Here is a 70,704-nt window from a genome sequence, read left to right as displayed (position 1 = left end):
CACTGTTCCGGCTGATTTGCTGTGAGAGAAAACACTGTTTCGGCCAGAAAAATAAGCTGAAAAAGACGGATTATAAGCGAACAGAGCCTTCATCTGTATTACTTGTCAGACCATTCAAATCGTCGTGATTAAAAAAGTAGGAATAATGGATCATAGAAGATGGCAACAAAATTAATGCCATGTTATTCACGAAATACAAATGATTATTACTCCCAGTCCAATCGCATGAAGCTAAGAGCAACATAACTCATCAGCCATGGGCCCCGGGGTACCTGCCAGCAGGAAGCCCTTGTAGGTGACCTTCCGCACCAGCGACGCCCCTCCCCACCCTTCCTCCAGCTCCTTCACAACGCGCTCCCCCAGCAGGTCCACGCCCTGCTGCTTGGCCGTTGTCACCGCCGACCACGACCTCAGCATGGCGATCAGGCCCTCGAACGACATCTCCTGTTCCATGTCGAGGCTCGCCGGCTCGCCTTCCTTCCCAAGCCCGATGTCCTCGAACGGGAACGGCAGGTCCCGGTATCCGTCAGTGCAATACCTGCATGATACCAGGCATGGATGAAGGATCACACATCTGACAAAGATGCTCGCTGTTTCCTTTTTGGTGCATTATTTACATAGTTGGTCAGGATTAGCAGTGTTGTACCGAGCTCGGGGGTCCCAGTAGGGCAGCGTGGTGTGGAAGAAGCGCGCCATCATGTCCTCCACGGGGCTCATGCCGTAGTTGTAGCCCCAGACCGCGATCACCCCGCCGGGCCTGCGCAGGACGCGGCGCGCCACGGCATAGAACGCCGGGAGGTCGAACCAGTGCACGGCCTGCGCCACCGTGATGAGGTCCACGCTGGCCTCGCCGCCCAGCATGGCGACAAGGTCCTCCTCCCCCGGTGTGGCGTCGGGGGTGTGCATGTACCGGACCTTCGGGTGTGGCGTGGCGTGCCACAGCTGCTCCGCGGACGTGTCCGTGGCCACCACGCTGTCGTAGTGCTCCGCGACCTGCACGGTGGCGTCACTGTAAGCATGAAGAGATTTTTTTTTTTGTGTGTGTGTGTGAATTAAACATGAAGAGATTGAATTGAAGACGCTGCTCTATAGAGAGCAGCAGGGACTTGAGATGCGTGCTTACACCGATGGCTGCCTGGCCATTGCCAGTACCAACGTCCCAAGCGCCGCCGTGGTGAGCAGTGAGCGCCGAGAGCTTGGCAAACAGATCCTTCGGGTACGCCGGGCGCGCTGCGGCGTACATAGCAGCCTGCTCGGTGAATAGCCCGGCCATCTGGTCTAGGTCCCCAGTGGAACGGACCACACTGTCCAACCTGAGTTCTTCTGGCTGTTGGGTCAGATTTTAGATCCGAAAAAAGTAGCCTGGTGAAGGTAGTGACGTGAACATGGCAACCGCAGAGCACGGTGTCACATTTGACTGCACAGCTGTCTAGGAATAATAGATAGATAATGTTGTGTGTTGAAATGACGACATTGGTGACCTCATTCTGGTTGTCACACTCACGGTTTCTTGCTTCTTAAGTATAACACAATCAAACGCTATCAGAATCAGATAAGTTATGATAACAAGTTTCTATTCAAACAACAACTATGAATGCCAGAATGCAGAGCTAGTTAGGTAAGTGCATCGAATGGCATTTCACCGACTGACAGAAGTTGTTTTCAGCGAGGCCGTGCTTGTGAGCACAAAGCCCCTCCAGAACATTGTCGGTCACCAAGATCGCCATGAATACCATGCTTCAAAACATCTGTCAGACGCCTCTGATGTCGCAGACATGTTTTCGTGAAGCCTTCAGGAACCAAGTTTCCTCACAATCCAATGAAGACGGCAAATCATCCATCCATCATCTCTTCACTCGTATGTGTGGCAATTGGTAAGAGAACACTCAGCCGCACCAGGACACTGCACAGTGCATGGCATGAGCTTACAATGCTCCTGAATGTGCAGTGGCCACCATTGTTCACCAAGAAAGCCAGGAAGGCGTGTCCATTAGCATCCACCAAAATGATCAGCCAATGACCCGGTTCCACAAATATGTTCTCACTGTGCCTTCGGAAACCAAGTTCCTCACCATTGCAGCAGCAAGCAAGGCTGGTCATTTGCTCACCATCCTTGTGGAGGTGTCAGATCGTTTCCTTATCATCTTCCATGCATTGCAGTTGGTAAGATAATGATTCCTATTCCCTAGGATGCCACCACAGAGTGAATGTGTCAATTGTGATAAAAAAAATGACGTACCCAGTGCAGAGAGCTCCCGCTCTGTGCGGGGTCTGGGGAAGGGTGTCAGTGGCAAGACTTACCCTCGCCTGTGCAATGCGAGGAGACTGCGACTCGAACCTGGGACCTTCCGGTCACAGGCGGTAAGACTCTACCGCTTGCACCAGGCCCGCCCTTCTGAATGTGTCAATTGTGATATGCCCCTGAATTTGCGGCTGCAACCAAAATCTGGATATCAGCACACGTTTGAGGAATGGTTACAAGAAAGAGCAAGGCATGATTTACTCTACGACCTATAACCAGGACTTGGCCGACATAGAGCAGAAAAGTGAACTTAGGAAGATAGTCTCACTCTCACCAGTCAAATTGAATACCAGCTTGAAGTTCAAGGAACCATCTCATTACATGCTTTGCAGTCACCAGTGCTTGTATAAAATTCACAAGTATATTGCTCAAGTGCTCAAAAGCAATGCAGTGCACAGAGCCACAGACTAACAAGTGTCAAAACTGTTGCTTAGCAAATGGTCACATAGAAGAAAAAAAAGATAGTTTGCACGCATCTGACAACTTATTCTATCAAGAAAACTGGCCTTTGTCCATCTCAAGAAGATGACATAGACATGCAGAAGTGTGACACAATTCAAATTCAGAGTTCATAGAATTTCAACAACACAACAGTACAGCTTAAAATGCTGCAGTTTATACCACATGCAGAAATCAAAAACACCTGGGCAGATGTAACCATGACATAAGCCCAACTCATAGAATTAATCTGATGCCTCTTTGATAGTTCCAGATTCTTTTCTGCTTTCCAGTGCCGATATCCTCTTATTTAGGGCTGCATAATGCTTTTCAGAAGTTTCCTTAATGTCCTCCACCTGGAAACAAGCACATCAAATCTTAACCACTAGTCAAACACAAACCAATTTTAAATGTAGTCCTCTTTCAAAATGTTGTGTTCAACTACCAGCCTCATAAGAGAAAACAAAGACATAAATGGAAAATTCATCATGAGGTTGTAAATTGTAACATTTCGAACAAAAAGGAAACATCACTACAATCATAATTACTCCACAACAGAATTTAAATGCACAAAATCAAGAATAGTTTACTTGTTTATGCACAGATGACTACACCAAAAGTATAGATAAAAGTAAATTTAAGTTCAACTACCATTTATAGAACCACAGGAACTCAGTTACAAGAATCCTCTAGTTAACTATTCTTGATAATTAATAGAGCACCACAAGTTAATTTGGTAAGCCAATGTACGAAATGCACCAGGGCATAGATAATACTCCCATAGAAGAAGCTTGATTGACTTTGTTAGCTAATGCAATTGGCAGATGCAAGGTGCGCTGAGACTATCATAATATCTCTCATACGATGAGTGCAAACTCTGTTTCACCAACAGTGCCTCTAACTCTAAGGGTTCATTCATAGTTTGACAACAAACATGTGACTCAACACCGCTAAAAAAACATGTGACTCAACAGCAACGCATAGTTATAGTTAGAATTAAAAGATAAGCAGTTTGTGGAGATCCATAAGTCATAATACAGAATGCCTTGATAAGACCAACAAAATGGCAAGTGTTGGCACCCTACACATGTATAATGCACAGAACACCAACATTGTCGCAATAAAAAGGACATTATTCATGTGATGTATATTGGTGTCAATTTGCCTGGCAAATTCTGGATGAAGCTCTGACTACACAGCCGAGCATGGCATGTCTGTTCTATAGCATTCTCATTACACAGCAATCTTCTTCAGCAACCTAAAATCAATTTGTTGCAAGCATAGATAAGTCCGAACAGCTCGAGCTTGTAATCACATGAAATGGAATCAACTCCACATTTCCCTTGACGAGGCCGTGTTTTGCAATTAGTCCATTTCAATTCTGGGAACCAAAAATGCGCATTTCGATCAATAATCGGACAAGGGAAGAAATTTGGCAGGGGCTAATAATTAGTCGCCCAGGACGCCGCGGCGACCAGATCACGGAAAGGTGAGAATGCCTAGGAAGACAACCAGAGGGGACTAATTTTGCTAGACAACAAACAGATTCGCAAATGAACCGGGGTGATTAATCAGATTATCCGCCAGAAGAAAAAAAAAAGGCTAGACGGAGGCCGGGGACTCACCTGGCGGGTGATGGCGGCGCGGGCAAGCAGGTGGTCCTTGTAGAGGAGGAAGAACCCCGCCGCCGATGCCGTCGCTACGCCGGCAGCGAACGACGACAGACGCACCCGCCACAGGTACCCCATCCCGCTCTCGGCTCTCCTCCTCTCTATGTCCCGCCTCGCCGCCGCTTTGTTCCGCCGGAGACGAAGACGACAGGTCCCAGCCCACGATTCTGTCCCCTCTCTTTCTACCTGGGCTGATATCTCAATCATGGGCTCCGTGAAAGAGTAGCACCACACGGGCCTAACTGCATTCGGCCCAGCCCACTCATTTCCGATTTCGAGAAAAGAAATATCGTTACGGATAAAGTAAACTGGCCGAGTTGGCGACGGCCGGAACGCCTGCGACTGACGAAATGCCGACGCCGGCGCCGCCGCTCCCTCCCCTCTCGAAGCCGCAACCCATCCTCCACGTCGCCAAAGCCCTGGTCCCATCCCCTCGGCTGGCGCAGCCCCAGGCCCGAGGGCGAGGCCGAGCCCAACCGGTCATGTGCGCCAGCTCCAAGCGCCTCGACGACGCGCTCTCCGCCGGTTTCGTCCGCCTACTCAACGCCGGCCACGTCCAGGATTCTGAATCTGCTAGCGGAACCGACGGGCGCTACGACCCCAAGCCGGGCGACTTCGCCGTCGGGGTCGTGGTCTCCGGCACCGAGGCGCGCCTCGACGTCGCGGTCGGCGCCGACCGTCTCGCCACGCTGCTCGCCAAGGAGCTTCTCCCGCTCGACCGCGACAGTGCTGACCCGCCGACGCGACAAGCTCTGCCTGGGCCGGGGAGCATCGGCGTCGTGGCGGGTCCCACCGTGGACGACGACAAGGAGGCCCGGAGGCAGAAGCGCGGGAGCAGGACGCTGGTGGCGCCCGGGACCGTAGTATTCGCTGAGGTGCTTGGACGGACGCTTAGCGGGCGGCCACTGCTGTCGGCGCGGCGGCTCTTCCGGCGCCTCGCGTGGCACCGCGCCAGGCAGGTCGAGTGCATTTGTTCTCCCTTCAGACATTGGTTATTCATATAGTATAGGTGCTGATGCAGTGATTGGTGCGTGTTCATTTTTGTCAGACAGATTCTGCAACTCGACGAGCCAATTGAGGTGAAAATTTACGAGTGGAACACTGGGGGGCTACTCACAAGAATTGAGGCAAGGAAGAGTCTTCCCTTCCCTTCTACTAATCAAATGGTCTCCAGTTGTGTTATTTTGTACTTCTGTTCAAGGCTAAGATTTAGGCCAACTTCATTTCAGGGTCTGAGAGCATTCCTTCCTAAATTTGAGCTCGTCGACAGGATAAGTTCATTTACAGACTTGAAAAACAAAGTAAGGAGCTTTTGGATGTAGTATTGTTAATGCCCATTTCATCATTTGATTGTCGTTATTACGTGGTTATGATACTTGAAACAGATTGTGCTTTCTGTTTTTTGTTTTTATTAAATAAGGGACTGTGCTATCAGATGTTTAAGTTAAATCTTGTGGTTATGTTGGCTGATATCACTCGTTGGCTTGTTGCTTCTTGGCATACAGGTCGGTTGCAGCATTCGTGTGTGCATTGCAAGGCTCGATGAAGAAACTAACGACCTGATAATTAGTGAGAAGAAAGCATGGGTCGGTGCACAGACATCTCTCTATAAGCTACAACTATGGTTTTGTTTTACATATTACATACATGTTTTATAAATTGAATTGTACTCCATCCAGAAATGATAATTATGTTTGACCAGAGGAGAAGTCAAACTTTATAAATTTTTACCAACAGTTAGTCAATTATATGCAAGTGTAGAGCATAAAACTTGCATCAATAGATTTGTGTTTAAAGTGCCTCTGAGATTACATTGTTTTTTAGCAATTGAATGCACTTTATAAGAGAAATTAAGGGTCAAAAAACAACTTTGCATGACTTTCCTTTGGTAAAAGGGCGTACCCAGTGCAGAGAGCTCCCGCTCTGTGCGGGTCTGGGGAAGGGTGTCAGTGGCAAGCCTTACCCTCGCCTGTGCAATGTGAGGAGACAGCGATTTGAACCCGGGACCTTCCGGTCACAGGCGGTAAGACTCTACCTCTTGCACCAGGCCCGCCCTTCCATGACTTAAAAAAAAAAGGGCGTACCCAGTGCAGAGAGCTCCCGCTCTGTGCGGGGTCTGGAGAAGGGTGTCAGTGGCAAGCCTTACCCTCGCTTGTGCGATGCGAGGAGACCGCGACTCGAACCCGGGACCTTCCGGTCACAGGCGGTAAGAGTCTACCGCTTGCACCAGGCCCGCCCTTCCATGACTTTCCTTTGGTCAAATACAATTATCATTTCTGGACGGAGGGGATGATCAAGTGCCCAAAATACTAATTGTATTTTACTGTTTACGGCAATCAAGTATGTTGAGACACATTAAATTCTGTACATCCAAATTGTGTCGGTTATTTGTTTGCAGAGTTGCACTTATGTACTGAATTCCATCATACTTGGCCAAATTGTCAATGATAAATCAGCTTCTGGACATTGAATTTGTCTCCAAATAACTAACACTGCAAAAGATATTGTAAATTTGTAATGCTGAATGTACTGATGTTCTGAATTACTAATCATCAGGAAATGACTTATCTTAAAGAAGGAACCCTCCTACAAGGGACTGTTCGCAAGATTTTTCCATATGGTGCACAAGTTAGGATTGCTGGGACAAACAGAAGGTGTATTTACAAGGCTGCATGCCGTTCGTGTATTTACAATCAAGCATAACTGCATAAGCTAAAAAACTGTCTGTTTTTTCTTATTAAGCCAAGAAATCTAGATTAGTTCATTTGCATGAGTTTTGGGTCAATCCAATGACCTAGAGAAATCAAGACGCACATCCCTATAAATGCAACTAATAGTGTACTCAACTACTAATTTGCAGTGGCTTACTTCACATATCGAATATTAGTCGAGGCAATGTTTTGTCAGTAAGTGACATCCTGAAGATAGATGATGAGGTGAAAGTTGTCGTGATCAAGTCAAATGTCCCTGACAAAATTGCACTGAGGTAAACCTGACCTCACACTAGCACTGGCCCTATTCAGTTGTGAACTAGCTGCTGTGTTTGTCTCGATTTTACTGAATACTTTCTTTGTGGTAAGGTCTAATCAACATATATGGTAGAGTTCTGATTCTGCAAGTTTGAAGGGCGGGCCTGGTGCAAGCGGTAGAGTCTTACCGCCTGTGACCGGAAGATCCCGGGTTCGAGTCACGGTCTCCTCGCATTGCACAGGCGAGGGTAAGGCTTGCCACTGACACCCTTCCCCAGACCCCGCACAGAGCGGGAGCTCTCTGCACTGGGTACGCCCTTTTTTCTGATTCTGAAAGTTTACTTGATCAACAGCATAGCAGAACTCGAGAGTGCACCTGGTTTGTTTCTTTCCGACAGAGAGGTGAGATACTGAGTTGCACTCCAGCCTAGCTATATATTGGAATACTCTACCTCTTGTTTGATGAATCTCCCTCCTATATATCTATTCTTAGTATCACTTGTCTTGTACTGATGCAGAAAGTGTTCTCAGAAGCTGAGGAAATGGCAAAGAGGTACAGGGAGCAGCTTCCAGTTCTCTCTCAGAACCCTACATTAGATGATGGCCTTCCAGGAGAAATGCTACCATTTGATGACGAAGCTAAACTGTATGCAAACTGGCAATGGTTCAAATTTCTGCATCTTAACTAACCTGGTGACAACAGCAACAGAGACCCACCGTAGTTTTTGAGGAAATCATGGATCATGTCGAAGAGTATGGCACCTAATGTCGCAGAACACATATCTGGCAATTGTTGACCATGCAAAGGCGAACCATCGCTAGAGGACCTGTTGAAGTCGAATACTGACCACTGGTGGTAGCACTCCACCTCCATAACCCACCACTGGACAGGAACAGGCAACTTCATCCGGCAGCCAAAATAGGTAAAAGGTTCCAGGCTGCAGAACATTGGTGTTTCGAATTGCCTCATTCCTGGTTCCCCTGGAGTGAAATATCATTTTATCTGTCTGTATAATGTAGCTTCATTGCAATCATATTCTGTCAAAACGAGTCGAGCACTCCCTGCCAACAGCACGGATCTGTCCATGAAATAGTTTCATAAATTTTGGCGCAGTATGTCACCGTGTCCCTGAATTTCTGAGGTATTGTGATGGGCGCAAAGGAGTATCTGGATTATTTATGTACACTCTGCCTGGCAAGTTACCACCGGCAGTCGTGTTAGAGTGAAATTTGACGCCGAGTGGCGTGTATCTTTTGTATCTGTAGGCACTTGGGACGCATTGCGTTATTCTGAATATGTAAGGTAGCATCAGCTTATGCCCTTGTTTAGTTCGCGAATTTGGGATTTTGGGGCTACTGTAGCACCTTCGTTTTTATTTGGCAAATAGTATCCAAACATTGACTAATTAGGCTTAAAACGTTCGTCTCGCAATTTCCCACCAAACTGTGCAATTAGTTTTTCTTTTCGTCTACATTTAATGCTCCATGCACGGGCCGCAAACATTCGATGTGACAGATACTGTAGCAACTTTTTGGATTTTGGCCCTCAACTAAACAAGGCGTATGTATCTGAGTTCAGAAGAGGCGTGATGAGCTCATGGTTTACAGTGCTCCAGTTCCAGTAGATCCGTACTACAGTAGTAGACTAGTAGTACTCCCTTTGTCTCAAAATAAATGACGTTTTGGGTTTTCGTGCCACAAGTTTGACTCGATTTGTAGAAAATACGTGTAATATTTACATCTTCAAATAAATTTGTTAAAAAACTAGACAAAAAGATCTTTTTGATGATACTAATTACTTAGCATAAATATTTATATATTTTAATATATAATTGTCGGCAGTCGTTTCTCGGGAAGCGAGAACGTCTTTTATTTTGGGACGGAGGGAGTATGGCCTTGTTTAGTTCGCGAAATTTGGATTTTGGGACTACTGTAGCACTTTCGTTTTTATTTGGCAAATAGTGTCCAAACATTGACTAATTAGGCTTAACCCACCAAACTGTGCAATTCGTTTTTCTTTTCGTCTACATTTAATACTCCATGCACGGGCCGCAAACATTCGATGTGACAGGTACTGTAGCAACTTTTTGGATTTTGGGGTGGAACTAAACAAGGCCTATATTGGAGTAACTGATGGCTGCGCGCCTGTGCCGTGTGCCAGGCTTTTCAGGCTCGAGTGAAGTCTGACGGCACGCAGAGGAGTGCGTATCTTTTGTGATGAGATTAGACTAGAGAGAGGCGGGTGGTTTGAATCTTCCGTAGAGGGATCAGAGATGGAATGTTTCGTTGCGCGGGGAGACGACGGAGGAATCACTGTAGATCGCAGCGTTGCTGGTGCATTTGCTGCTCCTGCAACCTGCATTGTGACCACCTGAACAGCGTTTGAACACTCGTAGCTAGTACAGCCTATAGGGCGAAGCTAAACGCGTCACTCCGCAAATATTTTGGTAGGTTTGTGGGCGGATGAACTCGTGGCTTATGCTGGTTCGTTGTGAGAGAAAAATACGGTTGGTTGGCTGATAAGTCTTGGCTGAAACTAATAAACGAACAGGCTGCTAATTTCAAAGTTGGACCAGTGTCGAGTAGCATCGGATGCGTGGAGTATTAAGTATTAAATATAGACTAAAAATAACTAATTTCATGAATTGTGACTAATTTATGAGACAAAATTTTTAAACCTAATTAGTCCATGATTTAATAGCGTGGTGCTACCGTAAACATATGCTAATGATGAATTAATTAGGCTTAATAAATTCATCTCACGGATTATCGAGAACTTCTGTAATTTATTTTATTATTACTATCCGAACACTACCCTTTAACGGTCCAATATGACATCTTAAACTTTTCTTCCTGGATTTAAACACCGCTATAGTCCTATGCTGTACTTAAGTTAGCCGTACTTTCTTCGGCTTGTCTCCCCCGACGAAGCGAACGTGGCATTGTTTTTCTTTCCTGATGATTCCAAAGTCCCGGCTGCCTTGAGCCTTGTAGGAGAAGGCCCATGCATGCTGCATTGCTGCAGGGCGCGTGCAGCAGGCTGGCTGAGCTGCAGAGGCCAAAGGCAAGTGAGTGGACTGACTTGCCAGGCCATGCTGTGCGTAGTTTGGCTGATTGAGCAGTCAGGTCAAGGCCTTATTTAGATGGACCTTAGAAATCAGTATTTAACACGGTAGCAATTTCGTTTGTATTTGACAATTATTGTTCAATCATGGCCTAACTAGGATCAAAAGATTCGTTTCGTAATTTACAATCAAACTGTGTAATTAATTATTTATTTTATCTACATTTAATACTCAATGCATGTGTCCAAAAATTTAATGTGATAGAGATAGCGAAAAAACTTGCAATCTAAACGAAACACAAGTATAAAAATCAATCATGCAGCCTAGCCCGCGGCAGCCGCGTGCGGTCAAATCCGGCGCATTTAAATCCCCTGCATGCGCGCGCAGCTAGACTACGGCTATGAGCCTGGGAGGTTGGAGCAGGGCTCTACTAGTACGCTACGCCGCCGGCCGCCCGGATCACCGGCGATTGGTTCACCGTGCACCAGTCTACTAGCTAGTACCGCCCTGGCCTCCTCGGCTTCGGCTTCCACCACCAAGTACGGAGACGGTGTATGGCACGCAGGCAGAAGCTGCCAAGCCAGGCCGTGGAAGGCAAGGCCATGGCCGCGCCAAGCCAGTACGGAGTACCAGCTGTGTCTCTGACACTCTCAAGGAAACCAAATGGATCCTCCGTACCAGAGGACTTGCTGACTTCTCCTGTTAAAAATCGAGTTACACTCAGCAACGTCTCAACTTCCGAATCGCCCGGAATCGTTTCGTTGCCTATTTCCCCCCATGTCCTCGTTGCTTTCGCAGTTTGATGAAGCCATAACGTTCAGACCAAACATTTACTGCGCCTCTTCAATGGTTCAAATTCCCAACGATCTCTTCTTTCCTCATCATGGATTAGCCTCTAGTCCCGCTCTCTACACTCTACTACTCGTCTACTCCTGCTCCGGAGCTAGGATACACTGTTAACGAGGCCATTGGTGATGCTTCATGGTTCATGGGTTCAGCTCTCTCTTTCTCTCGGCTTCCAACAAGCACGGAGAAAGCCAATGTCACTAGAGATGAAAAAGGAACGGACCCATTAGAATAAATCCTCTCCTGTTTAGCCATGCAGTCTTCAAACACTCTACCTTTGGGCTCAAAAAACTGAGACCAAAGAACAAAGTTTTAGAACTAAAACAATCACTTTAATAGTTCAAGAACAAAACCGAGCCAAAAATAAAAATTATAGAACAAAAATGTCCACCGTAAAAGTTTAGAATAAAATTAAGCCTCCAACTATAGCTAAAGGACAAAATGACTATTCCATTTTTTGTATAATTTACCTCTCTTAACGTGGGCAGAAGTTAATATTTTTATTTATAAATTCTATTAGGCTAAAAAAGGTAGATTTGGATCCCTTACTGAATCTGAGGACCTCGGTTGGTTACCACCGTGTTTTAGAGTTTTTTTTTCGATACAAAAATCAAGGTCTTTTGTGCATCGTGTAACGGCCAGAGAACCATCTCGCAGATTCACAGCTCCACTGGGCGCTTCCATGTAAGGGACCGTGTGTCTCTAGGGTGTTACGAGTCGTACTTTTCCAGTGACCAAACAGTGTTTTCTCTCCCAGCTGATCAGTTAACAGCGGCTCGTTCTTTCAGCAAAGCTAAGGCCTTGTTTAGTTCGCGAAATTTAGATTTTGGGACTACTGTAGCATCTTCGTTTTTATTTGGCAAATAGTGTCCAAATATTGACTAATTAGGCTTAAAACGTTCGTCTCGCAATTTCCCACCAAACTGTGCAATTAGTTTTTCTTTTCGTCTACATTTAATGCTCCATGCACGGGCCGCAAACATTCGATGTGACAGGTACTGTAGCAACTTTTTGGATTTTGAGGTGGAACTAAACCAGGCCTAAGATTTATTTCCTGCTCCCCCTACGCACAGGCTTTCCAATTTCTATGAAGCAGGCCAATAGCTAGAGGCATGACCAAAAAGAGAAATTTGGACCATGAGTGAACCCAAGCGGACTGGTACTGCTACTGCCAGTGCTCTAGTGGAACTGCACACTGGCACCTCTCTACGGTTTCTGCGGTTCCCAAAGGAAATCTAATGATTACTCCTGGGCATGATCTTGCTCTTGTCCTGCCCGTAGCCTGTTGCTGCTTGCTGAGTAGGAGCAGAGGACCGGAGTGGAAACACGCAAGCACCACGGCAGCTCGGTCGCAGCGACAAGATCATGCATGCTTCATCATCGTACACTAGGACACTAGTAGCTGCCGGCCGGAGCATCGGCGTCCGTTCTTTCGGAGGAGCGCCCGAGCCCGACGCCCCCGGGACGTGCGACGCCAGGCACATCACATGCTGCAGGCACCAGCTTACAGCTAGCTACTACTACTACCACCACCGGTGCTCTCCTCTCCTCTGCAGGTCCCTCGGCGGGCACTTCTGCAGGTCGACGCCTCTTGAGGTCTCATCTCATATCTTATCTTATCTTTCAACACAACATGACTGCTCTCTGCTCTATCTCCCTCCAACGCGACAGGACATCTGAGATCTGGCCATGTGGGCACCCAGCCCACCGTATCTCCCTTTGTCCGGTGACGCTGATGAATCTTTCTCCTCATTCGCTCGCGGTGGCGGATCTACGAAAATCAAATGATCATGCAGCATGCAGGCATCCTTCCTTGGAACACAAGGCTACGTTCGGCCACTGATTTGGCACTGATCATCTCATTTTTCACGTCATCCGGAGGACATCACCTCTGTATGCAAGACAATTCAGAACATGCAGGCTTTTTTTAGACTTATTTATAAAGTGACCTCGTTTTTTGCCTATTGTTTTGCTCAATATATTTTCTTTTTTTTTTGGATTTTATAATTCGCCTGTAGAAATCAAGACAGCTGCCTAGAATTCATTCTAACCGCCTTAAAGAAGCTTTCCGTAGTAGCGTGAGTCAATTGTACTCGTTTTTTTTTTAATATATGGTTGTTGTCTATTAGTAACTCTAACCGATGAACCGTGCCTAAGAGCATGGCGACGGAAATTGGGTTCAGGTTCATTTGTTTACGAGTCTGATTTGACACACGAGGTACCCATCGCCATTTCTTGGCAGCAGGAGTCTATGCCCTGCAGATTACGGGTGTCAACAGTGATCGCTGAGAAACGCGCTAGTACTAGTGCGAGCGCCGGGGCAGACCGCCCGACACAGCGCACGAAGCGAAACAGTGGCGGTGAGGTTGGAATTGGATGCGGTGCACGCAGGCCGAGACTGCGTGCAAGGGTTTCGCATCGCCGGTCGAGGGGGTCGGTCGTTTGTGGGCTCGGCGGCTAGCCTAGTAGTAGTAGTTGGTTTTGGCCCGCCGACGCGCGCCCCGGCCCCGGACGGAGGTTACTGCATCCACATCCGCGCGGCGCGCCTCCGATCGCGTCTCCGCTTCGTTCGACTTCATTACCACCCACGCTCCACGGAGTCCTCGGCGCGGCGTCTTGCTCACGTCCGGGCGCCCAGCGGCCCGACACGTGCGCCCCGAGCGACGTCACGTCTCCACCGGCCACTCGGGCAGGACGTCGTGGTGGGTGGCGTGCCAGTGCCCACGCCTCCGGACCACACCAGAACGTGTTGGGTCGGGGCCACACCAGAACGTGTGCCGTGTGTGTATCCTATCCACACACGCACAGCTCCCGTCCGCTGCGTTCCCATCTGCTGCGCCACCACGTACGTACGCTTGCGTCAACACGTTCTGTCGTTCGGTCCGGGCACGTGCCGGTGCCCACGCCAACAGTGACGTCGTCGCACGTAGTACAGGTGTGGGAGTGGGAGTGGGAGTAGCAGCTCCGGGAGCCAATCGCTGCTGGTACGGTGCCAGGCAGAAGCAACCTGATATCCGTATATACAAAATAAAACAAAAGGAATTTCAAATGTTGTGGGTCCTTTCCTTTGAGCTCTGATCCATCCCTTCCTTCTTGTTGCCGGTCCAAAAATACGGTCGAGCTCGTGCTGTTTACACCTTGGAGTAGCTTAGTATAACCGTCCTCAGCTCAGTGGTAGGTAGGAGTAGATACAACCAGTGTATCGACGATTCACTGCCAACCTCAGCTCAGCGCCAACTAATGCCACGTTTAGATCCAATTTTTTTTGATTTTGGTTACTGTAGCACTTTCGTTTGTATTTGACAATTAATGTCTAATTATGGACTAATTAGGTTCAAAAGTTTCGTCTCGCGATTTCTCACCCAACTGTGCAATTAGTTTTTTTTTTCGTCTGTATTTAGTACTCCATGCATGTACCGTAAAATTCGATGTGACGGATACTGCGCAAAAATTTTTAGAATCTAAACAGGCCCCGGTAACAAGCGAGAAGACGGCCAGCTGCCCGTCTCATGCCCTTTGTTTTCCCACATGGATCTGATTCTTAATTTTGACTTTCTATACATGATTCGCCTCTGATTCTGACCTTTTTGAAGCTAAATATCCCGTCGCAGTTTGTTTAGTTTATTTAATTCCCTCTCTCACACACGCAGATTATTTATTAAAGTAATTAATTAATTAATTAACATAAAGGGTAGAGACCGCGCTAAAAGCAAGCCTCCTAAATATACTAGCTGAAAAACACAAGCTGCAATCGCCAGGCTGTTGGAGATGGTTGTGTACTTGTGTGCTGTCGGAATTACAAAAGGAATTAGCATATCTCCTGTTGAAAGGCTAATGCAGCACGCAGGAGGGGTCATTCTATATAACTGAGTATTACTCCCTCATGTGTTTAGCAAATGAAAAAAAAAATTATTGAGCGGGAGGGTCCGCCGCTTAAATAAATTATGTATACGTGTGTCGTTTCAAATACCAGTAAACATCACCAAATTTAATTGGAGAAAGAACTACTCCCCCGTCCCAAAACATGTGTCGTTAATATTTATGGTACATAATTAATATCATTATATAGATATTTGAATCTAATTTTTTAATAAATTTATTTGGAGATACAAATGTTGCACGTGTTTTCTACAAAATCAAGCCAAACTTTTGGCACGGAAATCAATGGCGACAGTTAATTGGAGATAGAGGAAGTAGCTAGCTAATTTTGGAGAACTCATACATTCATGGTAATCCTTTAGGGAAATGCATTACTTGTTAGATTTAATTTGCGCCTGACCTATTTCTAATTTAATTAAAGCAAAATAAATCCTAGGACCCATATTTAATGCTAGGTGTGATATAGTTTTAATCCTATATATGATTTTGACTGGACGTTGACTCAATTTATATAGGTCAATTGTATGTGCACCTATTGCAGGCCCTAGATTTTTGGGTAGGCTTGATCCGATCTACTTTCTAGTGAACCTTATACCTCTACTTTACATGAATTTGCCTAAAATTCTAACATTACTTACATCTAATGTAGGAGTAAGTAACTATACATGTAGGAGTAAGTAACTATACGAGCTATCTAGGCATTCTAAGAAACAATATAATAATTTCTTTGGAGCCGTAATCATACCACTATAAGTGTAACATCCAGAACCAGCTATCAACATTAATTAAATAAACAAGGGATTCGATCAATTGAACGACGACGATTAGTTTAATTGCATGGACCGGTTCCATCAAGATTTGCACTTATCCACACGTCGCCTCTCGATTAGTAGCCTCGGTCACGGGCGGACGGAATCGTTTGGATGCAAAGATGGGAGACCAGCACTGTGCTCTTTTGACCAGCGAAGAAGAAGAAGAACAAGAGAGAGATCGGCGCAGCGTGTATCCCGGCCCATATCTCCCCATGGATTTAGTCGGTGGAGATGGAAGCCTCCAAACAAAAAACAAATGCTCTGCCAAGGAATCTTTGCCTCAGATGGGCAAGCAAAACGATTTGCGAGACTAAACATTGGAGACGGCGAGTGTGGCTGTGTGGGTCGGAGCAGAGTTGGAAAAAAACACTGCTGCCGCCGTGTGTGCTGCTACCAACTCGATCAAAGGGTGAAGCCACACTACTGTTGCTCTCCGCAACTGTAACATTACTATACTTGCACAACATGTATGCGTTCAACTTTTGGTTTGTACTAGTTGTACACGATGTGGACTGCTGGTGCAACTTGCCGCCTCTCTGTCTAATCTGCACATATGCTTGGCATGGATTCGCAGTTGCAACGGATTATTTGGAACACATATATATAGGACCATACGAGCAATCTTATTCAATGATGGATTTTTTTTTCCTGAGAAAATAGAAAATATTAGACATCTACAGTCGGATATTGTCATGATATACAATATAAACTGATCTAAAATGATATTACAGCTTACTGAAAAAAAAACCATTTTTACTTTTGAGCCATTTAAAAAAAAACTTGAAAGCTAGTTTTCTTTAAAGAGTTTACTCTCATCTCAGTTATTTTTGTGTTTTTAAATAACAAAATTTGGCCATTCCAATAATGTAATTGTTCGTCACGTAGTCTCGCTAATGATTTGGCTTATTCTTAACTAGCAAATATGTCCCTGGGTTGTAACAAGGTGTGTGAAATTTGTTAGAGCTTGGGTGGACGCCCAGGGTCACCGGGCCCTGGTCCACCACTACAGAAAAGTGATGGTTACCATGTGTGTGTAGAATTGTTTTACAGTGTTGTAGTTATGTAAGAGGGATATAGTGCCCCTCTTTTCTAAAATGTAAGTAGCTTTAAGTTAAACTTTTCTAAATTTAAACAGTTTATAAAAAATACACTTGTTTACAAAAACATCATATATTAATTTCATTGCATCCACAGCAATACATATCTCGATAGTACATTAAGCGTAGATGCCAATTTCTTTTTCTAGAATCTGTTATGAAAGTTAAAGGACTTCAACTCGACAAAAAAAAAAACTAAACTTTACCTTTTTTTCAAACGGAAGAAGTACATCCGATCCGAATCCCTCCCGATTTACTTACTTTTGTGCTCTTTTTGTTACTAGATCTGACGGGTCCAAAATGGGCATTGCCCCACTTGCTTGCCCAAGAAAGAAACTGATGACGACGAGTATCTATGGCATGTGAGATACTACTACTAGACAAGAAGACTTCCCGGTGACGACGGATCGAAGGTGGGGAGCAGCAGAATATTTGCGCGGGCGATCCTCGAGGAGAATTAACAATTTGGCATCAAGCCAATAGACAAAATTCGCAAGTAAACCGGAATTTGGCAGAGAGGGGGCGTGGGACACGTAAGCTGGGGCGCTGCCACTTATACTTGTAGACTTGTTTTATTAGTGATGACATTACAAATCCATGCTGTCTGGTGACAACTAAGCTGGGTTTAGATGAGGCTTAAACAAGATACTAGTTTATGCAACTGGTCTTATCAAAACCGAGCAGAGCCGTGTTCTCTTTCAGCCCACATCATCAGAGACAGATGAGGCAGGGTAGGTCTTTCTAGAAACATTACAATTTTCATTCACATCTATGTGGGATGCAGAGAAAAACCATATTGAGTATTGTTACATAGGAACAATGCCAAGTTTAACTTTTGAATCCTCTTCTGTGAATCTGTGGAACAATTCCCTTCTTCTAAATCCATCAATGTCAAAAAGTATCTGAATGTCGGTTTAGAAACCTTTTAGAGTACTAGCTAGCTAGCCTTTTATTGATGAGGAATTCTTTTGTGGATAATTTGATTTTGTATCCAAGCTGGGAAGCAAATAAAAGAGTACCTGCGTGGATATCCGATGATCCTCGAGGAAATTTAACAAATTGTCATCAATGCACAAGTAAACTAGTGGAACTTGTCATGGACCATGGTCCATGGAGGAAGCCTGTATAACGCGGCAGTTCTGCCACTTAAATAGCCATTGGCCTGCGTGGTGACAACTCGACTGAATGAATAACTAAAATAGACTAATAAAAAAAGATAATCTAGTTGCTGCCATCAACGTTAGAGAGAGAGAAGAACAAGAGGAGTTGCTGCCATCAACTTTTCCAAGAGAGAGGGAAAAAGAATGAAAGTTGTTTTCTGCAGACCTGGGGCTACGTATCATGCAGCATATGGGCTACACCAAGGGTTCATCAACACCATCCGCGTCGGAGCTGGAGGCCTTTTACTAGGGCCGGTTCTGAGTATTTTAGGACCAGAACGAAGCTAAAATTTTAGGCTTTTTATATAAACATGATAATACTACTAGTACTACCCATTGGTAGTACACACATATACAAAATGTTACTAATAAGCACTAAATGCAAAAGTAATATTCATATGAAATAATTTATATACATATTAAATTACCTTAAAAATTTCTTCTAACATTCCTCGATGTCAATGATGGTTTCAATATCGATCTCATCCAACAATCGCTTATCAATGCATAGTGTTGCCAATCCATTCAACCTCTCTTGTGCCTCTGATCCTCTCCTCAGCTAGAATAGCCGATAAGCCAACATGAGAGGTGAGGTGAGATTAGGGCCCTCCGATCCTCTCCTCTGCTAGAATCACAGATGAGGGATCGTGAGAGGTGAGGTGAATTAGGGCCCTACGATTTACTGATTTGCGGCTGCTCTGCTGGAATTTTGGACGCCGCCAAGCCCCGCCTGCCACGCGCCAACACCGCACGTGTAGGAAAGGCCGAAGGCGGAGGGTCTTCTGCGTGACTCCTAGCGCCGTGATCATGGGACCTCATCTAGCGCTGACCGCATATACGTATTATTACTTTTTTTTTGTGGGAAATATATGTAATAGTAATACTAGCAGTGTATACATATATATGGGTGGAGGCCATCGGTGGCATGGACCTAGGACGCCCGTCCCTCTTGCCCACCCCCCTCAGGGCCGGGCCTGCCTTTTACAAGTTTTTCGACGATAACCTGACTATGTCCAACGTTGAGGTGATGGACGCGTTCTTCCTGGCCGTTGAAAAGGGCTCATCCAGACAGCCGCGAAGACGCAAGGCAATCTCCTAGGTCGCACCGCTGCGTCAGTATTGGTTGTTTACTTTTATGTGATATCAAAACCAGAGATCTTTTGCTATGATGGTCCAGCTACAGCTGTGTTAGGTCGACCTTCGGCGCTCGATAGAAGCGCGTTATATGTTTGCTTAAACTCTTCTATTTAATACAATGATATGCAAATCTTTTGCATATTTGAGAAAAAAAATCAGCGCTGGTTTGTTAAGAAAAATGGTTTGTCCACCTTTACAACAAATGTGAACGAGGTGTCCCGAACAAACATAGGAGTAGAGGATAATTTTAGCCGTTGTAGTGTTCACGAGAAACATTCCAAGTTCCACAAAGTTTTCTTTCTATATGTCTTGATTTCCTCGCAACACTTAAAAGCTTAACTATTATACGGTTACTAATTAGGCTAGTCTCAATGGGGTTTCATCAGAGTTTCATGGGCATTAAATAGGCTGATGTGGCACCGTATTGATGAAGAGAGAGATGATAAGAGTTTCATGTGAGTAGAGAGAGTTTCATGGGGATGAAACTCTTCTGCACTATTTTCAAAATATGGATGCATTGGTAATAGGGCCATGAAATCCCCACTGAGACTGGCCTTAGAGTACCCTTTTGAAGCCTACACCTCGATTATTATGACCTTGTCATATAAAGATATAAATCTTAAAAATTATTATATAGAAACAACATGTCACTAGTTTGCTAGACAATATAATCATCTTTGACATTAATAGCTATCGAAATTATTCTGTTTGTAAAAAAAAAGTCTAAAGGCCTACTCTTCATCTGTAAAATTTTTTGAAAACAAAATTATCATCCCTAGCTCTAGAACTTCTTGGACCTTAGCAGTTCTATTGACATTATCAATTATTGAATATGTTTAAACCACTTGATTTTATTTTACAAACTCAAACCCGACAAAGGGTCATGGGACTAAAGCTAACTAAATGCATGTCAAACATACATGAAGCTGCAAATGCAAAGGAAAAAAATCTAAACTCGGACGAAAAATAAATGGATGAAGATTACAAAATGTATTAATAAGTATTTATCTCTTAGAACTACTAGTGTAATTCAAATTGCGATGAATTTTTGTGTTCCCCTACTTGAGTGATTTGGGCTTCTCTCTCTCTCTCTCTAAATCCCTTGAGTGATTTCGGCTTCTCTCTCTCTCAATCCTTTTTCACTGCGCTCCACTTCGTCTATTGCAAATTATAAGTTCCTTTACTTTATTTCAAGTAAAAAAAATCGTACATGGATTAAATTTATTGGAAACATATTATATATATGTACAGGTTCAGATAGATGCACTGTCAAGGTATATTTCATGAATTTAATAGAACTAATTTGATATTTTAGATGTTGTTGCAATTGTAAATCTGATCGATGAAAACAATTGTGTTAGAACAAAGCTTAAGTCCTATAGTGTAGTACTCTCTCCGTCCACAAAAGGAAGCAATTATGAGAAACATGCCGATCAAACTGGTTCAAGTTTGACCAAGTTTATAGTACTAGTATTAGCATTTATGTCTTCAAATAAATTTACTATAAAAATATATTATATAACTAATTTAATGATACTTATTTTGTTTCACACGAGTGTTAGTGTATTTTTATAAAATTTCAGTCAAAGTTTAGACTATCAGACTCATCAAAATGCGAGAATTGCAATTTTTTCGAGGGAGTATTTTGGAGCATAGTAGCGATATTATTGGCACTTTTGTTTTGCAACCTTCTGAATTGGAGGCCTATATTAAATTAGAGTTCTGGCTCTAGCTTCTTTTTACTGTAGAAATTGAGCTGTTTTTAACTCACATCCATAATAAACTAGTACTAGCTGGTAAAATTATTATTTTTTTGCTTCACCAAGTCCCTGTCCACTGCTTGCTACAGCAAGCGGCGGTGTGCGTGCCCATGGAAGAAGGGGATGAATCGCAATTGCAGAGGGGTTAAATTCAGCAGGTGGCGTGCGCGCGCGGCACCCGGCTGGCATCGTCACGTTCACAGGAGGAACGCACCGCCACGGCATTGGCTAAACACACCGGATGCGATGCGATTTGACCCGCCATCCAGTCCAGCGACACATGACATGAGTGTGTGTGATCGATGAAACATGCATGAAGCGTCGTAGAAGTGTGTTGAGGGCTTGTTTAGTTCGCAAAATTTGGATTTTGGGACTACTGTAGCACCTTCGTTTTTATTTGGTAAATAGTGTTCAAACATTGACTAATTAGGCTTAAAACGTTCATCTCGCAATTTCCCACCAAACTGTGCAATTAGTTTTTCTTTTCGTCTACATTTAATGCTCCATGCACGGACCGCAAACATTCGATGTGACAGGTACTGTAGCAACTTTTTGGATTTTGGGTGGAAAAACAAGGCCTGAATGCTCCTGTCTGTCCAGCTCCAGCAGCCAAATGGCCATATGAGAGTAAAATACTATTTATTTATTAGCTTAAAAAAATATCGCTGATAAACGAGCATGAGCATGGGAGATCCCACTTGGGCACCTGTAATGGCGCCATTAATTAATTGGCGTCAAACAGGCCGCCGAGAAGATGGGAACAGGCACGCACGGGCCCACGATCTGCTTTCACACACCACAGGTGGAGGGGTACACATGGATGGGACGGGTTCGATGCCACAGCCCACAGGGGGAATGGAATAGTATGTTGTCATACGGCCTGTTCGCTGGTTGGTTTCTGGGCTGGTTTGGGCTGGCTGGTGCTGGTTTATTGTGAGAGGAAAACACTGTTGGCTGGCTGGTTTGGGCTGGCTGGTACTCTTTATTCGCGATTTTGCCACGCAACGGACAGCACGTTTATTGCTCAAGGAGCAGGAGCCAGCGGAATCTGTACCAAACACATCCTTAGCCCTTGTTTAGCCCATGTTTAGTTGCACCAACTTTGCACATTCAAAATTTGCACAGTATAAAACTCTTCATCACATCATATTACATTAAATCTTTGGACACATGCATAAAGTATTAAATGTAGATAAAAAATAACTAATTACACAGTTTGGTTGTACTTTGCGAGACGAACGTTTTAAGCCTAATTAGTCAACGGTTGGACAATTATTATCAAATACAAATAAAATGCTACAGTACCGCTACAGTGCACGGTGCTTTTTGGATGTGCAACTAAACGCACCGTTAGATTTGAATTATAGGGCTCTACCGGCGGCGAAATATGTGCATATCGAAAATTGTAGCTGGGTTTGATTGCTGAGACATACGGCCTGTTCGCTGGTTGGTTTCTGGGCTGGTTTGGGCTGGCTGGTGCTGGTTTATTGTGAGAGAAAAACACTGTTGGATGGCTGGTTTGGGCTGGCTGAAACCAACAAGCGAACAGGCTGATAGTGCTATATTATTCCAAGCAAATTAGCACCTGGGGAAATTTAGGAGTATTCAGAATCGCATGTTTCTACAGTCCCAATTACGCTTTACAGACAGGGAAAGACAGGAGGCACTCCAAGAAGAGTTCAATAAAGAGAGAAACTTGACCATGGCCAAGAATTACACTTTACACAAATACATATATATGCTCGATTCAGAAAACCTAAAATTTATGCTTACAGTCATGATAAGTTTTACATGCTGTGCTCTATAAGTTTCTACATCGTCGTCGACGTGGACAGAGCTCGGAATTCCAACAGGATATGCCCACACAAGAACGCTAGGGCTACGCACGCAAAGGATAACTATAATCTTAAATCTTATTGCCTACACATAATTTTCTTGTAAAAGAAAAAATAATAATGTCTAGTGTAAATTTTGGGTGTATCTGCATACATGTGACATCTCACCCAGCTTCGCTCCTCTAAGATCCTATTTGGATCCCTGTAGATAGTAGTTATTACTAATAATTATCTCTTTTAGATCAAATAGGTATAAATAATAGACTAGGTAATTACTACCTTGACCTCTAGATAGCAACTATATCACTAGTTGGACTAAATCAGATAATAGTAGCTAATAGGTGGAGAAATAACAACTATCTCATCAATTAGCTGTGTACCCAAACACTCAGCTAATATGTAGCTAGTCAATTGTTAGCCAGCTAATATTAGCTATGTGCTATTAGCTAGCTAACTACTATCAATTAATGGATCCAAACAGGGCCTAAGACGACTCTTAATATCTCGTCATTTAGATGGACTCTCTCCCTAGAATAAAAGGATTTCTATGAATTTTAGGATAAAATAAGGAGAAAAAGAAAAGTCCATCATGCTTTATTGATTACACACCTATGATCACTCATGGTTGGCCTAATTTTGTGGTTGATTATTGGGCTAACCCATATTGCCTTTGTTCTGAAAAGAATGCAAATCAAGTTTTGTTTGGCAAGCTATAGAAAGAGTATCGATATTTATGATACCACTAGGTAGCATGCCCGTGCATTGCTACGGGACAACATAGCTTTTGTAACAAAAACACACGGATCGCACGATAAGATAACAATATTGTGAAATTAAATACCGATGTTAAAATGGCATTTAATCCAAAAAACAAAGTTTGTGAAATTAACAGTCACAGAGAGCGCGGCGTCGTAGGCTCACCAACTCTACTGTATAGACCTTTTCATGTGTTGCAACGGGAACAAATGATGCCCTGATAATTTGTGCATGAACATGTTATACCGTTACAAAAAACGATAATGCGAGCGTGATGTTCGGAATACCAATATTACAAATTGAATTTTGTGCATGGCTAAAATTATCATTGATGGTTTGCAATCATCAAGGTATGCATTTATATTATTGTACATTTGTGCATATGCACATAAAAGTTTATATCACCGTAACAAGATTAATTCATTCTTCAACCTTTTAGAACTAACCATCTCTATGAATTATCAGTTTGCTTCATGCAGACTGGTATACCAAGGCCACCCTTCTTAATATTTTAGATTTTGGATCTGCAACATCTTGAGCGTGGGGTACAAAACCAGGACAAGAGGCACACCGACTGCACATCTGAACAGCTATATGAAACTACATGAAACTCAATAAGGCAAACTTTCAGCCTAAAACCAAATTAAGTTGCACGTGCATGGGAATAAAAAGACTAAGGTAATCCAAGTTTGCAGTGTGTAGTACCTTGACAAAAAAATAATGTTTTGATTTGTTCTCACAACAGGTTGTTTGCACACAATCATCACCTTGAGTAATAATAATCAAAGCAATGAACTTCAGACTATAATAATCATGTTCAGTGTGCTCTCTATTCTACCACGTTCTCTAGATGATGCATTTAAGATCATCTTTTACGACCCTAGGAATTAAGTCTCCAGGAATTCCTCTCATATCCAACTACAACAATCTAAATTCGCATCAGTGAAGCAACAATCTTGAAATCTTGGCTCTATTTTTGACCTCATCATGCCATCACCCAGAATTCACTCCCTAGTCTGAAAAAACTTTATCTATCAAAAAACACAACAAAAAAAGTCGAAGAGTAGACGTGCAATAGCAGAGCCACAACATTCTTTCCGCCCTTGGTGCCAAGCCTAAAAGGTCAGATGACGTTTGCTAGGCGAATTAAGCTCATATAGGATCTATATTTTCAAGATTTTTATCACCTCAATGCATCGCATGAGTTCAATGCAAAAAAGATGGCAAAGTAAGCTCATATATAGGCGATTAAGATTTTTATCACCTGAAAATTAACAAAATGTTCCTTTCTAAAAAAATATAAGATCTATATTTATATTTATATAAGAAATGCCATGAGTGCAATGCTACAATATAATTGCTATGCCATTAAATTCCAGAAGTCAGATGAAATGTCCAGGCAGAGACAATGTCACTTGTTAGGATAAGAAAATATACAAAGAAGGCTTAATAGGCTGCATAATTACAAGTGGCATTGCAATTGTTTGGAAAATAAGGCCAAGGTGTGAGTTGACTAAAAACAATGACCAACGACCATTGGGAACTAAAAGTGACCAAAGAAAATACAAATAATACATCCTATACATATTATTTAGCTCATCTCCCATACGGCCAAGACTCGAGTTTCAACTTTGAAAGTGCATTAGGATGTCAACACACAGGAACGACTGGTAAATCATAAAACAATAACAGATAAAGTATATGGCTGCTGGGTTATATACTTATATGTGATCATTAATCAAGGTGTATTTGATTAGCTTGACAAATAAGAAAAAAGTTACTATAGGTTAATCCATGGATAAGGAAGTTGGCATCCTTGCTGCCATGTTACTCCCACTTTGGATGAACACCTAAGAAATATCTTGATTATCAATTAATCATTGCGCCAGGTCTGTAAGTTTTGGTATTCAACATCAAAAGAAGTATTCTTATTACTTTATTTCCCTGCTCGCATTCAAGAAACTGTTTGTTGTAAATGAGACTATATGGAATAAGAAGAGTTTTAATTGTATTTAACAATGCATCATTAGCAAGCCATCCAGTGCATGGACATAGTCACTTAATCTTTCCGACTATTTAATGTTTAGGAAGTTTTACCAAGCAAATAATCCAGCTATGTAATCAAAACTATAAAAAATACTGATTGGAAGGGAAGAATGCAACAATCCTACTCCTATCCATGTGGCATACACATTGGCCCAGCGTTATAGTACAAATAATGTTGAAGGGCAGAATGTTCTGGAGTTACCAAAAATGGAACACACCTTTGTATATGTCATACTGTAGTGACTTGGAAACTTCTGTCTTCATTTTTTTCCTTGAGACCTCAAGGGTTCTTGTTGTTAGGGAAAATATCGAGCTGGGGAAACGAATCTGCAGATGTAAGACACCACAAAAATTCAGTGTGTTGGTTTGAACAGATCTGCCCCTAAGTAAATTGGAACGCCCACCAAATCACCCCCCTTGTCCACACGAATAAACGTATATATGATCTTTTGAACCACATGCAATAAATAATAGAGAAGAACAAAAGAAATCCTAGCATTGTAGGTTCTATAACTAATGGTGTCACTAACTGTTTTTTTGGCAATAAATAGTAAAGAATGTGGTTCAATTTGAAATATGGTTTTCTTAATTTTATAGTGAATGTATGCATAGCTACACCAATTTTCCCTATACATATAATTGAATAAATAGTGTTTAGAACAACAATTCACACAATGGTAACTGCATACATGATAATCTACAAAAAAATCATCTTTTCTTCAACTGTACACCTGTTATTACTAAGCAGTACTATTTTTTAGTTGGACCTATAAAAGAAAAGAAGAATGGTAAAAATGAAGTTGTGAAGCACTAAACCTGCAACAACGAATCAATTTTCCATCGCCTAAGTATTCTACAGAATGATAATTTCAAAAATTTGAGTGCCATGTACATAATGGTGCCCACTCCAGCAATAACATTCCTGTATATAAAATATATTGGTAAGGCTCAGAATTACCTATAGGGTTCAGCAGGAAAATAAATTTACACATTTGTATAGAGAGTGGCCCTTATTGTTTACCTTGAAACCTACAACATGTCAACCAAAAAAAGGACATTGTTGGTCTTTTGTTGGGCCATGTCCATAAATCGTTCAACATTGTAGGTGTTTGTGTGCTAATTTCATAAGCAGTTGCTGCGTCTCTATTTATATAAACCAAGAATATGATATTAGTAAGGCATACTACAATTAATGCAGCCAACTATGAACAAACAGAGTGGAAATCCAATGCATACCTGCCTCAGTCTTGAGTCAGCCTTTGCGTCATCTTATGGAAACACAGGTGCATGGCTGAAAAGGAAACACAGTCATAAGAGAAATTGCTGAATCGTGGAGTGACGGAAGAAAGGGGATTAGGGGAGAGGATATGTGGATCCAACCTGTCACCGAAAGATTCGCCAAGTCGCTAGCCGATGTGGCATGAGGACGCACGCCATCCCCATCCGGAGGGGCGTCGACCGTACGATGACTCTACGGGCCGAGATCGAGTGGCGGTGAATCCCGTGTAGGGAACCAAGAGGAAAGGAGCAATTAAAGAACAAAACAAAACCCTGGAATCATATAAGATCATACAAAACATCAGACGAGAGGAAGGATTAGGAGGGGAGGGGAGAGTTGATTGGTACCATGGAAGAGAGTTGAGGGGGAGGAGAGGCGCTGGGGGAGGGCAACGGGTGGTGAAGTCATCATGGCTGCCGCAGGTCACGTTCATTGCGAAGGGAGGAGCCACCGCTGAAGGGGAGGGTGCTCGTTGTAGAGAGAAGCTGCCACCAGAGAGGAGGAGCGGCTGCCGGAGAGCGTGGTCGTCGCGGGAAGGAATGGTCGATGGATTCGGTCATGGTCATCGCGGGTTGGATGCGATGACGGAGTAGGCACGTACGGCGAGGATGATGGCACGACTGCATGGGGGAGAGCAGGATCTCACGAAGGGGAGCACACACACGGCGGAGGGGAGCAAGCAGGATCTCGCGATGAGAAGCAGAGCGGGATCGAGCGAGCGTGCGAAGCGGAGGAAGTAGAGCGACAAGGCGGGCTCACGTGCAATCGGTCCCACATACCGGCGCCTTTCATCAGAGTCGCTGGAGGGTATCGCACGGACGGGAGGAGGAGCGAACAAAAAAAGTCGCACCAAAAAATTGTCTTACTTTTATTATTTTTAGTTGTAAGAGATATAAGTACACTAGAAAATACATTATTCTGGGTGAATCTAAATGTGTTTTTATTTATTATCACAAATATTGATAGTTACTCCAGTTTAAAATGATTTATGTTAGGGCAAAATAAAAATTGACCGAGGAACCACAAATGGTGAGGAGCACCCATGAAGTCTTTGTATTATAGAACAAAACTAAGATGTGTTTGGTTCCCCTCATCATCTGGATAGCATGAGCACCCATGAAGTTTAAGATGTGTTTGGCTCTCTCACATGACCAAGCGAATCGTTGCTTAGACGACTTTTGGAAGACAAGAAAACCAAACACATAGGGTGTGTTTGGTTGCCCGCATAAGGGCAAACCAGGCTCTTGAGATGTAGCCTGCTCATGTTTGGTTCCCTGGCCACCCTCCCGAGCTAGGCTCCACTCGTGCAAAAGCCCCCTCCTAGCCTGGCTCGCGAGGAACGCCCAAATCAGCCGTTTTTCTTCAACCTGGCTCGCTCTGTGCTCCCGCGAGCTCGCGCGCCTGGCGATTCCGTGCGCGGGGACATGGCGCGAAGATCCTAGGGTTACCTCCCCCGTTCCCGCCATTCACCGCCTATATATCTTCCCTCCCGCCGCCTCCCTCTCTTCTTCTTGTCGCTTCCTGTATGCGCCGCCAGTAAGCTCCACCTTCTCTTCCTCCTCCCCCTGGTGTTCTTGATGGATTCGTGGCCTCCTAATGCCTATCCTCTCTCTCGATTTGTTGCAGGTGTAGTGGATTTGCGTCCTCTCAAAGCAAGTGAGTTTTTCCCTTCTCTTTCTCCATTTTTTCTATGCGATTTGAAACCTTAGGTCACCATTGTTTGTTGATCTCGCTGCAGGCACACCAGATCTGATTTCTTGGCTGTTATTGCGGTATGGATCCTTGTTCTTAGGTCTCATTTTTTTCTTGTTTTTTTCAAGTAAAAATCCTATTTTGTGTATGCTAATCCTCTTTTCTTTGCGTGTGTGCTTGCAGATCTGAGCTCCCTCACCTGTTGGGTTGGGCTTTTGTTGGTGCTGCTGCTTGTTGATGTGGGTATTTTGTATATCTACTCCTCCTCTCGCCTCTCCCCTAATCTATACCGTGCGATAGTGAGTCCCGCGTTCTTGGATTTGGATGCATGTCCTACTTTGTGAGATTATGAGCAAGTATATGAAGTTGCCATTTTGTCTGAGCTATTGTCCAAGTCTATGATGATTCCTTTTGTCCTGAGCTATTGCCTTAGTCTATGATGATACCTTTTTTCTGAGCTATTGCCCTAGTCTATGATGATGAAAGCCTTATTTTTAGCATGTTCTAGTATATGATGAATCCTTTTTCTGAGCTTTTGTCCAAGTCCATGATGATGGTATTGTCATTCTGAGCATTTGTCCTTAAATTCCATTCATTTTTTCTAGATGGACTTGAAAGAGAAGAGACACATTCTTTTTGCTCGTGCTGCTGCTCTTATCACTGCTATGTATGCCCTGCTGTTTGCTAGACTTAGAATGCTTCAGAGTCAGCGGCCTCAGATCAGTTATGGTCCAATGAGCATTAGGGATGAGGAGCGTCAAAGGAACTTGAACTTAATTTACAACTACATTATATAGAGTGCGTGAACATGCTTAGAATGAGAAGGGCACCCTTTTTTAGTTTGTGCAACTTGCTTAGGGACAAGAAGCTACTTGCTGACAACATAAATTCTTGTGTTGAAGAGCACGTTGTAATGTTTCTCCATATTGTTGGTCATAACCAACGATTTAGAGTTGTAAAGCAAAATTGGAGAAGGTCTATAGAGACAGTCCACCGTCATTTTAAAGATGTGTTGTATGCTATTGGTAAACTTAGACAAGAGATGATTAGACCTCCAAGCAATGAGACACCAGTAAAGATTAGCAACAGCCATAGATGGTATCCTTACTTTAAGGTAAAAAAACCTATCATATAGCTGCTAGGATATTGTTGCATTAGCTCATGCCAATTTACTATGTAATTTTGGATGCCATGTAGGACTGCATTGGGGCCATTGATGTGACTCATGTATTTGCCAAAGTTCCAGCCAAGATGCAAGCTGCATTTAGGGGTACAAAGAATGCCCCCACACAAAATGTGCTAGCAACAGTTAGCTTTGACTTGAAATTTACCTATGTGCTAGCTGGTTGGGAGGGATCAGCTCATGATGCCACAATTCTTGCTAATGCATTACAGAGAGAGGATGGGTTGAGGGTTCCACCAGGTAATTAAATCATCTGTGATAATAAGAAGCAAATGTAACTACAAAATGATGAATCTAATTGAACTCCACATTTGTTTTAGACAAATTCTTCTTAGTAGATGTTGGATATGCTTGTCGACCTGGATTTCTTCCTCCTTATCGAGGTTGTAGGTACCATCTTAAAGAATATGGGAATAGGAACTACCCAACCAACCCCAAAGAGTTGTATAATTTGAGGCACTCTAGTTTGAGAGTAACTGTAGAAAGGGCATTTGGGGCTCTGAAGAACCGTTTTCGTATCATTGACACCAACAAACCATTCCATCGCTTGAGGACACAAATCAAGCTTGTGCTTGCATGTTGTATAATGCATAACTAGATCCTTAGTTTTGGGGTTGATGAGGTTATTCTAGAAGAGTTCTCTTGGGTACCAAATGACACAAATAGTCAGCCCCATCCTGCTCATATGGATGATAATGCTGCCTGGGCACTTCAGAGGGATGAATGGGCTAATCACATGTGGGCTAATAGGGGTCTTTCTAGAATCTGGAGTTCTATTATGTATCATTAAGTTGCCTGTAATTCATTTTATTCATGGACAAATGCTGTGATGTTAATTGTTCTGAGAATCTGGACAAATGCTGTGATTTTATTCATGGACAAATGCTGTTTTTTTCATCTGATACTACACTTATGCTGAGGCTTTGGGCACGTGCAATGATGATGATAAATTTTCTGTGATACTACACTTATGCTGAGGCTTTGGACATGTGCAATGATGATAAATTTTCTATGATACTACACTTATGCTGAGGCTTTGGGCATGTGCAATGATGTTTTCTTCTTGACATAATACACCTATGTTGAGGCTCTAGGCATGTGCAATGATGAATTAGGCTATGGCTGAGGAGATGATGCCTGCTGATGAGCTTGTGTTCCCTGGACTGGATGGTGGTCTTTTGGCTGGTGACATTGTGGTTGCTGGGGATGATGTGACTGGTTTCATACCAGCATCACAGGTTCTTGCTCAGCAGAGGACCTCTCTGAGGTGGACTGAGCCCATATCTGCCTTTGTGCTGAAGCAGATGTGCCAGCTCATTACCACTGGAGTGAGGACTGATAAGGGCTTCAAAGAAGTGCACCTGAATAAGGTGGCAAAGGCCCTGCAAGAGTTCTGTGGTCATGAAGTTAGTGGTACCCAATAGTTCTATGGTCATTATGGCTAACAAGGGACAATTCATTATGCAGGACCATCCCAATGATGCTCCACAGCTCAACAAGCCCATACAACACTACAAGCAGATGATGGCCATCTTTGGCAATGGTCAGGCAGTAGACAAGTGGGCTATGGGCTCCAATGAGCTACTTAGCACACCATCTGACTGTGCTGAGAGCTCACTAAAGACTGATGCTATTGAGATCCTGAATAGTGGCAAGACTGTGACTCTTAAGGCTACCAAGAGTGAGGGAGGAGTTGGTAACAAGAGGAAGAGATCCATGCTGGCAGAAGAGGATGTTGTTCTGTTCACTGACATGGCAGAGGTAGTGAAGGATGTTGCTGATGCTATTAGGTCGACCAAGGTTGAGGATTTCCACCCTGAGCTGTATGGTGCTGTTATGTTTGTGCCAGGCTTCACTGAAGAAGCACTGATGTGTGCTTATGGCCATTTGCTGGACAACAAGGCCTTGGGTTCAGCTTTTGTCAAGATGTCTGACTCCCACCGTGTGCTGTGGCTAAGGACCTACTTGGCCAAGCACTACTATATGTGAAGGCTTCACAGCTTGGGGTTGATCCTTTTGTGTAGTGCCTGCATTATCATGGTGGTCTTCTGATGCAGTGCCTGTCCCTGTGCAGTGGTGGCCTCTTTTGTGCATACCTAACTACAACTGGTGGATGCATAGTGGGTTGACCTTCTCTTTTGTGCAGTTGATCTGATCCTGCATAGCTTACTTACTAACACTAACATATAGTTAGTGTCTTAGATAACCCTACACCTACAACCTAGATCAACCTAGTGGTGGCAATATGACCATGAGTCCATTGCCAATGATGTGAACCTTGTGGTTCTGAACTTGATATGGGCACCAGCCTGTGCCTGTGATTTGCACAATTTCATTATGAGCACTTACCTTATTGCCTGTGATGTTTGTTTTCTTATATCTGAGCATATGTCCATTGCCTGTGATACTTTATGACTAAACTGAGCACTTGTCCATTGCTTGTGATGTTTTTGGATTGATCTGAGCACATGTTCATTGCCTGTGATGTTTTTTGATTGATCTAAGCACATGCCCATTGTCTGTGATGTTATTTTGATTAATCTGAGCACATATCCATTGCCTGTGATGTTTTTTGATTGATCTGAGAACATGTACATCTATGGCTTGGTATGTTGTTCATATTGGGAAGGAGCCTGGGGTCTACTCCAGCTGGGCCGAAGCACATGCTCAAGTAGATGGTTTCAAGGGAAACTGCTACAAAAAATACAAAACAAGAAATGAAGCTTTGCTAGCTTTCTATGGTGATCAACCTGAAAATCCACCTCTCCTCCAACCTGTCAGTGCACCTCTACTAGAAAATGATGGAAATGACAACTTTCGCTTGTGTCACAGTTCATTTATACTTGTAATAGCAGTAGTTATTGCCTTGCTAGTAGGTTTTTTCATTTGGAAATTAATGTAATATCTGATGCCAACTAGTGGGTGGTAATGTTACCACTACATGCAAGAGGTGACTACAACTTGTTGTATGCAGCCAACCAAACAATGATCCATGCATGGGCTTTTTAAATCTGCAAACACATGCATGCAACCAAACACTGTCTCAACCTAGCCTGGTTCCACAGATGCATGCAACCAAACAACCCTTGTTGCATGCATCTGGCCTGGGCAAATGCAGCCTAGCTAGGCTGGGAAGGGTACCAAACACGCCCATAGCCTCGCTCAAAATCCTCACTCGGTAAGATAACGAAGTGCCAAGTAAAGAAACCAAACACACCCTTAAATATTAAGTACTAGAATTTGTGTCAGTCAAAATTTTTCAAGTTTGACTAACTTTATAGCAAAGAGTAGCAACATCTATGACATAAATGACCACATTATGAAAAATATATTTTATGGTACATCTACGATACTAGTTTGATATCATAAATCTTGATATTTTTTTTATAAATTTGGTCAAAGTTTAAATTTTTTGACTTAAGACAAGCTGAAAATCTATTTATTCAGGGATAGAGATAATAATTCTTACATTTAAATAATCCTTACAGACTAGCACTACGAAATTTAAAGTTGATACACAATCAGCTCTTCCGACAAAGCTCTAAACTTGACCAAGACCAAAATTTTCACTTTACACTCAGGTGAATAAAGACAGGAGGATCTCCTCAAAAGAAAAGGATAAATTGACAGAGAAAACAAGCATGGATTTTAGCAGCAGAAAGTAGAAACCATCCTTCTCTGTCCTCCCTCTCTAGTAGAAAACAAAAGGCGAGAAAGCCCCTAGCACCACAGGTGGGGCCCTGGCAGCCCCAGCAATGTTGGACCCACCAACCCAGGCCTGGAGGCCCCTCCCGTTCAACCTCCCAAGCTCACTATAAATTGACGCGTTCTCCCACGCCATCCGGCTCAAGCTCAGGCCGAGGCAGCAGCAGCCAGCATCGCAATCCCAGTCGTCGGAGCACTCGCAATTTCCCGTGTACAGCTGCCTACCCTCACCTCCCGCTACACCCACGCGCCCACCTACCCAAAAGAACCGCGCGGCCTCCCTCCGCGGCGCCACCACCTCGTCGGACTAGCACAAGCACATCGATCGGCGGCTAACCCCCAGCACCGCGGCGGCGATGGCAATGGACGCGGCTGTGGCCGAGAAGAGCGGCGGCAGAGCCGGAGCGACCGGGGTCGCGGCTGCCGCGCAGGCAGGGATGAACGGCGGCGAGAGGCGGTCCCGATTCCAGCGCATCTGCGTGTACTGCGGCAGCGCCAAGGGCCGGAAGGCCAGCTACCAGGACGCCGCCGTCGAGCTCGGCAAGGAGCTGGTACGTCACGCTGCCCCTCCACCCTCTCCCTCACCTAAAAAAATCCCGCCTTTACGGTCAAAAAATCCAATCTTTTCGTGGGGGTGAATCACCGCCGCCCGGTCTGGTCCCAGATCAAAATCCCGCGCCTTGTTGCTGCCATCTTGTTTGCTTCGCTCCACTCGATTGCGCCTCTGCGGCAGGCCGGACGCGTGTGCTGCTGCTGCGGCGAGAACTGCGGCCGTGGCGCACGCCGCGCGTCCCGTCCTTAGGTGATCATGCACCCGCGCTCTGCACGGCTCACGGCTGGGACGCGGCGAGCCTTGCTCGGCTGCTCGCCATCGGGGGAGCCGAAAGGCGCCGCGAGTCTTTGCCGTTTTGGGCGGTGGTCTCGTAGTTGAACGGTCGTCCTCGTCCCAGACGATAATAATGAAATGGATGGTGCTGGGCTGCGGCGCGCGGTGACCTCATTTGCCTCCGCGGATGAACAATCTTTGCTTGCTTGGCGCACCAAAATCCAAATTCTGTAGCAAAAATATCGTTTTTTGTTTTTTTCTGCATTTCTACATGTTTTCGCTATTGATGAGTGAATTGCTCGATTTTCCTGGTGCCAGGTGGAGAGGGGCATAGACCTGGTCTACGGGGGAGGTTCCATCGGCCTCATGGGGCTGGTCTCTCATGCAGTTCATGATGGAGGGCGCCATGTGATTGGGTGAGCATCCTAACCCCTTCCTTCCCTCTCTATCTCTAGACTAGACAAGTTGTGCTGCTGCCTGCTGTGTGCGTGCCAGCCGCTCGCTCTCCTTGATGAGAAGCGCTCCTGCTCCTGCTCCTGGTCCTGGTTGGCTGCTGCTGCTGTGAGTGCATGCTTCCTGTGCCTTCTTGCACCAAAATGGTAGCTTTTGATTGCCACAGCCGTGGCTCTGCCCCCCGGGTATGCCGTTGAGACGTGAGTCTCTTGCTGCATCATTTCAGCAGGAGCCACTTTGAATTTAACTGGGTTGGGCTTCATCACAGGGGTGGAATGGAAATGCCTTTTGGCCTGGTTTTCCAAAAGGCCACTCTGCTGCATGCTCCAAATGTGTATCGAATTGCAAGTTGCAACATTAAAGGGGGCTAATGCTCTCCTCTTCTCCTGTTTGCCTTAATAATTGTGCAGTTCCTAGTCTGCTTCTCTCTAGAGGGCCTGAGGCTCTTGCTGTGGCGTGCCTAGCCTGAGCTAGCCCTGGCTTCCCAGTTTCCTGCAATGGGAAAGGCCATGGTCTGGTGTTTTCACCTGCTCGACTGCTTATGCTACAAATAAACTGACGTGCCTTTCTGTTTCCCCTCTTTTCTTGACTGCAGGGTCATCCCAAAATCCTTGATGCCCAGAGAGGTGAGCCTCTTCTACGTCCTGGAGACTTTGCATGCATTGATTGCTGCTGCTGTCTTTGGAATGCATGTCTGGCTGCCTTCGTGATGCCTGTAGTCGCACGGCTTGCATCTGAGTGAACAATAAGTAGACACCAAGCACCAATAAATAACAAGGGGACCCTTTGTGTAGGGAGACATGATGCATTTATATCGATCATATGAATCTAATGCTCCTTACCAAAAAAAACATCGTGTGCTGTACTTCAATAGGATTCAGGCTTTATGATTTTACCGGTCTGCTACTGTACTGATCTTGCTTGCTATCAAGTTTTTACTGCATTGCATTGCATGTTGTGTGATTGTCTTGTGTTCTTTACTTGTTGCAATGCACTTGTACTTTCTTATGCTGAAAGTAGATTTGGTCCTGGTCCGCCCTTGACTAGTGCTTCTATGTGCAACTAGGCAGTTCTATTTTGTAATAGTTTAAGATAAGAAGGATGAGGTCATGTGGTACTGCATTTCTAATTTCAGTAGAGCATTTTTAAGTATCCATCTTTAAAAGGTCGTAAGATTGATGCTTATATTCTTAATTTCTTCTTCGGCAGGTAACTGGTGAGCCTGTTGGGGAAGTAAGGGCGGTCTCCGGCATGCATGAGAGGAAGGCTGAGATGGCTCGCTTTGCTGACGCCTTCATAGCATTGCCTGGTATGGCTGGTTTATTCAGTACAGTACTGGTACACAACAGTTTTCTTGCGGATTTGATTGATGGTCATAGGATTCCAAATTTGACACGCTCTCTTGGCGTTACATTACAGGCGGCTATGGAACTCTGGAAGAGCTGCTTGAGGTCATCACCTGGGCGCAACTAGGAATCCATAAGAAGCCGGTAACAACTCATCCTGATACCTTGTTGGATCCAAAACCAAAACTTACTCCCAATTAAGCGGCATGTGCGGCACAGAATTCTTTTTGTCCTAGCAATTCTGTAATAATCCACTAGTTTATCACAAAGTCGTTAGACTAGAGATACTGCGATCTTTTTCTGCAAACGACTTGCCTTGATCATGGCTTCGTGGCGCATGGTGTGCCCATGTGATAGCTGGGGTTTTGGATGGCCAGAGGCAAACCATTGCATTATTAGTCTAGTTTATTTAGTTCGCTTAATGCCCACAGGTGTTTTAATTGGAACTTAGTTGGGGGAGCATGAGATCCGCGCCGCTTTGTCCACTTAATACCTCATGAATATTTTGACGAAACTGACAGAGAGATTCTGGTGGATCTTGTACTGGTCAAACTTCTCATTTCAAAGGGAATGTGCAGTTGGCAACCTCTCTAAACAATTGCTCCGCATTGGTGAGCCGCCCACAAATGATAGACAGATGAAAGATTTCAACAATCGATCCCCATTGTTATCGACTTTACTTAGTCAGCTGTTTTACTATTATTGGAGCCTGATGGCCCCACCGAATTGCTAAAATATGCTGCAGTATTATATTAACAGGATTATTGGCCCTACGCGAATCCTATCTGCGAGGAATAGGCTGCAATCATCACTAGCTTGGAATTTGATAACCTGCTAATCTCTGCATGTTAGCTTCTTTTCTCACTCTCTATATAGTCGTGTGTCTAATTAACCGAGTGTAAATATTCACCTGCAGGTTGGGCTTCTGAACGTGGATGGGTTCTACGACCCGTTGCTATCCTTCATCGACATGGCTGTGAACGAAGGGTTCATCAAGGAGGACGCTCGGTGCATCATCATCTCAGCTCCTACGGCGAAGGAGCTTGTTCTGAAGCTTGAGGTGAGATTCCGATTCCTAAGTGATTGCTCTCCAAGTAGGGGATGCCTATTTTGACTGACCGATCGAACCATTTGATTGACAGTTTCTCACACTCACGCCTTGCGCACGTGTGATTCTCGCAGGAGTATGTTCCGGAGTACGAGGTCGGTTTGGTGTGGGAGGATCAGATGCCGGCTGCTGCCGCTGCGCACGGGTTCGCCCCAGAGCTGGAGCCCGGGATCGCCTCCTCCTGATCATCAGGACGTCGGCTGGCCTACCCCTAACCAGATTCTGACCGACGGCCGGCCCAAAGTAGTAGGCATCTTCTATCTAGTATAATAATCTAACAAAGAAGATTGGGACGTTGTCTAGCTCTAGCTCAGATCAGCCTGTCAATTTGTTCTTTTGGGATGGATGACAGTGTCTACTTAGTAGCATCATTAGCCGCAGTGCAGTGCAGTGGATCTCTGTGTCTGTCATTGCTGCTCTCTTTTGGTTTTTGCTCCTAGAAGTAGTAGGAAGGATGGAAGGCATGGTATGTATATTCCCCCGGTATGTGGCGATTGATAGTTTCGCTCGCAGCCTCGCATGTGTGATGGATCATGGAGAAACAAAACTAGTGCAATGCAAGCGATTCATTTCTAATTTAACCAGAGTCTGATGCTGTGCTTGTCCCGCTGTGTGTGTAGACAAGGCTTGCTCTTGTTGGCCTTTTGGGCTTTTTATTTACTGGGTGCTGGGTGGGGTTTGCGGTTCCGTCGTCGCTGTCCGGGGCGGGCGACGGATGGGATTGGAATCCGCCCGTGCGTCCGGCGGGCGCGGGGCTGTCGGCAGCGCCGCGGGGGGCAGCAGGACAGCCGGTGGGTCTCGCGGCGGCGACCGGAGTGGCGCCTGTCGCGAGCTTTCGGTTGGTGCTCTTTTCTCTCGAAAGCGAGCGAGCTTTGACATTGGTGATCAGGTGTTCCCCGACACTAGGGAGGGTAGCCATCGAGACAGAAAATCATGACACGACTTTGCATCTCGTCAAGTGGGCCCGGACATCTTCGTGACAATCAGCAGAGTTAGTTAGGGCGGGTACTTTAGGTAAGTGAGGGTGGGATCGAATCCCATCACACACAGGTAGCGTACGGATCTCATTTCTTTTCTTGCCGATCCCGTTGCTTGCGAGTATGACGCACGCACACGCGCAGTGAGTGATGCAGCAGAATATCACTGTTGCACCACACACCACACGGGACTGCCCGACCGAGTGCTGCTCTGATGGTATGTACAAAGCGTGCTATAGCCTGTGAATCTATTGATAATAAGTGGTAAACACGTGAGTTCACGGGAGTTGTTCATGTCACATCGAACGTTCGATGTCAATTAAAAGGACTAAACATGAGGTAGTTATAAAACTAATTACATAATCCAGGACTAATTCACATGAACGAATTTATTAAACATAATTAATCCATGTTTACCATAAGTTCACTGAAGTACCACATTCGCTAATCGTGGACTAATTAGGCCTAATAGATCCGTCTCGCGAATTAGTCACGGCTTATGCAATGAGTTATGTAATTAATCTATATTTAATACTTCTAATTAGTATCTAAACATCACATTTAATCACGAGGCGCCATCTTCGCAGGAATCGATGTCATCAATTATCATTAGTCTTCTCGTGGATGTGAAAGCGAAGGAAAGGAAAGGAAAGGAAAGGAAAGAATGCAGCAGTTTCCTCGAGGGGGCCACAGCCACAGCGTCACACGTGTGTTTGTTTAGGAGGCGAACAAGAACAATGCTATGCTTCACCCAAGTCTTGACGTTCAGCATAGAATAACATTCCAGTGACGACGGCTCGCTTGATGCTCTTTCTTTCCGGCCGTGGACGGTTTCAGGCCGTTTTCTGGTCCCGTTTCCCCTCCGCTTACCGCCCCGTTCGTTTGGCTTATAAGCCGTATTTTTTCAGTCAACGAATAGTATTTTTCTTTCACAACAAATCAGTCAACCGTACTTTTAACCAAGCGAACAGGGCGTTCATTCATCTGCATATGGTTTTGTCAAATAATTACTGCGTCTCTTCCCATCTTACCGACGACAGGACAGGACAGGACAGGACAGGCTCCATGTATTGTAGACGGATTCATTCCGACACCTGCATGTATTACCGGCTGCCCAGTGATTCGTCGGTAATAGACGACCGGTAGACTATGCAAGTTTTCCAATCAAAGTCTACCAGTATCCATTTTCTTTTCTGTTCTTTCTCTTTCTTTGGTTCTGTTTTACGGTTGCTTTGGTACCACCGTGCCAAAGAGTATGCGTAGTTGGTATCGGATAAATACTTAATTGACCGGAAATTGGCATGCTTTGAAGTGATCAGTATATGCATTTTTGACTAGATGACTTGAGCTGGTAGCTTACTTGCTTGATATTTGCATTGACGCATGCCTAATGCTTTACTTTACCCAATTCAAATGATCATACAAGGTAAGCTAAGCTGCCGCGTTGCACGGGTAAGGTAAAAGGGTCAATGCTAATCTATTGTCCCCTTGGAGACCAGCCGGGAAAGGGCAACAGCAAAGGTCCGAAACCGATGCCATCATCATGCAGTATACTACCATCTAAACAGGCTGACCCTGCAGGGTGCAGGCCAACAAATGCACGACACGACACGCTTCTTTCTCAAGGCTGCTCACATTTTGAATGATAGCAGACGCTGACATACAGAAGCACATTTTGACAAGAGAGGGACATTGTAATGGCAAAATGTCAACACAATTATGAATGGCTTCAGGCGAGTAGGTACAACACATCTTCATTACCTCACAAAAGAAAGTAGCGTACATTGTCATGAGGCCATGTTTTGCGTGTATAGGAGAAAGCAGAGCAAAATTGTCCCTGCCTGGTTTGATCATCAAAATCCCTCAACAATGCTATAGGAGTTACAACACTTATTTGTCGCTACTCTGGAGGAAGGGGATAGCTATGCCTGAGTTTTCACTCAAATGGAATGGGCGTGCCCTGCTTTTTGTTGACAATGGCCATGGCCAAGTACCTGGTGCCCATTCCAATTGGTGTCTGGTCCTCAGGGCCTTCCCAGAATGGGGCTTCCCCGTCTCCAACTAGTCGCCAGTAGCCCGTTCGCAATGATTCAGCCTGCTCCTCGGTGCAATTCTGCAGGAGAGCTTCTACCCTGAAGTTGATGCCAAGAGAACCCAAGAACTGGGATTGAGTCATTGGCCCATGGACTGAGATGTCATCTGCACAAGTTATGAGGTAGTCTCATGTAAGAACTGGTAATGTTACCAACAAAACTATAGCCACGAGTTAATAACGCCAGTGCAGACCTGAAGCTTCCTCAGCAGAGTGCTTGATTGAAGCAAAATCAACATAGGCACTCAAATCAGCAGAGCCAGGATCATCTAATATGTCGACAAACTTGTGTTTACGGATGGCCTGCATTTATTATAGTTTACTTAGTGCCCAACACATTCATCCAGGACAATAGCTATTTGCTATCATACAAGACATGTCAACAAAAAAAAAAAAAATATCCATAAGGCTAGCTCTCTGTGTGTCGAATAATGCATAAGATCAGGACCTTGAATTTAGGTATTACTGTTTTGCGGTCTAAAAGAAGCAGCGTTTATGAATCAAAAGTCCCCAAAGCACAACTTTGAGCACTTACTAATGCCCTATATTTACACAATCTAGTAAAATCACAATATTGTCTTGAAATATCATTTTCCATGTACCCACAGTAAGTATTGTAAAATATTCAGAACATCAGCAATTTTTTTTTTGATTGTGAGAGCATGTGCCTACGAAATCAACAAAGACTAGCTACTAGGCTTCAAGAATTTATGTTACAGTAGTACTAAACAGGCAACATTTTGAGTTTACTTTAGATACAGTGAAGTGATTTAAAATCCAAACCTGGAGACTATCAGATACTATTCCGTTTTTTCCATAGTCAATAATAAGAGCACCTCCGCCATCCGAACTAATTCTATCTGCAATTTGTTCAGTAAGCTCCATCGCTTTGGGGCAGACTTCAATATGCTCAATCTTCTCAAGCTCCTCAGAGCTAGCCCAACCACAACGCTTGGCGATGTAAATTAAAGAGGGTGTGGGATGGGGAGATAGAACAAACCGAAACCTGCTGCAAAGTAAGCATTACACATTTCCTTACGGTTAAAAGTACATAAATGTAACTTGTAAAGCTTACGAGGAATCTTCTGCAAGATCCACCATCTTTTCGCACCAGCCACGTGATGCTTTCTGCAAAAAGAGAGAGAAGGATTGTTCAGCGCAATGACTATAAACTCAGTTGGTGAATGGATAAGCACAACAAGAACTTGTGGTAATTAATCATGGGAACAAACCTGAAACTGATGGATCGGTAAGGCATCATAGAATTCATGTGCAATGATTATGGTTGGTGCTGCATATAAGATAGTTACAAATATGAGAAACATAAAAGCCCCCAATCAAGAAGTTTAAAAGAAACAAAGTTGACACTTGACAAAAGGCAAATGTACGAACTTAAACAGTTTCAAAATGGAAAACTGTCTGCTACTTGATACAAAGGGCTTAGACCATCAGCAGGTTGAACAATTATTCATATTCCATGCATGAAGTAACTAAACTAGTTGATCAGCAATGGCAAGGTAGATGCTTTAGACCAGTGATAAGGTGTACCAACACTTGCATTCAAATCTCAATTTTGCGTTTACCTACGACTATAAGAGTGGGTTAAGTTTACTCCCATCAAAACTGAATTTGTTAACAGTAAGTTGAGGCAAATAGCTGTTATTGTTGGTAGTCCTTAGAAAAGTAAACTGCAGTTTCATAAACCAATACTGCTGCTCCTTGTCATATACGATGGCAGATTCCATACCCCAATAAAATAGGTGTGGGTGTCCGCGCATGTTTGAATTACTCCCTCCATTCCCAACTAAATCAATTCCTAGAATCCATGCAAGTCAAACTATCTTAAGTTTGACTAAGTTTATAGGAAACAGTAACAACATGTATGACATAAAATAAGCACATTATGAAAATATATTCTATGGTATATCTAATGATACTAATTTGATATCATAAATCTTGACAAATTTTTCTAGAAATTCGGTCAGAGTTTAAAAGTTTGACTTAAGACAACTCTAGAAATCTATTTATTCAGGGACAGAGGGAGTACCTACCTGGGATTTTTCATATTAACTATAGCTAGGGAATTGACTGACTCTGATTAAATAAGCAGATCCTAAAATTGTCACTAATCTCATTTGGTAAATGGCCTCGAATTTTTCACCCAATATACCATTAAGATGAATGGTGTAAAAGTCAATTATACAAGTGTTTATGACAATACCAACTTCTATAGAGATCATTAATTCAAATCCAAAAGGTTGAAGGTGAAAGATCCAATTCAAAATGAAAAGAGCCTCATACATCCTGAGGGAACCTGTTCGAGGGAGGCATGCCAACAAACGGGGGCTCCACAAAGCTTGCTAACTGTTCTCTTGCCATCATCAACATGTTCATCTTCACATTTCAGAGTATTATACTGGAGTTTCTGCAATGTGGGGCTGCACTCGACTAAGTTAATGCTGAGTGCCTTGGTGAAGTTAACAAACTTTGCTGAGCCCTGTTGAAATAAGGCAACCATTAAGAAGTAAGAACAACACAATGAAACTTCAATACATGATAGACGCTAGCAATAAAACATACCCTAAGTAAATCAGCCAAGAGTGTTCCTCGTCCTGGGCCAAGCTCGATCAGATTCACCTTCGCTGGCTTTCCCATTTGCTCCCAGAGGCACATTGCCCATACACCAATCATCTGTACCATAGCAGCACAGTCCATCCATGAATCTCATTAATTCCTTTTTGGTTTGGAAAAAAAAAACAGCACAGCTTATGCTTGCAACATTATTACCTGAACACACAGTTCATTACTGGATCGTAATTAAGTAACTAAATACAGCACAGTGCAATGTTCTTCACAACAGTGTTGACAAAGCAATTGATTAGTGAGCACCAGTTTTACCTCTCCAAACATCTGGCTGACCTCCGGCGAGGTGATGAAATCCCCTGATTCCCCAAACACATCACGGTTGATATAGAATCCTGACTGTGGGTTCGTCAGCACCTCCTCCATGTATTCGGCTATGCTGATTGGCCCACTCCGAAACTAACGCCACCACAATCACATCGAAATTGGCAATTAACATTTCCCCAATGCGAGCAACAGAGACTAACATAGAAACAGAAGCTGGCACCTTTATGATGCTCTTGATGTGCTTGACGAGCTCGGAGTCCGACGACGACTCGTGCGAGTGCTCTGCCGCATTTTGACACAACACCTACTATCAGATAATCAGAAACCCCAAACCCAGACACCAGTGCTCGTGAAAGAGAAGAGGCGGACGGAGCGGACCTGGAGGGTTGTAGAGGCCGGAGCGGTCGACGGAGATGCTGAGAAGAGCGCCTGCATCACCGTTGGAAATCTTGGGGAGCTCTCTGTCCTCCGCCTCCTCGTCTTGGCCGGCAGCTGAAGACGAAGAAGGCGGCGAGGAAGAGGTGGTCGGGGCAGACAAGAAGCGGGCGTGGAGGAAGGGGGCGATGGGAGGAGGGAGGCGCCGGTGAGTCGTGTTTCCGCAGCCACCGCCCAAGACGCGAGGGGCGAGGCGGCGGAGGAGGGCGGCGGAGCCACGAAGCATCTCGACGGCGACGAGAGAGAGAGAGAGAGAGAGAGAGAGAGAGAGAGAGAATTGAATGTGTGAACGGATTGGGCCGGAGCGGGAGGAGAAGGATGCGTGGGTTTCGCTAGGGCCAGTTCCACGGTCCAATTGGCCTGGCCCAGAGAGAATTTGCACATCGAGGGTTTTAAGATTCTCAGCTGCAGTAAAAATTGAGCTTGAACGTGCTAAGAGCATACCCTAATTCTTTTTTTTTTTGCGATTACACATTACAACGCATGCACGCACACTCACTCGTATAAACGCACGCACATAAACCTTACCCCTATGAATATATAAATCCTCAAAAAATATTATGTAGCAAAAAACATATAATTAGTTTCGACCAATATATCTTGAATTTATATGAAAATTTAGGAAGATTAACTAAGTCAATCGGAGTTTGATGTGTCAGATATGAATTTTAGAAGGTGGGTTATTTGTTTAACTAAAAATGGAACGTGGGTTTCAAATCTGGAGCAAGTCTGAAATTATTGGGTAGACTTGGGAGTTGGGACACAACCAGAGCCGGCCAGCTTCGCCGGGAAAAGAGGAGAGAGCTAGGCCTAGACGGATTTTATTAGGAGTATCCGGGAAGGGAGCATGGGCACTTATTGACATATTGTTCAGGAAATTAGAGCTAGATCATGCGAGTTCATTTTTGTTGAGTTTGTTCACGAAGGGAGGCAATCAAATTTTGATGCCCACGTCTTAGCAAGAAGTAGTGTCTATGATGAACTTTGTAGACATGTTTGGTTTACATCTCCGTCGAATGGCGTTTGCACTTCTTATGGAGCTTGAAATGATCTAACAATGCCTAGAGGGGTGGGGGTGGGGGGGGGGGGTGAATAGGTGTATCTAAAAATTAATTGCAAATGTTAAGTTCAAATTTGTCAGTCAATGTCGGAAGTCCCGACGTTTGGGTTGGAACTCCCGACGTCGTCAGAAGTTCCGGCACAAACGTCAGCAGTCCCGACGCCTATGTGAACTACAAAAGCAGTGCCAAATTTAACTTTGCGGATAAATAATCTTACAACCCCACTTCCTAGTGGTTTGGTAAAGATGTTGGGTCACTCCCTTGACGTCGTAATGCCTCCAAACCATAGATCGAGTCCAAACCCTAAAATGAAGTTTGGGAGAGAAAGAGACAAACAAATACAAGTAATCTCTAGCAATCACAACAACAAGCACACGAGACATAAGGATTTATCTCGAGGTTCGATAACCCCATAAAGGAGCTCCTACGTCCTCGTTGTTGAGGTGACCACCAAGGTCGGAGTCTCTTCCACCTCCTTGCCTCTCTCAAAGCGACCACAAAGATCACTTGAGCTTTCCACTAAGAAATCAAAGGGTAATACAAACTTTCCAAGGCTCTTCCACAAGATGGAAGCTCTTGGGCAATGCCTAGCCGGCTAGGGGCAAAGCCCCAAGAGTAATAGATGCAAAATTAACCGGCTTGACGAAGAAATCAAGTGCTCAAGCTTGCCATAGTGATTTTCTCACTTAATCCACTCTCCTTTCACTCAAAACCCTAAGGGAATCAAAGATTAGAGCAAAGGAGGGAGGAGAAGGGTGCCTTTCTTGCTTAGGGGCTGTTGGGACGAAGTTAGATCAGCTGTGAATGAGTCCGTAATGGTTAGAACTGAAGAGAGGGGTATTTATACTCTTAGTAGAAATCTAACCGTTCAGATCTACGTCGGAAGTTCCGACGTAGATCTCGGGACTTTCGACGTAAACATAAAGCACTGTTCACACAGGGTCAGAAGTCTACGTATGCAAGTCAATGTCGGAACTCCCAACAAACATTAGGACTTTCGATGGTCGAAACTCCCGATGTACGTCGGGACTTCTGACATGCGCAGTCAGTCAACCAGTAAAGCTCTAGGTGCCGGGACTCCCGACAAGGTCCAGGAGTTTTGACGGTCGAAACTTCCGATGTACGTCGGGAGTTTCGATGTGCGCAGACAGTCTGCCAGCAGAACCACCGATGTCAGGACTCCCAACTTGGGTCGGGACTTCCGACTGCCGGGAGTTCCGACTCATGTCAAAACTTCCAACGTCCACAGTCACAGAAAAATATTCTATGTGTTCGTGGAGTGCTAGAGTGTCTCTCTTTTGATTTTATTTATATGCTTGAGCACTCTATCTTCCTCAGACCAACTAAGTTTGTATCCCTCTTTATAGTGCGGTGGATCCTAAACTCAAAAACAAAAACAAAACCTTTGGAGAGCATTTTGAGTTCGTTCGCTTTTACAACTTCAAGAATTGAGGGATACCATTTCATCTTTATCAACTCTTTGAATCTTTCATAGGACTAATAGCTGCGACATATCTCATTAAGATCATATTAGTCCCTAATTTGTATGTCCTCAATACACCAAAACCCACATAGGGGGCAAATGCACTTTCAATCTCCCCCTTTTTGGTAATTGATGACATCCAACTTAGGCTTTTATAAGAATGAAAGAATTTAAAGCTTCTGAATCCCAAAATTTATGAAGAGCTCCCCCTTGATGTATGCATGAATTTGAATTTCAATTAGAATCATCTATACATGATTTGCATACATCAAGACAAAAGCTCCCCCTAAATTTTGCAATTCGTGGGGTGCAACAAGTGTGTGTGAACAAATAGATACCCATGAAAAGAAATGCAATATGACACATTATTTCACACAACAAGTAAAAAAGAGTATGATGGCCAAGATTTCAAAGTGAAAAACTCGAAGCAACACATGGCCATCCAAAAATCATTCACCATCGCAAGTATAGACAAGTACAAGTGAATAAGTTAGATAAATAACCATTACTTGTCCTACAATCATTCATCACAAACATATATATAAAGTTGTCCATCACAAGCTAGCCACCACACGGAATTGTTTACACAAGATAAAGGTTTTTAAGTCTCAAAACAAAATGACCAATAACTAACTTATTACAAGATATCAAAGCCTAACACTCCCCCTTTGTCAACAAGTGCCAAAAGGGGTAGGCCGCATGACAACCAACTACTCATCCTCGTAGTCATCATCCTCATCTTGGTCACTGTCCTCACCACCATCGTTGTCTTCATCCTCCTCCTCCTCTATGTATTCCTCATCTTCTTCCGTTGCCTTGCCCTTGCCATTAGGGCGAGAAGTCGCATCATCTTCGTATGGCGCACAAGCCTCATCATATAAAGCCAATGGATCATGGGGAGGCACAAACAGCGGTGGAGGAGAAGACACAAACCCTACGTGTTGTTCCAACTGGTAGAGCCTCTCTTGCATATCGCGCTCACATTAAGCACTAGCACAACACTGTCCAAACATGTATGTCATGAGGAACTTGAATTTGCTTGGCTTCTTACCCGAGGAGGAGGAAGAGAGGGGCTCGACACTAGAAGAGCGAGCATCAGCAGTAGGTGGTGAAGCACCACAGCGAGAGCGAGAACCTGAGACACCTTTCCCTTTTGCTTTGGCTGCAGCACCTTTCTCCCTCAGTTCTCTTGCAGTAGAGATGGATGTCTTGTTGGAAATCTTTAGAAGATTGTGCTGAGTGTCTATGGGGAACCGAATGCCGAACACTTGCTCAATGACATGCATAATGTATGCTGCATAGGGAAGATGCTTCACCGGATCCTCAGTAGCATCATGTATCTTGTTCCAAAAGTATCTGCTGATGGAAAATTTCTGAAACTCATCTCCAAATCGCTGAAGCACCTTTTGAGAATCATCACGAAGGAAGGTGGAGTCACCTCGCTTCGGATACAATATCTGTCTCAGAATGTTATTAAGAACATAGTAATATGGCTTCAGATATACTATCTGTCCATCAGCTGTATGTCCATCAAGGTACATGTGTTGGTTCTCCTCCAAAGCTACGTCGTCATACTTAGTCAACTCAGGTGCAGTGCAGTCAGTGTGACTCAAACCAAGAAGGCGAGAGAAAGTGATGAAGTCCACCTTTAATGCTTGCCTTCAGTGGTCCAATGAATAAAGTCAACAACACTGGTAGGGTCTTGTAACAGAACCGACCAATTATACGAAATTAAGTAAGAAAATCATCCACCAGAGCAGACGATTTAACAAACTTAAGCCCATATAACCCGGTAGTCCGTGAAATCACGAAGGATTTCAAACCAACTCACATCCCAACCAAGATCGTAATAAGTTTAGCGGTCACCATCACATATTACATAAAAATTCGCATCTCAGATACATCAGAGTTTAAACATAGTTATTACAAAATGAGTTCAAATAGAAGTAGCGGAAGCCATTTGTTCAAACCACACACACTCACACGGAGTTCAAATACAGTGCCAGCTAATGATCATCTCCAACAAAAGCATCAGACGAGACGTAAGGAATGACCATGCCCATGGTCCTAAGCATTACCCATCGTAGGATAAAGGCGGTTGATACAGTAGCCGTAATACATCTGCCCATCTGCAACAAGTGAGAATAAAACCCTGAGTACGAGAAGGTACTCAGCTAGACTTACCCGACATAACCGAAAATAAAGTGACACCAAGGATTATGAAGGGCTTTATAGTAGGGTGGATGACTCATTTGCAGAAAGAGGCATTTTTAGTATTTCAAGAACCTTTCCAAAAGCATTATTGTCAAGTTAATTATTATTAACCTATCGACTAGATTTGCACCTATACTAGAGCAAACATGTGATTAAGCAAATAATGATAACCCATGATCATCAACCACTTCCATAATGTCATATTCATTATAACTATCCAAGTGTTCCATTAACATTACTACGATGAAGTAACTCAAGTCAAGTGCTCACTATCCAGGAGCGATGGCGATTCGAATCGATTCCTAACCAGCTGGTGATTTATTTCTTACACAAACCTCACTCACTCGCTAAAGTGAGATATCGGTCATCGAGTTAACTATCCAGGAATCTCGAGTTTGCCAGGAACCACATGTACCCAGGGGCCGACCGACTGCACTTTGGTCTTATCATCTCGCCCCCGTGTCCTACCACACCTGCTCTGGTACAGTGCGCTGCGGGCAATCTACTCGACCCGAATAATCTCCAAGCTTCGTGGTCGAAAGGTACTTTATTCGGCCAGCTAAATGTAAGGCATGCGTTCAACATGACTCGAGGCCCAACAACGGTCGGTCCTTAATCGACATAGACGGAAAGCACTACAGTTCAAAACTCTGTAAGTCTCTGTCCGGTCTCAACTTCATTTAACACTTAGTTATACCATGACTACATAGTTATCCAAGTAGATCCAGGTAACCACCTATAGCTCGCAGGTGATAGGAAATCACTCGACTTCTACCGGTCTAAGCCAGCTAAGCATTGACTCGACTGTGGATACCAGGGTAACAAATATATAGTATAACAAAGGTAGACAAGGTATAATGCAGCAATGGTTGCAAACAACTCCTGAACATAATGCATCAATTAAAGTAAAGCATTTAATTAACAATTGCAAACCGGGGAGAAAATGCTCCGGGGCTTGCCTCTCTCGAAGGAGCTCGGGCGGTGATCGGGGCACTCCGGAAGTTCCTCAACGTCCTCGTTGGCTTCGGGCACTTCCTGTGGCTGCACCTCGAGCTGCTCCTCAGGCTCCTTGGGTATGACAACTGGGTTCTTGATTTGCGATCCTATATGATGCATGTGCGTAAGTGCTTATGCAAAAAGTGCATCGGATGAAATGAATACAATGGATATGCTTGAATGCAAGGTAGTCAACATCATCCAAAAACATATACTACAAGCACATGTCATCTACTGCATTCTCTTCTACTACTAATATGCTAAGTCAACACATCTCATTAAATGCTTCAAAGATACACCAAAGCTTCACTAATTTCTTAATCACACATAAAGCAACACTTGATTAAACCCTAATTAATAATAGGTTTGAATAGCAACATCTATTTTTATTGCTTAGAAAAATCTTAGAAAATTCCCATAGCACAGTACTACCCTAAGTAGTCTACCATCAGATTTTTATGGTATTTGAATGAGTGGATTAGCCTACACAAAAATAACAAGATATGTCATGATTATGAACATGAAAATACTTTGTACTGTGAACAGTGTCAAACAACAGATGAAATATTTTTTCTATGTTCTACACAACAAATAATCACTGTACAAAAATTATCACATGCATGTTTTATTCAAATTTTGCTCTCTAGCAAAAATAACAAAAATTAGCCATTAAAGGCACTTGAACTACACCTCATAATTTTTCTATAGTACATGCATGACACATATTTTTCCTAGGAAGTACATTACACAAGAAGAGTAACAAACTTAGAATCATATTTTTCTGATACATATAGGATTTACTAACCATTTTACAAGATATCAGTAATATCAAGAATTAATTAAAGCTCTACAGAAAAGTGTCTCAAAAATGACATGCAATATTTTTATCATGTAGATCTAGTGACAAGGAACCTAGCAAAATTTGTTTCAACAAATTTGGAGCAAATTTGTGTATACAAACATTTTTCAAAGCATTTCTCTTTCCAAATAATAAAAGAAAACTGAAAACAAAATTTTCCTATGACTACTGGGCCGGCCCGTGGAAACAACTGGCCCACGGCCACATTCGGCCTGCGCAGACCGAGAGAAGGGGAGGGCGACGGCCTGGCTCGGGGCTTCAGCCCAAGCCATCCTGGCCCAGCTCGGCCGGGCGAAGGAGCCACGCCACACCGGTGTTCTAGACACCACGGCGGCGTGGGCGCTACCAGCGGGCCGGCGGCCGTTGCCGGCTGGGTCTGGGCAAGCGGGTGAGCGCGCGGGGTCCGCAAGAGAGTGCCGAACCTGAGCAGGCAACTCAAAAGGATGGAGGAGGGAAAGAGGACGCGTTCCACGGTGGCCGAGCACAGCGGCGCCATGACTGACGGCGGCAAAACGCGCAAAACGCTCTACCTTGGCTCAAAAGGTGTCACAGCCGTGAGCACCAGGTGCCGGAGAGCGAGGTGGAGCTATGTGTGCTTGATTGCGGGCAGTGGTGGAGCACTGGCGACGGATTTTTCCGGCGGGGCTGCGGTGGCACTCGGTGGCGAGAGAGCAGAGCTCGTGCGGGCGAAGCAGAGAGGCAGCGCGGGAGAGTGAAGTGGGGAGCGCCGCGGGCTTAGCAGATGAAGGCGAGCGCGTGGAGGCGAAGGCAGGCCATGGCTACCGCGCGGCGGGCATCGCCGGCGCATGGCCGCCACGCAGCGGTCGCGCTCTGGCGCTGGTCGGGACGCGGCGCAGCGCGGAGGCAGGCTGGGCACGCAAGGTGGGCTGGGCCAGACGCGGGGCGGGCGAGCGGCGGGCGCGGTGGCAGGCCGAGCCGGCTTCGGCCATGGGCCGAGAAGCGGGGCGGCGGCCTGTTAAGCAAAAATGAAATAATTTTCTTTTTATTTCTCAAATAAACAGAACTCAAATTCCATTTTGTGCCATTTAAAAGCATTTTCACAATTTGGTGTAAAAATGAAATTTGTTCCATTTTTCAATATCTACAACTTTGCTTTTATAACCAAAGTCAATTTCCAAATAGATTTTGATTACCAAATTAAACTCAATATTAATTCAAAACCCTAATTTTGAAGAATTATTTTTAAAGCAAAATTTGGTAATATTTTAAAAACAAACTTTGCTCCAAAAATTGTGCTAAATAATTCTAGATGATTTACAATCATAGCCAAACATGTTTTACTTACCTAGCAAGCATAATTTGGGCAAAAACAACTCTAAACAAGTGTATGCAACATTCATGTTTCACGAGCATGTTTCATATGTTTCGAAGCAGGGTTTCAGTTATTATTTACATGATTAGGCATGTATGATTAGGATGCTTGATGATGCATAATATGCACGATTTGCAGTGCCTAAATGCTGGCATAACACCAGGGTGTTACAGTCTCTCATGATGATAGGAAGCATAAAACTGATAGATGAGCTCAATGTTCCAATGCTTCCTAAACTTCAGCAAGTACGACAACCCCATTGAGTGTATATCACGAACCAGCTACTCCAGCTCGGGCTCCTTGTACTTACCAAGAGAGTATGCATCAATGCACTTCATCTGAAGGACCGGTGGCTCTCTCTTCTTCAAAAACTTCAGATAGAGAATGGAATCATAGAAGTCATAATGGAATGGGTGCCAGAAACGATACTCAAGCTGTAGATCCTTCTCATCCTCAGCATAAAGGTTTCTTCCCCTCATGGACCTAATATCCTTAACCCGGTGATGGTAGTCCACTGGTAGAGGAGTCCAACCACCAGCAGGATTATGAGCCATGGCAGGCTCCTGCATGACTGGTGAAATGCCCAGGAAGGGAACGAGCTGAGAGACAAAGCCTGGGCCACAAGTCAGGGTGTGAGTCGGTGGAGCAGCAATGGTGCGGCCGGCACGCTCAAGAGCCTCTTCTTCAGCATCAACAATCGAAACATCCCCAACAAAGGTAGGAGCAGGAGGAGGAGCGGCAGCTGATGATCCTTAATCATCATGGTGATAGGCACATGAACCACCACCAGTAGCACAGGGACCTCCAGCACCAGCACGGGGATATGCCACTTTGGTGTGGCCAAACGGCTTGGGGATAGCGACACGATCTTGGTTCTTCTTGGATTGCTTCTCCTTATGATGCGAGGGACTGCCACCGTCCATGACTACGAAGAACACGAAGTGGAACTAAGAAATAATACAACAAGACGTGAATGAACATCGAGAATTGAAGAAACATGAATGGAGTGGTCACCCTAGGGTCGGGAGTCCTGGCCATAGTTAGGACTTCCTACAGCTGGGAGTTCTGGCCTGGCGTCGGGAGTTCCGATGGGCGGAACCTCCGACTGCCGTCGGGACTTCCAGCACACATGGTGACCACCCATTCAAGGGGCTTCAAATCGCAACACACATTCATACAAGGAGGACAGAGGAGTAGAGAGGGAGAAAGAATAGAGGCAAAGCGCAAGGTATATTGATAATAGGGTTAGGGCGCCACGGTAGTACCTTGAATCGAGGAAAGAGGAGATGGAGAAGGATGAAATCACAGTCCACGAACAAATCAACGATCCTGAGCACCACCAAGAATGGAATCCCCACCACACCACCGAGCTGAGGAAGGAGATCGAAGCACGAGCGGTGGTCGGAAGAGCCGACAGGACTCCCGATAGCGTAACCGGAAGGGAGGGTAGCCGGAACCTCCGGCAGGCCGGAGCCACGGATAGGGCGTGACAGCGCGAGGAGGAGTGAGGAAGGGTGGGGGCGGCACATGGAAGGGCTAGGGCATCACGAGGGCGATGGGAGTGTGGGGATGGAGAGAGTAACCGTAGTAAAAGAGACCGGGCCGGTTATAAATGAGTAGGTGAAACAATGTGGCGCGGTCAAAAACTTAGATCTACATCGGGACTCCTAGCGTATGTCGGGACTTCCGGCGGTCGGGAGTTCCGACATGAGCCATGACTTTCGACCGTCGGGAGTTTCGACCTACGTTAGGACTTCCGACGTAGGGAAACTAAAAAACACCTCAACCTGCACTCACTCTACCATGTGGGGCAAAAATATGATGGACACTAACATTTTCACAAGTGACTAGATTTCATTCAACCAACACAAAGCAATAGCCACTCATGAAAATTATAAAATAGATTTTGAAAGTGTCACACAATGTTTTCTTAATTCTTTTCTCCTAACTAGATCAAACAAAATGTGTGTGCAAGGGATCAAGCCACATTACGAGAATCAATGATATTTAGTTCACTCCTCAAAGCATAAAATCTTGACTCATCTAGGGGCTTTGTGAAGATATCGGCTAATTGCTTTTCGGTGCTCACATGATGAATGGCGATATCTCCTTTGGTTTCATGGTCTCTCAAAAAATGATGCCAGATGTCTATGTGCTTTGTTTGAGAGTGGTTTACAGGGTTGTTTGCCAACTTAATGGCACTCTCGTTGTCACACAAAAGTAGAATCTTGGTTAACTCACATCCAAAGTGCTTTAAGATTTGCTTCATCCAAAGTAGTTGGGCACAACAAGCGTTGGCTGCCACATACTCGGCTTCGGTGGTGGACAAAGCAACGGAATTTTGCTTCTTAGAGCTCCAAGACACCAAGGATCGACCAATAAATTGGCAAGTCCCGGCAGTACTCTTTCAGGTTACTTTGCAACCGACATAATTCGAATTGGAATAGCCAAGTAACTCAAAAGTGGAGCCCTTAGGATACCACAAGCCAAGATTAGGAGTGTGCACTAAATACAGAAAAATTCTCTTAACGGCCATCAAATGACATTCTTTCGGATTAGCTTGAAATCTTGCACACATGCACACACTAAGCATAATATCGGGCCTAGATACACAAAGGTAAAGAAGTGATCCAATCATGGAGTAATATACCTTTTGATCGACGTCCTTTCCTCCTTGATCAAGGTCAAGATGTCCATTGTTTGGCATGGGTGTCTTGATGGGCTTGGCCTTGTCCAAGTTAAACATTTTCAACATGTCGTTGGTGTACTTGGTTTGACTTATGAACGTGCCATCCTTGAGTTGCTTGATTTGAAATCCAAGGAAGAACTTTAACTATCCCATCATGGACTTCTTGAACCTATTTGTCATAATCCTACTAAATTCCTAACAAAAAGCCACATTAGTACTACCAAATATTATGTCATTGACATATATTTGGCAAACAAATATATCATAATTGACTTTGCGAGTAAACAAAGTAGCATTGGCCTTTCCTATCTCAAAACCTTGTTTGAGTAGGAAATCCTTCAAACAATCATACCAAGCTCTAGGGGCTTGTTTGACCCCATAGAGAGCCTTGTTGAGCTTGTAGACGTGGTTTGGATATTTGGGGTCTTCAAAGCCCGATGGTTGCTCTACATACACCAACTCGGATAGGGGGCCATTGAGAAATGCACTCTTCACGTCCATTTGATATAGCTTGAAATCATGATGAGCGGCATAGGCAAGTAGAATGCGAATTGATTCTAGCCTAGCCACCGGTGCATAGGTCTCCCCAAAATCCAAGCCTTCAATTTGAGTGAATCCTTGAGCCACCAACCTTGCCTTGTTCCTTGTTACCATGCCATGCTCATCTTGCTTGTTGCGGAAGACCCACTTGGTTCCAATCACATTTTGCTTGGGTCTTTTCACCAAGGACCAGACTTCATTCCAAGTGAAGTTGTTCAACTCCTTTTGCATGACTATCATCCAATCCGGATCATCAAGTGCCTCTTCCACCCTACGAGGTTCCAAAGGAGAAACAAACAAGTAATATTCACAAAAACTTGCTAAACGGGAATGTGTAGTTACTCCTCATCGAATTCTCCCCAATATGTTATCAACGGGATGATCCCATTGAATGGATTGATGCACTCTAGGATATGGCACTTGAGTTGATCTTTGGATAGGGTCATCATGATCATCATCATCATCATGGTCATGATCGATTGGAGGATCACAATCATGAGCTTGTGGAGGGTTGACTTCACTTCTTTCTTCATTATTGAGTTGAGGTTGAGCTTGCTCATTGTTGACACCATCTCCATGAGAATGACCTTGTGCTTCATTTGATCTTCCATCTTGATTATTTCTTGTTGCGGAAGCTTCACCATGTTCATTGGATGAAACATGATGAATGGTAGGATCAAGATCATCATGCACAACATGGTCTTCATCTTCGTCTTCGACGAGCTTTACTTCACCAATGGCAAGCTTCTTGATTGCTTTGTGTGTAGCTTTTTCATTACCTACAATCTCAACATTGACTTGCTCCTTTTGAGAGCCATCGGTTTCATCAAAAGTCACATCTACCGTGATTTCAATCAAACCGGTGGGTTTATTGAAAACACAATATCCATGTTCGTTAGTACCATAACCAAGCATGAAACCTTCATCAACCTTTGGTGCAAACTTAGAGCTTTTGGATTTCTTGTTAAGTATGAAACACTTGGATCTAAAAACTCTAAAGTAGTGCATCTTAGGCTTTTTACCGGTTAGAAGTTCATAGGCGGTCTTTTCTCTTTTCTTGTGAAGATATAAGCGGTTGATGGCATGGCATGCCGTATTGACTGCTTCCGCCCAATAGTTGGTTGGAGTCTTGTACTCATCCAACATTGCTCTTGCGGCTTCTATGAGCGTTTGGTTCTTCCTCTCCACAACACCATTTTGTTGTGGAGTGTATGGAACCGAAAACTCATGCTTGATTCCTTCTTCATCAAGAAACTCTTCAATGTTGGTGTTCTTGAACTCCATCCCATTGTCACTTCTTACTCTCTTGATTTTGACATCAAACTCATTTTGGGCTCTTCTCGCAAACTTCTTGAAGATACCTTGGACTTCACTCTTTTCACGCAAAAAGAATACCCAAGTGAAACGAGAATAATCATCAACAATTGCATAACCATATTTGTTACCACCAATGCTTATATAAGCGACGGGTCCAAATATGTCCATGTGAAGCAACTCCAATGGCCTTTCGGTTGTCACAACATTCTTGATGGGATGTTTAGCTCCAACTTGTTTTCCCGCTTGGCATGCGCTACAAATCCTATCTTTCTCAAAAGAAACATTTACTAGTCCAAGGATGTGTTCGCCTTTTTGAAGTTTGGCCAAGTTCCTCATCCCAACATGAGCAAGTCAGCGATGCCATAACCAACCCATGCTAGATTTTGCCATTAAATAAGTATCGGGATTTACTCTATTTGATGTGAAATCAACTAGATAGAGTTTCCCTTTTAAATGACTCATAAATACAATAGAGGAATCCTCCCTTCTATAGACTTCCACACCCTTATCCATAAAGAGACAATTGTAACCCATCTCATAAAGTTGTGAGACGGACAACAAATTGTATCTCAACGAATTCACAAGTAAAACATTTGAAATGGAATTATCATTTGATATAGCAATTTTACCCAAACCGAGGACTTCTTCTTTTCCATTGTCACCAAACACAATATTTCCACTTTGATCATGACTTGGTTGGAATGATGTGAACATGTCCTTCTCTCTAGTCATATGATTGGTGCATCCACTATCCAACACCCAACTTGTTCCACCGGAAGAATATTCCTACAAAGACAAATTAAGCTTTTGTTTTAGGTACCCAAAAAGATTTAGGTCCTAGGGGGTTATCACATAAAACTTGGGCACCCAAAACTTTTCTCACACTTCTATCTCCTTCAAATGACACTTTTAAAGTATCCCAAATTTGTTTTGCACTTTCCATTCCATTCACTTTTCTAAACTCATCCGGAGCTAGGCTTGACACAAGCAATGCTACAGCTTGTGCATTTTGATGGAGGTTGTGCACTTCTTCTAGAGTTATCTCTCTATCTTCATTGGTAGGAATCACCACACCAACATCCACAATTTTCCAAAGTCTTGCGGCAATGAGATGCATCTTCATCTTGTAAGACCAATCGGTGTATCTTGTTCCATCAAAGTGAGGTGGCTTGCCAATATTGATGGACGGAGTATGTAGTGTTGAACCTTTTATGAGTTGTCCATAGTCAAAACTCATGTTTGAATATATTCCCTTTCCATGAGCATGCTCACCGGCTCCAATATCACTAGCGGCATCTTTGTTTGCTTCATTCTTGTCATTTGTATCATTCTTGCCACTTATTGCATCATCAACCTTCTTGCTCAATTCTTCCTTCATCTTGCTCATCTCATCTTGCATCTTTTTCATTTCATCTTGAAAGAGCTTGACTTAAGTACTCATCAACTCTTCAGCTATTTTCTTTGCCATTTCGGTGGCAACGGCTTGCATCTTGTCGGAATCTGACATTGTTTCTTCTTATGCGGTGAAGCACTAAAAGGAGACCTTTCTTTGATACCAATTGAAAGGATCTAACAATGCCTAGAGGAGGGCTGAATAGGCATATCTAAAAATTAACTGCAAATGCTAAGTTCAAATTTGTCAGTCAATGTCGGAAGTCCCGATGTTTGGGTCAAAACTCCCGACGTCGTCAGAAGTTCCGGCACAAACGTCAGCAGTCCCGACGCCTACGTGAACTACGAAAGTAGTGCCAAATTTAACTTTGTGGATAAATAATCTTATAACCCCACTTCCTAGTGGTTTAGTGAAGATGTTGGGTCACTCCCTTGACGTCGTAATGCCTCTAAACCGTAGATCGAGTCCAAACCCTAAAATGAAGTTTGGGAGAGAAAGAGACAAACAAATATAGGTAATCTCTAGCAATCACAACAACAAGCACATGGGACACAAGGATTTATCCTGAGGTTCGGCAACCCCACAAAGGAGCTCCTATGTTGAGGTGACCACCAAGGTCGGAGTCTCTTCCACCTTTTTGCCTCTCTCAAAGCGACCACAAAGGTCACTTGAGCTTTCCACTAAGAAATCAAAGGGTAATACAAACTTCCCAAGGATCTTCCACAAGATGGAAGCTCTTGGGCAACGCCTAGCCGGCTAGGGGCAAAGCCCTAAGAGTAATAGATGCAAAATCAATCGGCTTGACGAAGAAATCAAGTGCTCAAGCTTGCCAAAGTGATTCTCTCACTTAATCCACTCTCCTTTCACTCAAAACCCTAAGAGAATCGAAGATTGGAGCAAAGGAGGGAGGAGAGGGTGCCTTTCTTGCATGGGGCTGTTGGGACGAAGTTAGGTCAGCTGTGATTGAGTCCGTAACGGTTAGAAGTGAAGAGAGGGGTATTTATACTCTTAGTAGAAATCTTACCGTTTAGATCTATGTCGAAAGTTTCGACGTAGATCTTGGGACTTTTGACGTAAACATAAAGCACTATTCACATAGGGTCAGAAGTCCACGTGTGCAAAGTCAATGTCGGAACTCCTGATAAATGTTAGGACTTCTGACGGTTGGAACTCCCGACGTACGTCGGGACTTTCGACGTGCGTAGTCTGTCAACAAGTAAAGCTCCAGGTGTTGGGACTCCCAACAAGGTCTGGGACTTCCGACGATCGGAACTTCCAACGTACATTGGGAGTTCCAATGTACGCAGTCAGCCTGCCAGCAGAACCACCGATGCTGGGACTCCCAGCTTGGGTCGGGACTTCCGACGTCCACAGTCATAGAAAAATATTCTATGTGTTCATGGAGTGCTAGAGTGTCTTTCTTTTGATTTTATTTATATGCTTGAGCACTCTATCTTCCTTAGACCAACTAAGTTTGCATTCCTCTTTATAGTGTGGCGGATCCTAAACCAAAAAACAAAAACATAACCTTTGGAGAGCGTTTTGAGTTCGTCCGCTTTTACAACTTCAAGAATTGATGGATACCATTTCATCTTTATCAACTCTTTGAATCTTTCATGGGACTAATAGCTGCGACATATCTCATTAAGATCATATTAGTCCCTAATTTGGATGTCATCAATACACCAAAATCCACATAGGGGGCAAATGTACTTTTAGAGCTCAATAAAGGTTTTGCTTCCCCTAAAAAAATAAAAAAATTATTCTAGATTTTGAAAATTTTTACATCTATTTAAACTTGCTCAAAATATTCTATGAAATTCACCAAAATTACTTACCTATTGTGGTAAAGTTCAGATATTTATGGAGTTACAATTTTTACATAACATTTTTGTTCATGAAAAGTGACGTGTTATAATGCATTTCCATCAAAGAGAAAAACTATAAAAGTTTTATTTCTCAATTTTATTTATATAAGTGGGTAGGTTAATTTACATAGAATTTAATTTTGGAATTTAATATTTTCTTTAATATTCACTTAAAATAGCAATGATTTTTATTAAATAAAATATTATGGAAAAGGAGGGTAGGCTAACAAAAATAAGGAAACCGGAGAAATGGAGCTTCACTAGGCTGGAATCGGCCTGTTGCCCTTCCTCAACCTCCTTTCTCTTTTCTAGTTTCTATCCCATTTTTTACACATTATTATCATTTATATATAGTTTTAAGAAAATAATTACTGGATGATCCAAAACCAAAGTCATAAGAGGTAAGTCAGATATATTGTTGGTATGGAATGCATAGTGTAAGAATCCAACCCATGATTAAATTAGATGGGGAAAATATGCCCCTAATTTCCCTAGATGAACACTTCATCAAATATGTTTTAATTTTTTAAAAGCTTGATTTTTTTAGGAGTGTGACTTGAGCTAAATGGTACAGTAGATGGACAAAAGGGCATAGTTGCTGCATAGATCGGAGATCTATCGAGTTGTCCACCATGGACGGGAAAGACGAGAGGAACTAGAGAGGCAAGGAAGAGGCAACGGCTTTGGTGAACGGAAGGGTGAAAATGGTCTAGGGTTTGGGACGGGGATGGAGTGATTGTGATACCAACTTATATATGCCCGATGCCAACGACATTTTGCAAGAGATAGGGTGCATGTTCACTTTGGGAAGGAGGAATGGATCAAGGCCTTAGCGGCCTTATCGTTAATAGTGTTGTGTTTGTGCCAGGGCCACTATACAGGATGAAGGAGCAGCCAAATGACAACCTTATGCTTGGGTTGGGCCAGCATGAGCCTGATAGAAATAGTAACAGGGTCTTTAAGGGTCAGTGTTTAATAGGGTTGTGCCTTGTGTTGTCGATTGGACCAGACCCCTTTGACCATCTATACCATTGAGTATACTAGACTGAACTGAAATCATGGTCACCCTCACAACCAGATCCTCTAACATATAGGGTTCTACACGAGATGGACGTCTATTGTTTTAGTGCATCTCGCAACTGTGGCACATGTATCTATACTAAACAAGCATAACCCATGAGTGTAGCACACAAACTCTGGAATAATGGTAACCATCATGCTATCAAGCTCGACCATCACACCAGACTGGAGGAGACAGGAACAATCCCTTTATAGTTAAGTTATCTATAGCTATAGTTAACAGTAGGCAAGCCTATAACCTGATCCATGAGGATGAAAACAGATGGAAATAGAGAAAACCCCTCTCCCATCGCCATTTCTATATTTCTTTGGCAAAAATAGGACTGAGTATGGATCAGAAAAGCCAAGATCGAAAACTAAATTGGGATATAGGGACATGTGGAAATAGACAAGTACGCAACGAGAGCTAAAAAATTAAGGTAAAATCACATGATTTAATATTTTCAACTATGCATGTATAAAGCCATATACCATTATACACATATGAGGATCGATATAATTTTCACTTGCATGCTATGTGTGTCAACACACTAAGATGCATAATTGATGGTTAGTAGGACATATTATTGTTAGGTATATCCTGCATAAATTGAAAACATGATAAATATTGGTCCATTCCGGATGAAAAGGGGATTCTGTGAAACGTCCAGAAACCCCTTTTTTCTATTTTCTCTTATACTACACAAACAAGAGATCCCGCAAATACAGAAACACGGACAATAGAAAATGGGACGAAAATTTTCCTTTCATCCCATTCATGTGACAGTGACCATCTACGAGGAGACTTGTCCATGAGACAGATATAATGGGGACCAACGTGGTTTTTTGAAAGCAGAGGCAGGAGCACAAACCATGGAGTACGAAAATTATTGGTTCATCTTGATGGAGGTGTTTTGATTAACATATATAGGTTAAGCGTCAAAGTGGTGTCTTACCGTACGGTAACTGTAACACTCTCGATGTTACGTTGTACAGTTTTTGCTAAACCCTGCATGGGTATCAACTTGTGTGTAAATGCATGTAATATAGAGTATACATCGATATTCGGAATGTGAAACGTTCATTTGAAATAAGAAACAAATTTTACATTTCATGTCTCTTTGTATCGTTTAGGGTTCTAAGTGAATTTTTATCGAACATAAATGCTACGGAACGTATCGACAGAACATAGTAAAGTTGGTAGCCTAAACTTCATTGGCGGTGATGAAATACGTGCGGTCAAGGATGAAGTTCGCTAGCTAGTATATCAAATAGCTCAGAAACAGAATTCGACGCTAAACCGTTCGAGGTTTAGTCATTTTGCATAAGTCTGTAAATGGGTCGACGAAGCCATATTCGACAATTTTTGTAGAACGATCGGTTTAAGAAGTGGCATGATGTTTTGGCTTAGTTCAATAGCCCTATGTACCCTCTTGAGGATAGAAGAGCTGGTTTAGCTATGGGATCATCGGGTAGGATTTTTCAACAGCTTTAAAAAGCGTGCATGTCACATAATGTGAACGGAGCCAGCGCTGGCCGCGGTCAGCGCCTCTGCTCGGCCGAGCACCATTGCTGGCCCACCCTGCGTGCGCTGCCGCGCCGGCAGCGTCCTCACCGCCATGCCTGTGCAAGCACACCCGCACGCGTGGCCCTTGCACTGCTGCCCACGGTCGCTTGCCACCACGCACTGGTACCGTAGCTGCACGCACCCTGCCCACGCTCGGGCTGGACTTGCCGCCGAGTCCCACGTTATAGCTCGTGTTGTCGCTGCTACATGGTACCACGCACCCCGCGCATGAACACACACCACGCCGGTGGACCTGGCTGCCCTGCCTCGCCATCGCGTCGCACGACACCCCGGTCACGCTGCGCGGCATCCATCAAACCGCGCGGCACTGCTCCTATTGACCCACCATGGCTGCATGCGCGTGGGACGACTGCCTACTTTGCCAGTGCGTCCGTGTTCACTGCCATGCTACGCCACTGTCTCCCCTAACCTGCTAGCCTCTATGGTGACAGCACCAAGCCGACATGCCTACTTTCCCCTATTCCTCTATCGCCAGGCCACGCCGAGACAACATGCAGCGTCGGCCAAAGCAGTGAGATTGCGTGCGCCTAGGGATGGAGTGAATACTTAGCCACACGCTGAAAGTGTCCACTGCTATTGCCGACCGTTGCCAAGCCTAAATTTGATGATTCCATCGTCGTCGGTCATTTTAAGACCCGCAGCAGTGCCGTGCAATTCCCCTAACCCACATCCACCGCTGTCCAATTCCTTGGCACTAAACCTTCGCTCTGCTTCACTCTACCACATGCGTGCCCTAGTTCACCCTACTATGGCCTACCCAGCGTTGCCGCCATAGTCGCGCCATCGCCGCCATCACAAGGTCTGCCGGGTGCACGTGACCAGGTTCACTCGGGCAGTCTCTGATCAATCCACCATGACCGGTAGACTTGGGGTGAGTCTCTGTGGCCTATTCGTGAGTTGGTTCATGCTGTTTGTGTTTTGGCTCATGGGAACGCATCCGCCATCATAGGGAGAGGTCCACCTCCAGGGAGGGAGCTCGGGATAGCATCCCCATTCGCCGTATCGCCTCCAACCACTTCGCATTGATGTCAAGGTGAGCATCAGCTCCTTAGATAGGAATTGGAGGGTTGGGTATGGCCGGCGTAGCCGCCAGTTGCTCGCGCCATCACACTAGTGCGCGCACGGGTGCCAAAGGATGTGGCCACGGTGAAGAAGGGAAAGGGGAGGGTGGTAGATGAAAAATCTATGACTCGATGAAATAGTACTCGAGTGGGTTGTGCGAATAGGTTAGAGAATAGGGGCTTTTTTGCTAATAAGCCAGCCACGCGCGGCTCCGCTGTGGGCCGCCTGCATTGGGCCACGTCGCGCGATGCCGAGTGGGCCACGCCGGTTGCTGCATGTGCGCACAGGCGGGAAGCCGGGGTGGTCCGAGCCGTCGCTTGCGGGCCGCGCGGTGAAATCATTTTTCAATTCTCTAGTGAATTACCAACGTTTATTCAATATAATTTCTAGCTGAACTTTGATAAATTGTAGTAAATTGTGTAGCTGTTCAAAAATAGTGATACCAATTTTGTTAGGTTCGCAAAAATACCATCTACTTGTTAGTATAGTTAGATTATTGTTAGCTATGACAATGGCGGGGTCATAAGTTCAAACTACAGAGCTTAATATTATGTGGATTAAAAATTGTAGGAATTTTTGTGGTAGATTGGTGATAGATATGGCTATAAAATTTTTACAGTAGGCTCACTAGATTATTATGTAGTTGTTGTAAATTTTGTCGCCCTAGAGTAGGATGATAAATAGAGTAGCTATTATCCTTGCTTTATCTTATATAGCATAAATCAGCATTAGGAATAAGAATACCGGTAGTTGTTATAATAATGTATGCCATACTTCATACTTGTTATTGGTAGCAATAGATAATGTAGCACTGTGGTCGGTAGCACTAGCTTAGTAGTTAAACATTTATACTTTATTTTAAGAGCTGTTGTTGTTATGTTACTAAGCACGGCATCATCATTTTATGCATGTAGATCATGAGCCTATAGAATTCGTGCTCGTCGATGAACAGGAGTATGACGAAGTCATTGAGGAGTACGAGGAGGAGATCCTCATATAGGAGGGAGCCTCGGAGCCATTTGGTGCTGACCTTACTGACCCATCGTCTACCCAAGGCAAGCCCCAGTGCATAACCCTATTTTATTGTCACAGAACCGACCAATTTATAAGAGCACAAGTACAAAAACAATCGCCGAAACGATCAAATTCTCGAACTTGAGCCCATATAAACCCGGTAGTCAACTGAAATCTCGAAGGATTTCAAACCAACTTGCATACAACCAAGATCACAGTAATTCAACATAACAGATCGTATGTTACAACATTTCACAGACGTTTGCAAATAGATTACATCATAACAGAGCCATCGTTATTACAAAATAAGTCTTGTAAAACATGCGGAAGCAAATAGTTTAACTTACACACCTGAGTTCAAATACAAATACTAGTTCACTGATCACAACCCGCAAAAGCATTCAGATAAGAGAAATAGAGATCATGCCCATGATCTAGTCTTTATCACCCTTCGGGTGGAGACAATACTTACAGAATCCCTGATATAGAAGGTCATCTGCAACAAGAGGGAATAAACCCTGAGTACGAGAATGTACTCAGCTAGACTTACCCGTCGGAAATCAAAACAATTGACACCAAGGATTATGCATAGCTTAATTTAGTGGATCTGGCTGACACTTTCTTTTTGTAGAAAAGCATAAGTAATAATGATCAACTCTTAACCTGAACTAGCAGTGACTTTTAGCCATTAACCTGTCATCTATATTAGCACCTGTACTAAGCAATCATTTTATTAGGGTGCAAACATTAATAACCATATCAGGTATACATTGTGGCAACCTTATCATCATCATCCGTTTAACCATATCATTAAATTAATTGAATCTACGTTGCCGCTGCTCAGTCAAGTTCTCACTATCCGAGAGAGACGGCGATTTGAATCGATTCCTATCCAGCTAGAGGGGTATTCCTAACACAAACCCTACTTCCCCCGTCAGGGTTGCGAACAAGTCACCATTGGTACAATTCAGAAGTCACGAGTCTAAACAGTGCCGCAAAATCAGAGAACCACTCTGTCATGAGTGCTCGGTGACTTAACCCGCCCTTGGGCTTACGCCAATGGTTCCCTGCATATCCTTACTTCCATCCAGATTATGGACCCTGCTCGCGTCCCCGGCCTGAACGACTTATTTGGCCAGCTAAGTGTTAGGCTGCGTTCAACATGACATAAGGACGTACAGCATATCGGTCCTTAAACGACTCAGACGGAGTCACTATGTCCAAACCTACACAAGACTCCACCCGGTCTTAATTCATTATTAACATGGTTCTTTTCCACGATAGCAAATATAGCCAACTGTGATCCACCTCATCCTAAAGGTCGCAGGTGATAGGAAATCACCTAACTTCTACCGCACTAAGCATGGCTAAGCATTTAACCCGTTCCTGAACTTAAATAGGATTCCAGTATGATATCTGGACAAGGAGGGATATATAATGCAGGTGTTCCTCACATCTTACACATATAGGCTTCCTGCACCTCGGGCTCCTCCTCCTGGTTGGCTCCCTCGAATTCCAGCAACGTCACTCCCTCTAGCACACCTATTGCATGAATGCGCAAGATAAATATCATGGATGCACATGAACGAAGTCAGGGATGCTCGGGGAATGCACATGCTCACTGTAGTCCGCATATTCCAACTTAAGCCCTATTAAAATCACTTTACTCACCCAGTTTATACAACCTAATGTATAATTGCTCATCTTCAGTTAATGACCTAGCATCTGCACATAAGCATATTCTCAAGTTAGGATAACCCCTAAACAATCAACGAGAACATTGCAACAAGCATACACTTAAGCATTTGTATTTCAGCAAAATGGAGACTATATAACGGTACAGTAAACTGGCCATAACTGGAGATTTATAAATCCAAGGGACATACAACAAGACAATTTGGAAAGCTTATGAAATTGTCTACAATTCATTTTTAGACCTCTAAGCATGATTCCAACCTTTACCAGGTTGAATTCTTTAATCAACAGAACTCTGTCCTCACAAGACAGAGAGTAGGCAAAACAGGAACCTAACTTTAAACAACTGTAGTTCTTAAACTACTGGGCCAAATGCCATCAAATTTTGACAGGAGCTAGATACATAAATTATCTACAACTTTTGTATTCATCACATTCAGATCAAACCAAAATATCATGGGGAACTTTATAAAGTCCCCAGATCTGTCCAGAGGGACATAATGCCAACAAATAATTATTAACTTATGATGTAACCACATAATTGGACCAAACTAACTTTACTCACATCTTACACATATCACAAGAACACCAGAAAGTAGGGTGTTCCTCACCAAAACATTTCTTTTAATACCTTTCTTAAATTATTTAATTAATTAGAGGAAATGGTAAACATATATGAAAACTACACCATTAAATCTATAAAAATTACAGTAGATACTATATGCTCTAAGTAGACCACTATAAAAATTTCACACAATTTGAAATATGCAACATGTTGCAATGTTTCGAAATTATGTTTCATGTGGTATAAGCTTATCAATGGATGAATGATGCTCATGTTCATGAAATGCAAGTGCAAATGTGGAAGCCAAACACCTAGGGTGTTACAGCCCTCCCCCTTATAAAAATCTCGTCCCGAGATTTGAAAAGCGTACCATTGTTGATAGAATTCCTTATAACCATCCCTCAAATAATCTTCTCTTTCCCACGTTGCATCGCGTTCACTACCCTGATTACTCCACATGACTTTGTAAAACTTGACCACCCGACTCTGAGTCACTCGCTCACGAGTGTCAATCACTTGAACTGGCTTTTCTTCAAAGGTCAAATCTGATTTTAACTCGATTTCCCCCAATGGAACTCTCTCTTCAGGGACGCGAAGACATTTCTTCAATTGGGATACATGAAAGACATTGAAGATAGCACTCATCTCAGGAGGTAATTGAATCTTATATGCCACCTTACCACTTTGTCCAATGATTTCAAACGGACCAACATATCTCGGCGCAAGCTTTCGCTTCACACCAAAGTGTTGGACACTCTTCATGGGTGAGACTTTCAGATAAATGAAGTCTCCAACTTTGAACTCAATAGGTTTTCTACGTCGACCAGCATAACTTTTCTGCCTAGCTTGAGCTGCGGCCATGTGGGTTTGGATGGTATGGACTTGTTCTTCGGCTTCTTGAACAAAATCAATTCCATAATATCTCCTTTCACCGGCTTCTACCCAATTCAACGGGGTTCTACACTTCCGGCCATACAAAGCTTCAAACGGTGCCATCTTGATGCTCTCTTGATAACTATTATTGTACGAGAATTCAGCTAGGGGCAACCATTTTTCCCATGAGCCCTTAGCCGAGATGACACATGCTCTCAATATATCTTCTAAGATTTGATTCACTCGTTCAGTTTGCCCATTGGTTTGCGGATGATAGGCAGAACTTCTTACTAACTTAGTTCCTAATAATCCGTGTAAGTGCTCCCAAAAGCAAGCAGTGAACTGTGGTCCTCTATCTGAGATAATAGTATGAGGGATCTCATGAAGTCGGACTATCTAATTAAAGTACAACTCCACATAGTCGGTTGGATGAAAATCTATGCGGACAGGAATGAAGTGTGTAGACTTGGTCAGTCGGTCCACAATCACCCAAATGGAGTTAAAATTCCTCTAAGTAGTAGGGAGTCCAACAATAAAATCCATACTTATCTCCTCCCATTTCCAACCTAGAATAGAGAGTGGCTGAAGTAATCCAGCTTTCATGTGCACAGCCTTAACCCGACAACAAGTGTCACACCTAGCCACATAAGTGGCTATCTCTTTCTTCATTTTGGTCCACCAAAATCGAGGCTTCAAATCATGATACATTTTGCTACTACCAGGATGAATAGATAATTTAGAGGAATGGGCTTCGAATATGATTTGATTTCTAAGTTCTCTATCCTTTAGAACTATCAACCTATCCTTGAACCATAACATGCCATCCTCATCTACTCGAAAATGGTTGGTTTCTTGCTCTTTCATCTTGCACTTGATGTGGAACACACCTGCATCTGTCTTCTGTAGCTCGATAATTCGACTCTATAGAGTACAACTGACAGTGATGTTGTAAAGGACTATAGGATGAAGGAGTTTTGACAAATGGACATCACTCTCAATCAATGAGTGGCAATGAGATTTCCTGCTTAAGGCATCTGCTACGATGTTTGCCTTGCCAGGGTGATAGTGCACTTGGAGGTTATAATCCTTGATCAACTCGAGCCATCTTCTCTGATGCATATTCAACTCTGGCTGAGTGAAGATGTACTTGAGACTTTTATGATCAGTGTAGATGCTACACACATTGCCAAGTAAATAATGTCTCCAAGCCTTCAAAGCATGAACAACAGTAGCGAGTTCCAAGTCTTGCGTTGGATAATTCACTTCATGCTTCCGAAGTTGGCGAGAGGTATAAGCAATGACTCTACCCTCTTGCATAAGAACACCTCCTAACCCAATACCTGATGCATCGCAGAACACATCAAAAGGTTTCTCGATATTTGGTTGTGCCAAAACCAGGGCTGAAGTTAGAAGAGTTCGCAGGGTGTGGAAAGCCGCATCACACTCGGGAGTCCAAACAAACTTCATGTCTTTTTGTAGCAACCGAGTCATATGCTTGGCTATTTTAGAGAAATCTAGGATGAAGCGATGATAATAACCAGCCAAACCTAGAAAACTCCGAACCTTGTGCACCGAGATTGGAGCCTTCCAGTTCATCACTTCTTGCACCTTGGTGGGATCAACCATAATTCCACCATCGGACAACATGTGTCCAAGAAAAGGTACCTCACAAAGCTAGAATTCACATTTGCTGAACTTTGCATAAAGTTGGTGTTCTCGCAATCTAGTGAGAACCACCCGCAAATATTCAACATGGTCTTCTTCGTTCTCCGAATAAACCAGGATATCATCAATAAATACCACCACAAATTTGTCCAACTCGGGCATAAACACTGAATTCATTAGATACATAAAATGTGCGGGGGCATTGGTCAATCCAAAAGACATAACAAGGTACTCATACAAACCATATCTTGTAGAGAATGTAGTTTTTGGGACATCCTTAGGCCGAATTTTGATTTGATAATAACCAGATCTCAAATCAATCTTGGAAAAGACCTTTGCTTTAGATAACTGATCAAATAAGATATCTATACATGGCAGAGGGTACTTATTCTTGATTGTAACTGCATTCAAGGGTCTATAATCTACACACATGCATAGGGATTGATCCTTCTTCTTCACAAAGATAGCAGGGCACCCCCACGGAGATGAACTAGGATGGATAAGGCCTTTCTTTAGAAGTTCATTCAACTAGGTCTTAAGTTTGGCTAGTTCATTAGGAGGCATTCTATATGGCCTTCTAGAGATGGGCGCTGTACCAGGAAGCAACTCTATCTTGAACTCCACTTCTCGATCCGGGGGCAATCCAGGCAAATCATCGGGAAAAACATCCGGAAAGTCACACGACAGGGATATCTGCAGAGACTTTGCTTGCACCGCATTGGTCGTGCAAGAAAGATTGATGTCTCAAGGTAACTGTACTAGAAAACCCTCCTGATTACCAGGATCTCTGAGCATGACTACCCTAGTCGATGTATCAATAAGCACTCCATGATGACTCATCCAGTTCATTCTCAATATCACATCGATACCTAGCCCCAGTAAAACTACCAGATCAACCTGATAACTTTGCCCCTCTATCTCAAATTGTACGTCCCCAACTACCAGCTTGGTTGGGATAATACCACTGGCAGCCCTAATACAATAACCCTCACCCTCAACAGTATATGTTTTCTGCATAAACTTGGATGCAAATGCTGGACTAATAAAGGAATGCGAAGCACTCGAATCAAATGGTACAACTGCGGGGTGTTGATCAACCAGAAACTTACCAGCAGTCACTACCTCTCCTGAAGGAATCTCAGTAATATTAGTGTGGTTCACCTACCCTAGATGGCCACCTTGGTAGTTATTCTTCTTAGGGTAAGGACACTTCCTCGACCAGTGGCCTGGCTTGTTGCAGTTCCAGCACGGCATGTTGCTTGGCGGAACATTGGAACTGCCTTGACTGGTAGTGCCCTTAGGAAGAGCAACTATAAACGCCTTGCAAAACCCAGTCTTGGCAGGATTCTTCTTCAGCGGTGGGTGGAACTTAGTGGCTGATGCTAGAGGGCGGACTGGAGCCTTCTATGGGACTGGAGCCTTGGATTATGAGGCGCTCGCCTCATAGGCCCTCTTATGACTTTTCGAAGCAGTATACATAGCATTGTTGTTCTCTTGTGATAAGGCATCACTCACAAACTCATTAAAAAGAGCACACTTGCAAATTCCCATGGTCTTCATCAATTTGGGGCTAAGTCCCCGCTTGAAACTAGCAATCTTTTTGGCATCTGTGTCCACAAACTCGGTAGCATACCTTGCAAGGTTGTTAAAAG

The 70,704-nt window shown here is 43.9% G+C and overlaps 4 protein-coding genes across 11 annotated transcripts; 2 read left to right on the top strand and 2 right to left on the bottom strand.

The window, feature by feature from the left end:
* Positions 1-94: 94 nt before the first annotated feature.
* On the bottom strand, positions 95-2,987 carry LOC136541786 (uncharacterized). 3 transcript variants are annotated; one of them, XM_066533883.1, is made up of 5 exons: positions 2,577-2,987; positions 2,302-2,446; positions 1,124-2,185; positions 647-993; positions 95-538 (listed from the first exon to the last, which is right to left on the bottom strand). In XM_066533883.1, exons 3-5 carry the CDS (start codon positions 1,271-1,273, stop codon positions 232-234), a joined length of 804 nt encoding a protein of 267 aa, XP_066389980.1. In that variant the 5' UTR covers positions 1,274-2,185; positions 2,302-2,446; positions 2,577-2,987; the 3' UTR covers positions 95-231. The 3 variants fall into 3 exon arrangements, with proteins under 3 accessions (XP_066389980.1, XP_066389979.1, XP_066389981.1); XM_066533882.1 differs by having other exon boundaries at positions 2,302-2,433; XM_066533884.1 differs by lacking the exons at positions 2,302-2,446; positions 2,577-2,987 and having other exon boundaries at positions 1,124-2,264.
* Positions 2,988-4,735: 1,748 nt separating this feature from the next.
* On the top strand, positions 4,736-8,676 carry LOC136541785 (protein PIGMENT DEFECTIVE 338, chloroplastic-like). Of its 3 annotated transcripts, none has more exons than XR_010780477.1 (8): positions 4,736-5,369; positions 5,463-5,537; positions 5,640-5,711; positions 5,916-5,996; positions 6,967-7,064; positions 7,271-7,396; positions 7,491-7,781; positions 7,898-7,994. XR_010780477.1 is itself a non-coding variant. In XM_066533880.1 (8 exons), exons 1-8 carry the CDS (start codon positions 4,761-4,763, stop codon positions 8,066-8,068), a joined length of 1,281 nt encoding a protein of 426 aa, XP_066389977.1. In that variant the 5' UTR covers positions 4,736-4,760; the 3' UTR covers positions 8,069-8,673. The 3 variants fall into 3 exon arrangements, 2 of the variants coding, with proteins under 2 accessions (XP_066389977.1, XP_066389978.1); XM_066533880.1 differs by having other exon boundaries at positions 7,733-7,781; positions 7,898-8,673; XM_066533881.1 differs by lacking the exon at positions 7,491-7,781 and having other exon boundaries at positions 7,898-8,676.
* Positions 8,677-33,769: 25,093 nt separating this feature from the next.
* Positions 33,770-37,945, top strand: LOC136541783 (cytokinin riboside 5'-monophosphate phosphoribohydrolase LOG). 2 transcript variants are annotated; one of them, XM_066533878.1, is made up of 7 exons: positions 33,770-34,182; positions 34,776-34,873; positions 35,506-35,536; positions 36,120-36,219; positions 36,330-36,400; positions 37,173-37,316; positions 37,399-37,945. In XM_066533878.1, the coding sequence occupies exons 1-7, from the start codon at positions 33,988-33,990 to the stop codon at positions 37,588-37,590; spliced, it is 831 nt and encodes a 276-aa protein (XP_066389975.1). In that variant the 5' UTR covers positions 33,770-33,987; the 3' UTR covers positions 37,591-37,945. The 2 variants fall into 2 exon arrangements, with proteins under 2 accessions (XP_066389975.1, XP_066389976.1); XM_066533879.1 differs by having other exon boundaries at positions 33,772-34,182; positions 37,439-37,945.
* A 2,134-nt stretch (positions 37,946-40,079) lies between these two features.
* On the bottom strand, positions 40,080-44,135 carry LOC136545957 (uncharacterized). 3 transcript variants are annotated; one of them, XM_066537920.1, is made up of 10 exons: positions 43,722-44,135; positions 43,564-43,625; positions 43,332-43,475; positions 43,014-43,124; positions 42,735-42,930; positions 41,666-41,724; positions 41,509-41,561; positions 41,217-41,442; positions 40,628-40,736; positions 40,080-40,540 (listed from the first exon to the last, which is right to left on the bottom strand). In XM_066537920.1, exons 1-10 carry the CDS (start codon positions 44,002-44,004, stop codon positions 40,278-40,280), a joined length of 1,506 nt encoding a protein of 501 aa, XP_066394017.1. In that variant the 5' UTR covers positions 44,005-44,135; the 3' UTR covers positions 40,080-40,277. The 3 variants fall into 3 exon arrangements, with proteins under 3 accessions (XP_066394017.1, XP_066394018.1, XP_066394019.1); XM_066537921.1 differs by having other exon boundaries at positions 41,217-41,439; positions 43,722-44,134; XM_066537922.1 differs by having other exon boundaries at positions 43,564-43,647; positions 43,722-43,917.
* Positions 44,136-70,704: the final 26,569 nt, after the last annotated feature.

This window comes from Miscanthus floridulus, chromosome 3 (genome assembly GCF_019320115.1).
Source record: "Miscanthus floridulus cultivar M001 chromosome 3, ASM1932011v1, whole genome shotgun sequence".
In the NCBI taxonomy this organism is placed as follows: Eukaryota; Viridiplantae; Streptophyta; class Magnoliopsida; order Poales; family Poaceae; genus Miscanthus; species Miscanthus floridulus.
The sequence above is the reverse complement of the archived record's forward strand: the minus strand, read 5'-3'. Positions and strand labels throughout refer to the sequence as shown.

Coding starts and splice junctions, on each gene's coding strand:
- LOC136541786 (XM_066533883.1), bottom strand. CDS start 1,273: ATGGCCGGGCTATTCACCGAGCAGGCTGCTATGTACGCCGCAGCGCGC. Junction 994..1,123: donor ATGGCCAGGCAGCCATCGGT/GTAAGCACGCAT, acceptor GCCACCGTGCAG/GTCGCGGAGCACTACGACAG. Junction 539..646: donor TACTGGGACCCCCGAGCTCG/GTACAACACTGC, acceptor GGTATCATGCAG/GTATTGCACTGACGGATACC.
- LOC136541785 (XM_066533880.1), top strand. CDS start 4,761: ATGCCGACGCCGGCGCCGCCGCTCCCTCCCCTCTCGAAGCCGCAACCC. Junction 5,538..5,639: donor GGCTACTCACAAGAATTGAG/GCAAGGAAGAGT, acceptor ACTTCATTTCAG/GGTCTGAGAGCATTCCTTCC. Junction 7,397..7,732: donor CCTGACAAAATTGCACTGAG/GTAAACCTGACC, acceptor CTTGATCAACAG/CATAGCAGAACTCGAGAGTG.
- LOC136541783 (XM_066533878.1), top strand. CDS start 33,988: ATGGCAATGGACGCGGCTGTGGCCGAGAAGAGCGGCGGCAGAGCCGGA. Junction 34,874..35,505: donor GGAGGGCGCCATGTGATTGG/GTGAGCATCCTA, acceptor TCTTGACTGCAG/GGTCATCCCAAAATCCTTGA. Junction 36,220..36,329: donor CGCCTTCATAGCATTGCCTG/GTATGGCTGGTT, acceptor GTTACATTACAG/GCGGCTATGGAACTCTGGAA.
- LOC136545957 (XM_066537920.1), bottom strand. CDS start 44,004: ATGCTTCGTGGCTCCGCCGCCCTCCTCCGCCGCCTCGCCCCTCGCGTC. Junction 41,562..41,665: donor TACCGATCCATCAGTTTCAG/GTTTGTTCCCAT, acceptor CTCTTTTTGCAG/AAAGCATCACGTGGCTGGTG. Junction 40,737..41,216: donor TAGTATCTGATAGTCTCCAG/GTTTGGATTTTA, acceptor TAATAAATGCAG/GCCATCCGTAAACACAAGTT.